The sequence below is a fragment of the Zalophus californianus genome, chromosome 4 (assembly GCF_009762305.2).
Source record: "Zalophus californianus isolate mZalCal1 chromosome 4, mZalCal1.pri.v2, whole genome shotgun sequence".
Classification (NCBI taxonomy): Eukaryota; Metazoa; Chordata; class Mammalia; order Carnivora; family Otariidae; genus Zalophus; species Zalophus californianus.
The window spans coordinates 17,655,825-17,707,979 of record NC_045598.1 but is presented as its reverse complement, the minus strand read 5'-3'; the positions used below and the strand labels follow the sequence as shown (position 1 = coordinate 17,707,979).

General features: G+C 46.4%; 2 protein-coding genes across 2 annotated transcripts; both read left to right on the top strand.

Moving 5' to 3' along the window:
* The first annotated feature begins 13,022 nt into the window (after positions 1-13,022).
* Positions 13,023-35,867, top strand: CNR2 (cannabinoid receptor 2). The gene is made up of 2 exons (XM_027576194.1): positions 13,023-13,148; positions 32,972-35,867. Exon 2 carries the CDS (start codon positions 33,017-33,019, stop codon positions 34,097-34,099), a length of 1,083 nt encoding a protein of 360 aa, XP_027431995.1. The 5' UTR covers positions 13,023-13,148; positions 32,972-33,016; the 3' UTR covers positions 34,100-35,867.
* Positions 35,868-39,141: 3,274 nt separating this feature from the next.
* FUCA1 (alpha-L-fucosidase 1) lies at positions 39,142-51,830 on the top strand. Its single transcript, XM_027575329.2, has 8 exons — positions 39,142-39,597; positions 41,435-41,569; positions 43,435-43,572; positions 46,337-46,442; positions 47,939-48,139; positions 49,444-49,634; positions 50,773-50,872; positions 51,062-51,830. The coding sequence occupies exons 1-8, from the start codon at positions 39,206-39,208 to the stop codon at positions 51,200-51,202; spliced, it is 1,404 nt and encodes a 467-aa protein (XP_027431130.1). The 5' UTR covers positions 39,142-39,205; the 3' UTR covers positions 51,203-51,830.
* Positions 51,831-52,155: the final 325 nt, after the last annotated feature.

The window sequence follows — 52,155 nt, the reverse complement described above, 5'->3', positions numbered from 1 at the left end:
AAATAAATAAATTCTTTAAAAAAAAAAAAGAAAAAGAAAAGAAAATCATTTGACCTTACACGTGAGGATTTATTCCTGGGCTCTCTATTCCACTGATCGGCAAATCTGCCTTTATGCTGGTATCATGTTGTTTTGAATCCTGTAGTTTTGTAGTAAGTGTTGAAATCAGGAAGTGTGAGACTTCTGACTCCGCTCTTCTATTTTCAAGTTTGTTTTGGTCCTTCTGAGTCCCTAACACCTAATCCCTTTCGCTATATTCTGTTTGTTAGAAGCTAGTCACTGAGTCTGGCCCACAATCAAGAGGAGGAGATTACTCAAAGGTTGGGAATACCAGGAGGCAAAGATTACTGGGAGCCATTTTAGGGGCTGCCTACCACAATAGCTAACATTTATTGAGGACTTAATACTTAAGCAATAGGTATATCTACTCATTTCATCCTGACAATAACCCTAGGAATCCGGAACTCATTATATCTAATTTTAACTAGAAAGAATTGAGGTTTAAAGAGATTAAATCATTTTACCTGTGGCCCCATGGTTACAAATGATGGAATTGGGATTCAGACCCAACCTGTCCAAATCCAAAGCTATACTTGTAAGTGTTGCACTTACTATCCACGCACATTTGGCCGCCTCAATATTTCAGATGAATGTAAAATGTTGTTAGTTCTAACTTAGAGCTTACATTTACAATTGGCTAAATCTCAGATGACTGCTCATGAGTAGAATGAGCTCTTTTAGCTGTCGGTAGCACTAGTCAAATGAATTTGAGAAATACTTCTATTTTGGTTCAGCGTCAGTGCATTATGGAAATTTGCTACCCACTGTGGAAAAGGAAGGACAAACTCACTAACACAGACATGCTGAAGAATTTCCCTTCTTGCTACCCTGGAAACTAAATTCCCCAGGCTTCTAGAAGCAGAACCTCAGCCTGAGGGAAGCTTCTGGACCTGATTTCATGGGCAGCCGCTTCAAAACATCAAATTTCTCTTGAACTTCCCCAGAATTTCTGGGTCAGGCCACACACAAGAGAACTCTGTGAAAACAAGTTTCCACAGAACTTCTTGGCCTAAGAGAATTCTGCTTTCAAATAATCCCACACCCCCCACCTCCCCAATCAGATGCTGCCGCCTGCAATGGAAGGCCTCCTTCCCAGCCTGGGGAATGTGTTGGGGAGTGTCTGATGGAGTCACAAAGACTCTTGGCTTCTCGTTCTCCCCTTCTTTTGTGACCACATCTGAAAACTCTCAGAAGGAAAACACTGGGCTGTGTTTTAAAGCCCAGGATAGAAAGCTTGAGTTAAAAGTGTTTCAGGGGGAAAAAAAAAAGTGTTGCAGAAATGTTGAGAATGTTTTTAAATGGTGTTCTTGTTTTCATTGTGTTTTGGGGAGCAGGTGTAATTGCCTTCATGCTTCAGCTTAAAAGGGGATCCACACTGTGCCCATTTTTATCCCACAGGCCCAGTTCAGTCCCTGGAGCTGGGTTGGATGCTGTGCAGGAATAGAGACAAACTAAGACATAGGTCTTGCCTTTAAGGAGCTTTGACAGTAGTATCCAGACCTCGATCGACTAGTCCTGTCTACCACTGACATGTCACTAGGAGCCTGGGGCCTTGCATGTACCTTCCCAACCTCAAGTCACACCTTTTTTCACATGGGAGGATATCTGGATGCGAGCAGGGTGAGGATTTTTGTCTATTTTGGTCACTGTTGTATCCCCAGCACCTAGAACAGTGCCCAACAGGAATTAGGATCTCAGTAATGCGTGAGGCAGTTATGGGATCGAGGATAAGTGGGCTCAGTCCAAGGGCGTCACCGTTCTGGGTTTGAATTTCAGCGCTGCCCCTTGCTGGCTGGATAACATTGGGTAAATTATTTAACCTCCCTCTGGCTCAGCTAATTCACTCATTCATTTCTTCATTCAGCAAATATCAACTGAACACCTAACGTGTACCCAACACTGTTCTTGGCACCAGGGACGTAGAAGTGACCAAAACAGACACGGATTCCTGTCCTGGGGGGAGTTTCTATTTCAAGGAGGAGAAACAGACAAATGCACTAATAAGTGCAATATATAGTGGTTTCAGATGATAAGTGCTCTGGAGAACCTGGGAGACGGGGACTTCTGGGGTGAGGTGGGAGGAGCTTTGCCTCCTGGCCTATGGGACCATGTGAAGGTGAGAGTCCAAGGCACAAAGGACTTACCCAAAGCACCTGGAGCTCATCCTACCTCCTTCCTGGGGAATATTATGCTACATTTCCATATATAAAATCGCATAGATTAAAAAAATCCCGACTGCTAAGTGTTGTGAGGATGAGATGAGAAAACATCTGTGGTGAGTCTAGTTCTGTGCCTGGTACAAGCTCACCACCGTGGCGATTATTATCATTTTCCTCTCATGCACTCCATGCACATTTCAGTACCAACAGAAAGTCAGACCTGGATAGCCCATCCCGTTCTCTAATTTTATGGAAGAGGGAGCTAAGGCCTAGACTTGTTCAAGATCACATGGCCACAACGAGGCCAGAACTAGAACTTGGTCCCTCATCCCTGCACTGTTGCTCCCTCATCCAGCCAAGGATTCCCCACCCCACCCCACCCCCACTTGTTGATTGTCTCCTATGTCCAGTCGTGGGTCTTGCAAGCTATTGTTAAAGAAAATTATTCACAACACTTATTGAAGGTGATAAGGGGCAGCAGGGTTGGGGTCCATGAATAAAAAACGACAGAGAAGAGGGGCGCCTGGGTGGTTCAGTCAGTTAAGCATCTGGCTTCAGCTCAGGTCATGATCCCAGGGTCCTGGGATCGAGCCCGGCATCGGGCTCCCTGCTCAGTGGGGAGCCTGCTTCTTCCTCCCCCTCTGCCTGCTGCTCCCCCTGCTTGTGCTCTCTCTCTCTCTCTCTCTCTCTCACTCTCGCTCTCACTCTCTGTCTCAAATAAATTTTTTAAAAATCTTTAAAAAAAAATGACAGAGAAGAAACAGCAGGAGTAAGGAGGGATTCTGGTTAACCTGACCTAATGAGATTCTTGCTGCAACTGGACAATGCAGGGATGAGCACAGAAATCCAAAAGTCGAGGCCTGAGAAGTTCAGGGGAGCCTGAATAGAGTTTGGTCAAGGGGAGTGTGTTTGTCACTTTTCAGTTGACGATTTAATACTATGAAATAACTTTGTTTTCCTGGAAGGCTCAAGATAAACTGATCCATACTTCTCGAGCCAACTCGGGGTCAGGAGTATTCAGCCAACTGGATGCTTTGGCCTCTGCCCAGAGTGGAAACGGCAGCTGCTGACCCCAGGGTTGCTTAATCACCAGGGGCCCAGCCAGCCAGGCGGCAGGAAGCGCCTCCCTCTGACCCATTTCCCTTGACCCCTGCACTGGGACCTTGGATGTAGGCCCCTCTTTGTTCAGGGGACAGTTCTTCCTGCTCCTCCTCCAGCCTAGCGGCTCATTTTGTCCCCAACCCTCTGTCTCCCCTTCCGCCCCTCCCCTGAATTCCTTCAGGCAGGGGTGCAGTTGAGGAGTGAAATGAGTGCTCCCCCCACCTCCAGGAGGTTGTCACCCCCTCACAAGCCGCCTTCTCACAGTCCCTGTTCACTGAGTCTTGCTCACTCCACCTCAACACCTGGACCCTGAATGTGTCTTTGGCCTTTTTAACTCCTCCACTGTCCCGAGAACAGGTGGAGACTCCTGAGTACACAACCGGTAGATATAGGACCCTTTACCGAAAACAAGCCAGACTGAGAAGAGGGACTGGTGCTGTGATAGAGAAGACTCCCCGTGGGAGGAAGGACTTGGGTTAGGCCTGGAAGAGTCAAGATCAAAGATGTAAGCAGGAGGGATGGGCCTGCAGGCTGGCAGAAGGGCAGAACCCAGACTCGGAGGCAGGAATACGTGGCAGCCTTGAATTCAGATAGAGACCCGAGGACCTCTAACGAGTTTTTTGCAAATTTCAGATCGTGACCCCGCAGTGGGTGATCAGAATTGTTTCTTTGGCTACAAAGAGCATTTTTAAAAAATGAAATAGAGTAGAAGTAAAGAAGATAGAAATGAAAATGTCAGAGGGTATCCCACATTGTAAGGATTATTACCATTTCCTGAAATTGACCTTGCAATTTTAGATACAGTATGTAAGTAATAGAGGTGGACTGGGTCATGATGTAAAACGAATTTATCATGGATTACACTTAAAAAGAATTAAAAAAAAAAAAAACAAAACTCTTACCAACCCCTCCTCATTTTACAACTGAGGAGACTGGGGCTCAGAGAGGCAGCTCGGGCAGAACAGGGGCCTGGACGCCGACCTCCTGCCCACGGGGCTCCTTTTCTACACACTGTCCCACCTTCCCCTGCTGATGGAGCAGACCAAACTCAGTTCTTCAACACACTGGCCCCTATTAGTTTTACCATCCCAAGGACACTCCACTTTTTTTTTTTTTAAGTTTTTATTTAAATTCTGGTTAGTTACCATACAGCATAATATTATTTCAGGTGTACAATATAGTGATTGCACACTTCCCTGCATCAGCCTGCCCTCACCACAAGTGCACTCCTTCATCCCCATCACCTATTTCCCCCATCCCTCACCCACCTCCCCTCTGGTACCCATCAGTTTGTTCTCTTGGTTTGCCTCTCTCTCTCTATCTTTTTTTACCTCTGCTTTTTTGTTTTGTTTCTTAAATTCCACATATGAGTGAAATGGGATTTGTCTTTCTCTGACTGACTTATTTCACTTAGCATAATACTCTAGCTCCATCCACATCACTGCACTTGGCAAGATTTCATTCTTTTTTATGGCTGAGTAATATTCCTGTGTGTGTGTGTGTGTCACATCTTCTTTATCCATTCATCAGCCAGACACTTGCGCTGTTCCCATAATTTGGCTACTGTAGATAATGCTGCTAGAAACATCGGGGTGCATGTATCCCTTTGAATTAGTATCTTTGTATTCTTTGGGTAAATATCTCCTAGTGCAATTGCTGGATCACATGACCGTCCTATGTTTAACTTTTTGAGGAACCTCCATACTGTTTTCCAGAGTGGCTGCACCAACTTGCCGTTCCACCAACAGTGCAAGAGGGTTCCCCTTTCTCCGCATCCTCGCCAACACCTGTTGTTGTTGATTTTATCCATTCTGACAGGTGGGAGGTGGCATCTTATTGTAGTTTTAAATTGCATGTCCCTGATGATCAATGACACTGAGCATCTTTTCATGAGGGACACTTCACTTTTATTCATTCCATGAATCCTTGCTGAGGGCCTACCCTGGGTTGGGTCTTTGTGCCAGGTACTGGGATGGCATGAAGTTTACAATGCAAGTGTAGGATTTACTGCCTGATGCCAGTTTTCTCCTGAGTTAACTTTTACACTTTTTGTTTCAGATTGGGGATGTTAAAAAGTATTCTGATACTTGTTTAAACAGTAGGGAAGGGTGCCCGGGTGGCTCAGTCAGTTAAGCGTCTGCTTCTGGCTCAGGTCAGGATCTCAGGGTCCTGGGATCGAGCCCCCGTGGGGCTCCCTGCTCAGCGGGGAGGCTGCTTCTCCCTCTGCCTCTGCCCCTCCCCACCTCCTGCTCTCTCTTGCTCCTGTGCTCTCATTCTCTCTCTCAAACATAAATAAAGTATTTTTAAAAAATAAAAAATAAACAGTAGGGAAGATTTGATTGAAGAATACTGCATTAGGGGTGGGAGATGGGGCTCTACTCCCAGTACAGCACGGGCAGCTGGGGATTCACAGCCAAGGAGCAAGGTGAGGGGTCGGTTACAGGAGACCTCCAGCGTAGGGGCACTCTAAACCCACCTAACAGGGTTCTTGCTGAAGGCAGGCCAAGGACTTGGACATCAAAGGTGAAAGATGAGGAACTTAATGAGTATCAGGGGTGGGGGGATGATTTAGCAGGGTTCTTTGCTAAGACCTGGCTGGGCAGAATTAAGACAGGGGCCAACGTCAAGGCCAACTCGGAAAAAAGGTTCGGAGGAGCCCAACTACCGTTCCATAGAGTCTTCATCAGTGAGAACACCTCTCTCTATCTTATATATATCTTGTGTTTCCACTCATCACTGGTCCCTGATATTTATATGCTTTCCGATTTTTGCATGTAAATGCTCGGTAGTATTAGTAGGTGGGAAAACTGAGATTTAAGGACAAGTCCCTTGACCAAGGTCACACAGCTGTTCACCGGGAGAACTGGGAATAGAGGCCCAGGTCCATCTGTGCTTAGAGCCCAGATGTTTAACCAGTGTGCTATCCTGCTTCTCAAAAATCCAAACTCAGCATTTTGCTACTGAAGATGCCGGGGTGTTACCCGCCTATGCTTGAACCGCTGTCTGAGTCCCTGATGAGCACCCAGGCTGTTAATGAATGCTTTGAGAGTCCCGAGGCTCAGATCTGCGCTCACCCCAGCCGACGCTGTCATTTATAGCCCGGGTTGTTTACTGCTGGAGCTGGGCTGGCCGCAAGGGCAAAGGACAGACTAAAATACCCCCCTGTGGGGGCTGAGCACCCAGCCCAAAGTTTGGCTCCAAAGTCCAGTTCTGTTGATCACCGCTGTAAGTATCTCTTCACCTGTCCTCTCTCCTCTGTCCCCAGGGCCCCCCCTGGGCATGCTGAGTCCCTCAACACCCCTGGCCTGAATGCATGGCAGCTTAAAAAGAAACACAGCTAAGGGCGCCTGGGTGGCTCAGTTGGTTAAGCAACTGCCTTCGGCTCAGGTCATGATCCTGGAGTCCCGGGATCGAGTCCCGCGTCGGGCTCCCTGCTCGGCGGGGAGTCTGCTTCTCCCTCTGACCCTTCCCCCTCTCGTGCTCTATCTCATTCTCTCTCTCAAATAAATAAAATCTTTAAAAAAAAAAAAAAAGAAAGAAAGAAACACAGCTAAGAGTTAGCGATGGCCACCTCCTCCCCTGTGGCAGGTTCTGGGGGCATTTTTGTCTTCTTCCTTATATTTTTCTAAATTTCAAAAAATGTCTGCCTTGAAAAGTATCACTTGTTCTGGGGGACCCTTGGGCGAGTTTACTGTCTTAAGCAGGCCCCTTCAGTCTGCAGCTCACCATCGTCGCTCTCTGGGCAAGGCCCCTCTACTGTATCAGTTTTACTGACGTACTGAGTTTCTTCTCTCTCCTTTCCTCCCTCCCCTGCCACAGGTAATCCCTCTGAGTTACCTCCTGGGTCCCTAAGTCTCCTTGACTTTAATGTATCCTTGTAAACTATGCTGCATTGCTTTGTAGGAGCAGGTGTTTTCTAATCTACAAAAATAGTACTGTCCTACCTGTCTTCCTCTGCGTCTTCTCTTTTGTAACTTGACACCTCTGTGGCCCTTGTGTTACTGTTTACTTTCATAATCAGAAAAAAAAAAAAAAAAACCCTCACAACTAAGGAAGGTTGAGTCTGAGGGACGTCCGGGGGAGCTGTGAAGGGATGTGAAGTCACATGTTTCTTTCTTTCTTTCTTTTTTTTAAAGATTGTATTTATTTATTTGACAGAGAGAGAGACACAGCGAGAGAGGGAACACAAGCAGGGGGAGTGGCAGAGGGAGAAGCAGGCTTCCCGCCTGAGCAGGGAGCCCGATGCGGGGCTCGATCCCAGCACCCTGGGATCATGACCTGAGCCGAAGGCAGACGCTTAATGACTGAACCACCCAGGCGCCCCTGAAGTCACATGTTTCCTTCTTCTGAAACACAAAGGCAACGCCTTGGAAAAGAGGAGGTACCCCTGGGGAGGGGATGTATGTGTATTCATCTAGAAGTTTCCAGCTATTCTCGCTGGGAGGGGCAGGAGGGGGAGCAAATGGGCTCCAAGGGAAACGCCAGAGCCGGCAGGGCCCACAGGACAGATCCAGCCCCACGGACGGACGTGTGCTGTTTGCTCCTCACCGTGTTCGATTACAAAATCAAAGAATTCCACTTCTTTTGAGAAATCCTATAGTCTGGCCACTCAAGCCCATTCCCACGAGGAGCAATCAGCAGAGCTGAGTCAGGCCAGGACTTGCTGGCCGGCCTGCGGCCTCCGCTCTGAAGTTACAACCAGCTCTCCACCTGCCCTTGCACCAAGCTGCGTTTGCAATACTGGCCTTAAATTTTATCAGATCCTTAAACCTCTTTAAGGGTTTAAACCCTGACCCCCCGGACATCTTAAGAATTACATCCCAAGGATGCCAAAACCTGGCCTGTGGACGACTGTGACCCCTCTTACGCCACTGCAGACCTCATTAATTGATTAATTGATCAGACATATTTTCCTACGGAGCTTGTACTCAGCTTCAGAATCCTTCTCAACACTATGGTCGGGTAACAACCACCAACGTACCAGACTTGGCACTGAAGCTAAAATCTATCTGCCATTCCTGGAAACCCAATCATTTCATCTTTTAGAGGAGACCAAGACCCGGAGAGGGGAAAGGACTTGCCCAAGGTCTGCAGAGCTTGAGGACAGCATTGCCTAAGGATTAACATGATGCTCACCAAATCTTCCAACTTGCCTCCCAAATAAAACTTGAGTGACCTCATCAAAGTCTACTTGGTCACAGTATTTTATTGAGCACGTGCTAGGTGCCAAGCACTACAGCCAGTTGCAAAGGATACAGCAGGGAATACGATAGGGAGACCTGTGCTGTGATGGGGTGGACAGTCATGTGAGAGGGAAGGACAAGAACTATAGTGTAAGAAGTGCTTATGACAGTGGGGCTTAACCTTGCCTGGGTAGTCAGGGAGGGCTTCCCAGGGGAGGCAATGGCATTGCAGTTGACATCTGAATGATGGAGGGAAGCGATTTCTAGTCGAGAGAACGGCAAAAGGCCCTGAGGATGGAGAAAGTGGGGCATCTTTGAGAAACTGAAATAAGGCCCCAGACCCCAGTGGCTCAAATACAGAAGGGAGAGGGGAAAGGACTTAACCCCCTACCCCAAATCCCTACCTCCCACCCCTGCCCCTGTTGAGCACTTCTTCATATATTTAACATGTAGATATCATCTCATAATATCCAAGCCTATTGCTCTTTTCTCTTAATATTATATTGTGAGCATTTTCCGAAGTGATTGTGATTTTTTTAAAACAATTTCTAATAGCTGCATTACATTTCAGCACATGATGTACCATAATTTATTAAATAATTCTTCTATTATGGGATGCTTAGAATGGCTCCTGGTTCTCACTATCATAAATAATACCAATGTAACCATCTTTGATCATATGATTAATTTCTTAAAATAGATTTCTATAAGTTAATTACTATTTCAAATGCTATGAGCATGTTTAAGATTCATGAGAGCAACAACAGCTTTGTGCGGCGCTGTCTCTCATAATACCTGCAATCACCCTTTGAAGATTCCCAGGTGAGGAAGCTAAGGCTTGGAGGGGCGCATGACCCAGGTGTCACATAGGTGACAAGGGAGCTGATTAAGAAATGTGGACTGTAGGGGTGCCTGGGTGGCTCAGATGGTCAAGCGTCTGCCTTCGGCTCAGGTCATGATCCCGGAGTCCTGGGATCGAGCCCCGCATCGGGCTCCTGGCTCAGCGAGGAGTCTGCTTCTCCCTCTCCCTCTGCCTCTCTCCCTGCTCATGCTTTCTCTCTCTCTCTCTCTCTCTCTCTCTCTCTCTCTCTGTATCTCTGTGTCTCAAATGAATAAATTAAAAAAAAATCTAAAAAAAGAAAAAAAAGAATGTGGACTGTGAGGCCCATCTGGACCTGTCAAATCAGCATCTCTGTACTTTGAGCTCTTCCAGCCCTCCTGCTGATTACGATGAAGTTAAAGTTTGAGAAACATCGGGCGCCTGGGTGGCTCAGTTGGTTAAGCATCTGACTTTGGCTCAGGTCATGATCTTGGGGTCCTGGGATCGAGCTTCTTGGCGCTCCGGGCTCAGCAGGAAGTCTGTCCCTCTCCCGCTACCCTTCCCCCCACTCATGCTCATGCTCTCATTCTCTCTTTCTCAAATAAGTACAAATCTTTAGAAGAATAAAAATTAAATTAAAAAAATAAAGTCTGAGAAACATCCACCATCTTCAAGCTCCTCGTTTCCAGTTGAAGAAATTAAGACCAGAAAAAGAAAGTGCTTTGACGCACATAACATAGGTTCTCCCTGGGCCCGCAATGAAACCTAGGTCTAGACCAGTTCCAGAGGCTGCACTCAAACCACCAGCCCTCACTGTAACACCTGGTGTCGGCTTACTTTCAGGTCACACTCCCACTAAGGGTACAAGCGTGTCTGTCTCAGTACCTGCTTGCCGACGGTGCTATTGGTTTGGGTTTTTTTCTTAGCTTGGTAAGTGAATCACCAACGTTTTATTTTTATTTATTTATTTATTTTTAAGATTTTATTTATTTATTTGACAGAGAGACACAGTGAGAGAGGGAACACAAGCAGTGGGAGTGAGAGAGGGAGAAGCAGGCTTCCTGCGGAGCGTGGAGCCTGATGTGGGGCTCGATCCCAGGACCCTGGGATCATGACCTGAGCGGAAGGCAGACGCCCAACGACTGAGCCACCCAGGCGCCCCTCACCACGCTTTAAACATGCCTTATGCAACCACCTAAAAGAGTACCTGTAGTAAAACTTTGTAAAGATACACAATCCTTTTCCATATACACATCACCACCAGCATTTGCCTTTAGTAAATTAAAATAGCTGGACACCGGGTTTTTAAAAGTTAAAAAGAGGAACAGTTTGGTCAAAACTTATCCCACATGCTTGCAAGTGCACACTGTTTTCATGTTCCTAGGTTAATTCAGGCACCAACATGCATATGGGAAACTGAGTCATCCGAAGGGGTCAGATGGCCCAGATGTTAACAAAGGCTGCTTCCCCGGGGCCTGCTGGGAGAGACGCCACCCTGACTATTCCTCCCTCCCTCAGGAGCTAAATATAGCACAGCCTGAGGCCCAGCATGGGATAGATGCATCCAGTAGATGGCGGAGTCTCACTGGACACGGGCTGGTGAAGCTGGCTGTCCACACTGGAAAAACCAGCTTGAGAAAATCAGCTCCTGGGCCCTAGTGCAGATGCACCTAGCCCTCTCTGGGGAAAAAGAGAACAGGCTTCCTGTGCGGGTCCCATGAGCCCTGCCCAGGGTACCCCGGAGAACCTGGAGATCCTGGACCCACCAGGTAAGAAGGGCCCTGACCCACCGGCCGGGCTACCCAAGGTGTGTCCAAGGACCAACGACACACCCTGGGAACTTGTCAGGAATGCAGATTCTCAGGCCTCCCGGAGCCGACTTCAGCCAGGAACCTAGGGTGGGAGGGGCAGCAATCTGTGTGTTAACGAGCCCTCTGGGTGATTCCGATGCTTGCGGAAGTTATAGAAACACCAATTAACTCCAACTTCCTCATTTTAGGAATGGGGAAATACAGGCGAGACAAAGGAAGTGACGTCACAAGCCGGGCAGGGGCCCACACCCCACTAGAACCCAGATTCCTGGTGTTTGTTCCCCCTTAGTCTTAAAGTAGCTTCTTTGTTCTCTTCATTCATTCGTTCATTCGAGCATCATTCATGCATTCAGCCCGCCACTCCCCACCGCGCGCTGCGGTGGGGCCTCTGCGTCCAGCACTGTGGACACTGAACCTGCGCACCACACTCTTGCATGTTTTCTAGCATTCTCCGCCTCCACTCCCTGGACGTCAGTAGAACTGTCCCGGCTGTGCCACTTCGGATGGTGCCGGATGTCCCCTCTGTGTAAGGTTGCCAGAGAAAATACAGAATTCCCAGTTAAATTTCAATTTCAGAGAAACAACAAATAATTTTTTAGTTTGTGTATGTCAGATATTGTCATCCTATATTTTTACTTGCTGAATCTGGCAGCTCTGCCTCAGGGGCAAAATCTCCTTTCCTGAGAACCACTGGCCCAGGTCCATCCCTTGGGGTCTGGGATAGGGGGGCAGTAAGTAAAAAGATCTGATGAAATAATCAAATGCCATTCACCAGGGAGGGCAGGAACCTTATCATACTCATCTCTGTGCCCCTAGGAAGAAGTAGATTTTCATTTTACCTATCTGATAAACCATAAAACAGACTCTTAACTATAGAGGACATACTGAGGGTTGTGGAGGGGAGGTGGGCGGGCGGGGGGGGGATGGGTTAAATGGGGGATGGGCAGCAAGGAGGGCACTTGTAGTCCTGAGCTCTGGGTGGTGTATGTAAGTGAGGGATCGCTAAATCCTACACCTGAAACTAATATTACACTGTATGTTAACTAACCGGAATTTAAATAAAAACTTTAAACAATAAATAAATATTTATTCTATCTGATAACAGGTCTGAAAACACTTTTATCTGGACCAGGTACCTGTGTATTTACTAAGCCCAGGACTGGGCATGAGGGACATGATCCCTGCCTTCAGGGAGCCCGTGGTCTAGCAAATATAAATGAAAAATGGGATTGGTTTTGACCCACATAGCATTTTTAAAAGATTTGACTTTGTGGTCAACATTCTAAAATTGGAAGCCATTACATAAAAGTCGGGATTTCTATCCTCTCTTGGAAAATGAGGCACATGTTCCAAATGCTTGGAAGCTGGCACTTGGGTCTGCATTCCCATGCAGTGAGTCCTGGCTGTCCCTGAGAGATGCCAGTGCCTTCGGCTAGGTCACGTGTCCCTGTCCCCCCACAGTCCCCACCACTCTCTGTTGCCCCATACCAGCACCCTTCACCCATCTCTGTTACCTGGCGGGCGCCCATAGGCATTGGATTTCAAAGCTCTGATCGGATAGGCAAGAGGGACTGGAATGGAATGTCCTTCCAGGTGGTCTGTGTATGGCTGATGCAGTACCTCCATTTTGCAGATGAAGAAACTAAGGTTTAGGAAGATGGAATGAATTGCTCAAGGTCACAACAGCTCCGCTGGAGTAGAACCCAAGTCCCTTGACTCCGGGGCCTATACCTCTGCCCCACCCTGGCCAGAGTTCCTTGTGAGAAATCGCTCAATTACAGGGACAAGAAGCCTGTGGCACTGGGGACCCAGAGGGGAAGTGGTGACAGGGACAGAAGGCCAGACCTCCTCATGCTCACTCATCTGTGAGAAAGAGTAAAAGTGAGAGAAAGCTGACTTGGGGTGGCTGTTGAAGAGGAGCTCTGACCAGGACCCAGGGCCAGCTCCTAGACACACAACCGCCAGGACTCCTCAGCACCCAGCAGGGTCAGGGAGCTCAGCCAGAGACCACCCCGTGAGTAGCTTTCTGTTGTTGCTTTATTTGGGGCCTCTTCCTCATTTCAGAAAACCTGTGTTGTATGAAACCTGTGTTCCTACCTTACCCCTTCCCCCCCCCCCCCCAGGGATGTAAGAAGCTGGGGGGCCTGTCTGGGGCCAGGAAATTGATACCATATGAGGAGGACTCCTAACGTATGTGAGGACAGCTCACAGGACGGCTCGGGGCTGGTGCGGGCCTCACCGTCGGACAGGACCGCAAATCAGCACTCACAGAAGGAAGTAGTCACCGACACGCAGACAGCCTGATGGGGGCGGCTCAGTGGAGTTAGCACCACGCTAGACCCAGGAGGCCAGGGCTCCGCTCCGTGGAGGTCCTGCTCAGCAGTGTTTACGAGTGTGCCCCGCGCCAGCACCCAGGTGAATCTCAGCACTGGTCACCCCATGGCTCAAGAAAGTCAGCCCCCCTCTTTCCCATTCAGCTTCCTCTTCTGAGAATCTTGGGCCCGAGACCAGCACTCATGGGCCTGTGGTGAGGGCTGGCGGGATGATGCTGGCACCGGATGGGTGTCCGGGCCCCGCAAATGGCTATGGCGGAGATTCTGATCTTCGCACCGTCGGCCGCTGCTGGCGAGTGCAGATGAGGAGGATGAGGCTGCAAGCTGTTTTCCCCTCGAATGCGTGGCAGGTGGACACCTCGAGAACACAAAGGCCAGGACTGAGGCAGGGGAGGGGCTCGAGAGGAATTTGGGCAGGCCCTGGGAGGCAGCGCCCCAACGACCCTGGCCCCAGCACTAATTTCTACCAATGAACCACATTTTGGTGGGTTAAGACCAGGTGGTTAAGGTGGGCAAAATGGTAGCGTGGCTCAGCTGAGCAGAGCCCTGCATGGTTCTCCTCCCTTCCCTCCTCATCGGGTTGCACCTGTCACTCTTACCCTGTGCTCTCAGATGTACGCAGAATGTTCTTTCGTTCATTCTTATCACAGCACCTTCAATGGGACTCACAGTTCTCACCCTACCGGGCTGGTCAAAGATGGAGTCTCGGTGTGTAGTGAGCTTCTCTCACTTTCCAGCATTGCACATCGAATCCTAGAGTCTCATACAGAGCACAGAACAGGGGAGGGCACCTGGCCTTCATGCCACCCTGGCTCCCCCTATGAGGGATGCCCATTGTCCAAAGGGATTTGATCCCCTGAAGTCCAGCCCTGTCCACTTCCCTCGTGTGCCTAGAGTCCAGATTCTTTGCCAAGATTTGAAACCACTGTGCCTTGGGTTTAAGCTCAGGATTGGGTTACCAGCCGGTAACTTCACCCAGAGGCCCCACCACCTCCCCAAGGCAGCAGAGCCCAGAATGTCAAAACTCAAGGGACCCGTGACCCTGGGACCATCTCTCCTGCATCCTTGGCTTTGGATCACTCTTCTCCCCAGCCACCTGGGACCCTGGCTTTACCTTCTCAGTGAACTCAGGTTTCCACAAAGAACAGAAAAAAAAGGGCTGTCTTCAGATAACTTCTGCTTTCTACCTCAACCCCTGCAAAACGTCCCTGGGCCAGGAGACACCAAGGCTGTTCTTGGAAGGGAGACAGGCAGCCGTATCTTACAGAGAAGGAAAATCAAGGCTCAGAGGCAATGGTGACTCATTCAAGGTCGCCTGGCCAAGGAAGAGTGCAGCCAGTGTCAAGTCCAGCTCTGTGGACTCCAAAATCTGTGCTATTGATCACAGGATCCTGTGGAAAACCCAAGTTCCCCTCACCAAGGCGTCAGGTGGCCTTGGATGAGCCACATCACCTTTTCTCTTTTTTTTAGATTTTATTTATTTATTTGAGAGAGGGAGCACGAGCAAGGTGAGAGGCAGAGGGAGAAGCAGACTCCCCGCTGAGCAGGGAGCCCGATGCGGGACTCGATCCCAGGACCCCGGGATCATGACCTGAGCCGAAGGCAGGCACTGAACCGACTGAACCACCCAGGCGTCCCTCACATGCAACCCGTAGTTTCTCCAACTCCAAAAATGAAGCAAAACATTACCAACCTGCCTCAAAGGGAAGCTCATTTATTTTCTTAAGTTCACGTTTACAGTGCATTCACTACGTGCTGGAGCTCAGCACTGCTGCCTTGTCCAGTGCTCTCAACAGCCCTGAGAGAGACACACTGTCACCACCCACATCTGAGAGGTGAGAAAATGAAGCTCACACAGGATTAAGACCTTGCCCAAGGTCACATAGCTGGTGGTAAATGGCAAAGCCAAGCGTCAAACCTGGGGCTGTCTGAATGCAGAACTGGCTATACCGCAGTGAGAACCAGCTGGGGACACGGGCGTGGAGAGCTCCTCGAAAGGGCTACGGTGCAAGGCACGCTCCAGGAACCATCAGCCTTCTTCCAGCTGAGCTCAGGAAAGAATTTAAGACCATTATTCCCTCTTCCCTCCATCTCCTCTGGAAAGATAGGGTCCACAGAGCATGGGGTGTATCCTGCCCCACCCCCAGGCAGTGAAGACCCCAAATGCCAAAGAAAGAAAAGGGCAGATCAATGGGGTAGACCAGAAGGGGAGGATCCCCCCCCACCCCCCCGTCTCATTAAAGCCAAGTGTGGGAAAGAAGGCTGCCAGGATCCCATCCGAATCGGGAGAGTGTTGGTGAGACCTCTGGGCAGAAATGAGTTGGGTTGGGCATCCTGTGGGCTTTGCTGCCTCTCTTCTCCTCCCCTACCTGCTCCTACTCCTACAGATGAGGCCCCCCATCTTCTGCTCACACAGTGAGTCAGAGGCGGCCCCTCCCACCACAGCTCCCCCCTCCCCTCTGCCCTTCTCTCCCTGGGGGGTTGGGTCCGCCCCAAAGTTCCTCTGAGAACTACAGCTGCGTTCACAGTGTTGCCTCTGCCAGACAGTGAATCCGTCCTCTGTGTGTCCCCGTGGATCTGTCTGGGTCCTGGGGGGGGGGGGGGGGGGGCGGGGCGTCTGACAGAGCTGAAAGCAGGGGATGAGAGCCTGCTGAGAACCGGGAGGGGGTGCAAGGTGTTTCATGGACCTTCTCCAAGACTTCACATGAGTCCTATCTTAATAGTACCCACTTGGCAGATGAGATCACCAAGGCTCAGTCACAGCAGGTAAATGGCAGAGACAAGACTCAAGCCCAGATCTGTGTTTTCACTACTTTCCGCTAGCTTTGCCCAACAGGGAGGGAGGTGTTCCAGAAGGTTCACACCAATCGAAGGTCATGGAGCTTGGTTCCATTTTTTTTAAAAATTAGTGAATAATTATTTTGCTACTTAAAAGATACTTTTCTCAGTGTGAGAGCTTTTTAGGATAAACAGAAGAATCAAAAGCAAAAGTTAGTGGTGATCAAACAAATGACGATCTAATTTCTCCCATCCAGGATGTTTATCATTTGGCCACTGCAGTGGCTTTGGCTGATACATGGTTTTACGTTGGTCTTATTCTTCATCGGTTATTATTTAATTTATACCTTTAATGAACCAGTGATTAAAGTCAGGACGCAAAAGGAACTCTGATGTCAGAAACACAAGGAAATAAGGAGAAGGAAGCTGATACCTCCCCTGCAAATTTCCCTCAAGATTCATAAATCGTGTTTATCTGATCACATTTCTTACATAGCTTATCAGGGAAATTCTTGCACTTCGCAAAACTTCAAAGAGTGTTAAAAAGAGAAAATAATATGTGCTCTTTCATCACCTGTGTCAGACATAAAGGTGATCTACGCCTGCAGGGCACATGGCAGAGAGATGCTTGCCTACAGAGACCTGAGATCTATTTTCTCTTGCATAAGACAAACATTAAGATTCTTCTAAAAAGGTACAAATAGGCTTTCTAAGCATCAGATGCCAGAATTTAAACCCTCCGGTCCTGAAAGTGATTTCCCTTCTCTTCTTACATCTCAGCCTATTTTAATGTCCATTTGGTCCCCCAATAAAACATCACTTCAAAATGTGTTCACCAACCATGCATTCTCTTCTGTCATTTATGTAAAGTAGATCAAGCACAGGTGCCACTTGGAAAGTGAGGAGAAGTTAGAATTTATCTTCACATATCATGCATATATTTTAAATGGTTTAAAATAAATGTGAGGGAAATTTTTGAACTGATACGCTTATTGAAAACAGTACATTTGACTTAAAATCGCTTCCTTCTTCACAGGCCATACAAAATCATGAAATGCCTCAACTAATTCCGCTTGGGGTTTCTAACATGATATATTACTGTGAAACAGTTCCTGAGTCAGAAGAGACTGGAGACATTCCAGTCCGACCCCCTCATTATATTTTATTTTACTCTTTCGTTTGGGGCATGATCCTCAGAGAGCCCAGCACATGGACAATAAACATAATGGTTAACATTCATTGAGGGTAGATTAAGTGTCAGCCAGGCACTGTGCTACTCATCTGCTACATGCCACCTTCCCCATTTACTCCTCACAACGGTGGAGGTACTTTCATTATCCCCATTTCACACATGAGGACGCTGAGGCTCAGGGAGGTGTGGCAATTTGGCCAAGAGACCACAGATGTAGTAAGAGACAGAATCAGAACTCACAACTGTGACTTAAGGCTGCCTCTTAAACCTCTGTCTGTAAATTCCTCCTTTTTTTTTTTTTAGATTTTATTTATTTATTTGAGAGGGAGAATGAGCAAGGGAGGGGCTGGGGGAGAGGTAGAAGCAGACTCTACGCTGAGCGTGGAGCCTGACACCAGATTTGATCCCAGGACTCCGAGATCATGACCTGAGCCGAAGTCAGACACTTAACCGACTGAGCCACCCAGGCGCCCCTTCTTATTCTCAGGCGCCTCTTCTTATTCTCAGCTGATCCTTATCTGTTTACTACCTCTCTTTACGGAAGCAGGAGACGGAAATCCAGGTCTCCTTGCAAGTTAGTGTACCAAGGGAATCAGTACACTGGGTCGGATCCCAAATTCCAGGCCAGAAATGGTAACATGCTTTCCTCTTCACCGCCCCGGGCCCCAAAGCAAACAGATGCACAAGTGCACGTTAATTCGTTCTGTCACAAAGGGGTAGGGGGAGTGTGCGTGAGCATCACCTCCCCAGATGTCTGGCTCATCTCTGGCTTCTCCTCATCTCTCCATGGCCTGACTGCCCACACCAGGTTTAATTCATTCATCAGCCTGCATCCAGCTATCCCTGGGATCTCTAGCCACTTTGTCACCACACAGACGTTAGTGGCCTTGAGCCTGGGAATCAGCCCGTTTCCCCAATTATAAAACGGGAGTGCTACCAGTGCCCTGGTTGGCTTGTCATGCAGAATATATGAGTTAATATGTCAAGTGCACAGAACAGTGTCCAGCACACAGTATACAACAAGCGCTCATTCAGTGTTACTTCCTATTATTGTCATGCTCACCACTGTGTTTCAAGAACTGTCCTCCACAGCTCTGTCACCCCACCACTCCCACCGCTGCTGGGAGAACCAGTCTGAATTGCGACCCCCACTGCTGCGACTAGAAAGAACCAGAATCAAGGTTAGGGCAGGGACCCCGCCCTTTAGGATCAGGGCCAGCCAGGAAGAAGTAGAGGAGGCTGGGGGAAGCTGCAGGTGATTCTGAGTACCCACCACTCATTTAACCCTTGCCTACTCTCTGCTGTATAGAGAAGCCCCCTTGAAAATCCTCGTCATCAAACACCTCTCTGTTCCCTGGTTATATGGCCTTGTTTGCCTTACATGTTTGCCCTACAGAGAGCACTTCATGGCCAGAAGGGGTAACCAGCCACTTCCAGGTGTGATTTTAACAATGCTCCCTAGCTGGGGCACCTGGGGTGGCTCAGTCGGTGAAGCATCTGCCTTCAGCTCAGGTCATGATCCCAGGGTTCTGGGATCGAGCCCCGCATTGGGCTCCCTGCTCGGTAGGGAGTCTGCTTCTCCCTCTGCCTCTGCCCCTCCTCACCCCCCCCACACCCACTTGTGCTCTCTCTCTCTCTCAAATAAATAAATAAAATCTTAAAAAAAAAAAATGCTCCCTAACGCCCTCCCACTCCCACCTCCCCCACCCAACACACACGCCACACCACACACTCTTCCCAGTGACTGAGAGCCAAGCTTTCACCCGTAGCAAGCTACCCTCAGGGTCAGGGAGATCCGTGAGCTGTGATCAGTCGTTTAGACTTTACTGTGACTGAGGCTTCAAAATTTTCTGTAACAAGTTTTCTTTGAAAGAGAGGTAGAGGCCTTTTAATTCCTATTATAAAGATGAAGGTGAAGGGCAGAGATTCAGAGTGACATGCCCTGAGTCACAGGGGCGCTCCCTGCTGGGACAGAACTAAGACACATGTCATCAGACAGCCCATCCTGAGACCCTGAACCCTGGGATCTGGTGAAGCGGGAAACAGGGAACCTTATGCTACTCACAGAATTTCAAGGAGCCCCCCAGAAAGGATAGAGGTCCCCAGGAGAAAGCTGGAGGAGCCAGCTGAGCAACCGGGAGCAGAAGGTCTGATGATTATGGGCCTGAGCCTGGGTTCGAAGTGGGCTCTGCCCTTCTGTATGACCTCAGACAAGTCACTTCATCTCTGTGTGCTCCTGTCTCCACGTCTGCAAACAGAGGCCATGATAACAGTACCGCCCCTCCCTTGCATATGGTGAGGATTAGCTGAATTCACAAGCAAAGCCATGCTTGGCACATAGCAACCTGCCGGTATTAAGGCACGGTCGCCCACAATCCCACCCCCACGCACGTCTACAGCAGGGCAGGCAAGGCTCTGAAAGGCTTGTCCTGAGTCTTCTTGCCACAGATTTTTTGAGAATCACTTCTGAAATGCTAAGCCAGGCATGCCCTTCTTGCTGATATATACTCCAACAGCCTTCTTTCCCCCTGTAAAGAGATCCGTTGTGTCCCCTTTGAAAATCTTGAAGAAGGTCACCCTCCTTGAGGATTTTCACAAGTATTGGAAGAAGTCCTTCAACCAATTCATTCGTCAAATATTCATTGAGAAGCTACCTCGTGCCAGGCAGTGTGCCAGGCACTTGAGACACAGCAGTGAACAAAACAGACGATGAGCACCTGCTCCTTTGCGCTGAGATTCTACTGCACTAGCAGTTAATGGTGGTGCTGGAGGCCCTGGTTGGAGCAAACAGTCCAAGGAAGAAAGGATGAAAAGGAGAGGGAAGAGATTGTTGCTCAAAGTATGGGAGAGATACCCCTCCTTCCAGGCTGGCCACCAGCATAGTGGCCTAGTTATGAGTTCTGACTCTGTCACCTGCAAACTGTGTGACCTTGGGCAAATCTGTCTAGCTGAGCCTCAGCTTCGTCATCTTAAAATAAGGAAAGCGGTGCCTGGGTGGCTCAGTCGGTTCAGCGTCCGACTCTTGATTTTAGCTCAGGTCATGATCTCAGGGTCATGAGATTGAGCCCCGCATCGGGCTCTGTGCTGGGCGTGGAGCTTGCTTGGGATTCTCTCTCCCTCTGCCCCCCCCCACCTCTCCCTCTCAAAAAAAGGTGGGGGGGGGGATAAGACAATCTATCCACAAGTGCAATGTACAGGATAAAGGAGACAATACAGGTAAAAAGCCTCTTAGAGTGCCTGCCACAAAGAAAGTACTAAAGGACAGTGACAAATTCATTTCCTTTACCTACTTTAACCACAATGACATATGGCAACAGGCTGAATGCAGAAGCAGAGATGAGAATCCAGCTGCCAGACAATTAAGAGGTTGCCCCGAAAGAAATTCTCATTAAAAATATGTTATTTCTGTTAACATGTAATAGGTTCATTCAACATATTTTTTTAAGTTTTCAGTTTTATTTTCTAATACAGTAAATAGTTAAAGATGTAAACCTACCTCAACAAGAGCCCTTTAGGGTCTGGGTAACTTTTAGGAGGGTAAAGGGGGTGCTGAGATCGCAGAGTTCAAGAACTGCTGCTCCAGGCTTTCCTGAGCTGGCCTTCTCACACCTCCAGCTCGTCTGCAACCTAACAACACTCCCCTGTCCCGTGTGGTTAACTGCACAGCTTCCAAGTTGGAAGCACCCTTTGAGGTGTCATCAGAAACCCACTGGTGGTGCAGAGGGCATCCTGAGAAGAGGTGTTGCCTGAGGTTACCCAGCCGTCACTCCCACCCCAGATGGGAGCCAGAATCCTGTCTCCCTGGCCCAGGGCTCTTGTCCAGACTGCAGGCTGACAGGTGTGGACTTCGTTAGCCCAGCCCCGTTAATAATCCATCAGGCTCCCCGGCACATTCCCAGCTTCACGTTCACTCAACTCCAAACATCCTGAATGGAAACAGGACCTTCTCCCTCTGCTCTCCTAACACTGTCCCACCCAACCCCCGTCTCTCAACCTTTCTCCTTGACCCCCCTCCACCAGCCCACGGGCATGACAGAGAGGACGTTGTCACTCTCGTTCAGTGCCAATTAGCAAAGAACTTGGGGAAGTGAGGAGAAAGCTGTAATATGCATGCATATCTTATATATATTGTCTCTATACTATATATTATAAATATATACAATCTGCCATCAGTGGAGGGCTCACTGTGTGTCAGGCACCGTATTAAGCATGATGCTATCTCAATTAATTCTTGTGCCTCACCACTACCGGTGGAGTATGTACTATTAGTTATTCCCATTTTACAGATGAAGAAACTGAAGAAAACAAGTGAATGACTTCATCTGAGGGCACAGAGCTAACACTTGGCTGTGCCAGGACAGGAAGTCAGGTCTGTCTGACTCCAAAGCCCAAGAGCCTGACTGGCAAATCCTTGGGGGTGAGGATATCAGGACTCCACCAGGTTGGTGGGGATAAGACTAAAATCTAGACCCGCTAATGTAGCGAGGGAGGCATTACTGAGTGAAATTCGTCCGAAGAGGAAAAGGCCAGAAAGAAAAACGATGCGATTTGCCCCTGGGGCTAAAGACCAAAGATTGCCTGCGACTGTTGTTAGGGCAATCAACCTGGGCAGGGTCATACATTCGATCCTGTCCTTTCACCATCCTGACTCTGTCATAGCACAAGGGCTCAAGTCCTAGCTTTACCCGTCACTTGCTGCGAATTTGGGATGATGTGCCTTCTCTGAACCTGTTTGCTCAAGAAATGCTACCTGCCTCAGATAACAGTCACAAGCCCTCCCCCACTGTGCACAACTGTCAAATATGATATGGGCATTATTAGTTCATTCTCTAAAAGAGAAGTTGGTGGAGAATAAGGTAGCTGAAAAAAGGAAGAAGATTTTTTTTTAAAGCCTCACTCTGTTCATCTACTTTATTTTTTTTTAAGATTTTATTTATTTATTTGACAGAGAGAGAGAGAGTTAGCAAGAGCAGGAACACAAGCAGGGGGAGTGGGAGAGGGAGGAGCAAGGAGCCCGATGGGGGGCTCGATCCCAGGACCCCGGGATCATGACCTGAGCCGAAGGCAGACGCCTAACGACTGAGCCACCCAGGCGCCCCAGGAGGAAGATATTTTAAAAGACTCAACAAAACTGTCCTGTGGGGAGTTTTCAGATTAGTTAGTTGATTACCAAGAATTAAAGAATGTGAAACAACAGGAAAGGAATGAACAAGAGTGCAGGTTCCCGGGGCCCCCAGCAAGTTTCTTAAATCTCTGGACTGCAATTTCCTCATCTGTAAAATACAGAAAATAATTATACCAGCTTTGCAGGGGTGTTTTGAGTTTTGTTTTGTTTTTTTAATGAGATAATGTGTGGAGAGCGCTAGTCCAAGGCCAAGCCTCATCATCATTATCCTCCGATCGTCTTTTCAAATAGCAGTGCTGGGGAGAGGGAGAGAAAGTGACTTCTCCAAAGAACCAAAGGGTGCCAGAGCCAGGCTCAAACCCTGAGCATCCGGTTCCAACTTGGAATCCTTTTCTTTCCACCATATCACACAAAAACACACTGCAGTTCACTCAGGCACCCGTGCTACTGCTTAATTGTTTTACATCATTATTTAATCAGCACATCAAGAATTCAGGTAGTAATAATTTCCCCCGTCACAGATGAAGAAACTGAGGCTCAGAGAGTTTGAATAACTTGCCCCCAGGTCACACAGCCCACCCCAGGCAGGGCTGGGATGTGAAGCCAGCGAGGTTTCATTCCAAAGCCTTGGCCCTTAACCTTTGCTACAGTGGAAAGAGGCCTCAGGCACCATTTAGCTTAATTCCTCCCAGGTGGGAGGCTGGAGATGATACAGACAGATGAGGAAGAAAGGTCCAGGGAGAATGAATGTCCAGACAGCAGGTGGTGGCCCCAAAGACTCCTGGGTGGGAGTGATGAATGGTGAGTGGACAGCGGACTTGGGATGGAATCTTCCAGCCCCACAGGACAGACTCATGAGAGGTGAGTTTCTTTTTTTTTTTTTTTTTTAAGATTTTATTTATTTATTTGAGAGAGAGAGAATGAGAGAGAGAGCACATGAGGCGGGGGGAGGGTCAGAGGGAGAAGCAGACTCCCTGCCAAGCAGGGAGCCCGATGCGGGACTCGATCCAGGGACTCCAGGATCATGACCTGAGCCGAAGGCAGTTGCTTAACCACCTGAGCCACCCAGGCGCCCGAGGAGTGAGTTTCTTTGCCAACCACTAGACGTTTGAGAACGGCCTTAATGATGATCCTTTGTGCCAATTCTATAAATTACAAATTCTTTCCTTAAAGGACTTGAGGTGGCCTATATTATGAATTAGGGCAGTAGAAATAAAAGCAAAGCATTAGAAACAACTAAAAAAAGAAGAAGAAGAAATGGATCAGGAACCAACCTTAGTTCTGAGCTTCCTGGCAGCTGACAGAAAAGAAAACACAAAGTCTCTCTGAAGAAGCCTGCTTTTTTCCCAATGGACATTTGTTCATTCATTCATTCATTTATTCATTTATTCAATAAGTTGATTTCAAAATATCTAAGTGCCTACTTTATGCCAGGTCCTGTACTCAAATGCTGGAAATCCCAGGAAAAATGTATTAAAGAAATTGGTCTCGGGCACCTGGGTGGCTCAGATGGTTAAGCGTCTGCCTTCGGCTCAGGTCATGATCCCAGGGTCCTTGGATCGAGTCCTGCATCCGGCTCCCTGCTCAGCGGGGAGCCTGCTTCTCCCTCTGCCTCTCTCTCTCTATGTGTCTCTTATGAATAAATAAATAAAATCTTAAAAAAAAAAGAAATTGGTCTTGGGGGCACCTGGGTGGCTCAGTCGTTAAGCGTCTGCCTTCAGCTCAGGTCACGATCCCAGGGTCCTGGGATCAAGCCCCACATCGGGCTCCCTGCTCAGCGGGAAGCCTGCTTCTCCCTCTCCCACTCCCCCTGCTTGTGTTCCCTCTCTTGCTGTGTCTCTCTCTGTCAAGTACATAAATAAAATCTTTAAAAAAACAAAACAAAACAAAACAAAAAACAAAGAATAGAAGGTTGACGGTGATCCATGCAGCAGGACTCAATGAGTTTCATCCACCTGGGGGGGTTGGGGGAAATCAGAGAAGGCTTCCTGGAGAAGGTGGCCTTAATATAGGACCTGAAAAAAAATAGATAAGATTTGGGCAAAAGACAATAGCCTATAGCCCAAAATTCCAGAGAATTTCCTTGCAACTTACAGCCAAGTGCTATTAAGCATCAAGGGGAACTGCGAGAAGAAATGTGGAAGGAAACCCCCATGATTCCCTTCCTACAGCTGGACACAGCACCAAGAGCCCAGCCTGCTGGGAAGCAGGTCAAGAAGGTCATGCAGGTTAAACAGGTTTTTATTTTTATTTATTTTTTTTACAGTTTTATTTATTTAAGTAACCTCTACACCTGATGTGGGGCTCAAACTCACCACCCCAAGATCAAGAGTCACCCGCTGCTCCGACTGAGCTAGCCAGGTGCCTCCAAACAGGTTTTTGTGTTTGTGATGGCTTGGCCTTCATGGTGGTAAAATGTCAGCTGAGAATCAATGGAGGGCTTTTATCTGCCTCAGCTCTCAGGCTGTAAAATCCTATAAACTAACTCAATTGAGTCACTTCCTGCCTTTCACTGGACATGTGCTGGAGGGCAGGCACAGTGCCACAAATTTAGTAAACCTCTGTTACTTATTCTGCACAACAATGTGATATGGGTGGTATTTCTCCCAGTTTACAGATGAATGAAACAGAGGCCCAGAGAGGTGAAGTAACTTGCCCAATTTCACACAGCCCATAAAGTAGAGAGCTGGATTTGAATCCAGGTAGGTCTGGTTGCAAAACCTGCAACACTGGGATTCAATGTGGTGAATATCCAGGAGGAGACCTAAGAAATCACCAAGTCTACCCACCTGGCTTTAAACACCAGGAATGCAGGGGCAGCTTGTTACTACGACATTCATTTTCTTTCCTTTTTTTTTTTTTAAAGATTTTATTTATTTGCTTGACAGAGAGAGAGATAGCGAGAGAGGGAACACAAGCAGGGGGAGTGGGAGAGGGAGAAGCAGGCTTCCCGCAGAGCAGGGAGCCCGACGCGGGGCTCGATCCCAGGACCCCGGGATCATGACCTGAACCAAAGGCAGATGCTTAACGGCTGAGCCACCCAGGCGCCAACTATGGCCTTCATTTTCACTTCACACTTTCAGTTCAGGTAGGAAAACCCCCCAGGGGCAACCCCCTACTCCCTCCCACCCCCATGCCCTCACCTGAAGGTTCCCTTCCCACGCCCTCAGCCTAAGTCAGGCTGCAGGCTGCGGGGCACCCGCCGAGCACGGACAGACACGCTGTCTGAGCAGAGCGTGTCAGGTACTTTGGGGGCTTTGGCATTGTTCTTAGGTGGGGATGGCACTTGGTTGGTGGGTCGGTTCTCTTTTAATCATCCTTTTGTACTGAGGTCACAAAAAGGTTTTGTGTGCCTCGGTGCTTCCCACTATTTGGAACTCTCCTGACACAGGGATAAAAAATATGAACCCTTTCCCCTGACAAAGGCACAGATGTAAAGTCTTTGGCACACCTGGGAAGGATGGAGACCCCATCACAGCTGACCCAGTGAAAAAGCCCCAGGAGAGGCCATCCGCCAATTGGTTTTTACAAGGAGAATGGGACAGGTATTGTCCTTGTCATTTGGTATGTAAGAAAAGGGGCTCAGAAAGTTGAAGGGACTTGCCCAGAGTCACATGACCAGCCATGACAGAGGGTGGAACTAAGTGCCCCTGCAGAGTCTCCCTCCATGCTGGGTACTCAGATGCATCCTTGCCCTGGAAAGAGGCCCGTCTGAGGAGCCAGATACTCTGATTCCAGAAGGTATTTCTATCTGCCCACAAGGAAACCAGGCAGCGAGCTGGGTTTCCTGTTGCTCTGTGCATCCTATTGCTGTCGGATGTTGTCTCGTTAGGCCCTCCAACCAAAGGCCTGCATTTCCTGCCCTTAACCTAATCTGGACACCACCACAGGTCAGTGGCCACACCAGACCTGGGTGAAGCTCAACATGCCAGCAGCCACCACGCTGGCATCCCTTTTCTAGGCCGGACTCGGCGTGGGGTAAGCCATTCCTGGATGGGAGGGGGCTGTTTTCTAAGGGAACTATGGAGAGCGGGGGAGTTTGGCTGGGGCAGCTGGGTGCAGGGAGGAAGCTTCCAGAAATGGCAGGGCGGGGACATGGGAACTGAGAAAGCCTTGCACTGTCTGTCACTCATTCGTGACCAGGGCTGAGAACTAAACTGGCACTGTTTCCTGTCTCAGCTCAGGTGTGACTTTGGCAACACTCAGCAATTGCTCTGTCTCAGGCCAACGCCCCTTCTCAGCTTCTGTGGGCAGGGTCACCTCTGCGCCTACAGAGCAAGGGTCTTGTCTTCTGATTTGGGGGATGTGAAATCTAGTTCCAGCTCCACTGCCGTTTTGTTGGGTGACATCAGGAGACTACATCCCCACCCTTGGACTGTTTTTTCGATGCTAAAATGATGGAGCTGAATTAGATGAAGTTTTCGATCTGCTCCTCAGACTGCCTTGAAGAGAGGGCATGGGTGATATGAACGCAGATTTTACCTGACTTAGGAATAGGGGTTCCATTGATTGTAAAAATTGTTCTGCTCTCTTAAAATTTTTAAAAACAGGGGTGCCTGGGTGGCTCAGTTGGTTAAGCGTCTGCCTTCGGTCAGGTCATCACCCCGGGGTCCTGGGATCGAGCCCCACATCGGTCTCCCTGCTCAGCAGGGAGTCTGCTTCTCCTACTCCCTCTGCCATTCCCCCTGCTTGTGTGCTTGCTCTCTCGATCTCTCTTTCTCTCTCACTCTCTATCTGTCAAGTAAATAAATAAAATATTTTCTAAAAAATTTAAATATACTGGATTATAATAAGGACTGCCATTTATCGAGCTCTTGGGATATGCCAGGCATATTATTCTTAATAACGTCACACAGTACGTGAATTATCCCCATTTGAAGATGCTCATAATAATAATAATAAGCACTTCCATGTATTACATTAATTTACTTAAATCCTTACAAAACCCATCTTACAGATGAGAAATGGGAAACCCAAGGCATTTGGTATCTTGAACAAGGCCACCAGGTTGGAATTTCAAGCTACAGGATGTGCTGCCCTCCCCCTTACACTCTTACTTGGGGTCCACTCCATTTGAGGCAGCCCCTTTCCATCCAAATGGGGTTCATTCATTAGGGAGTTTTTGAGCACCTACTGTGTGTAGGCATTGTGCAAGGCACTGAAGACCCAGAAATAATGAAGGCCCAGTCTCTGACCTTGACAAGCTGTGGGGCCTTTGCCAAGTGGTTTAATATCTCCGAGCATGCTTTATCTGTGAAATAACAATACCCATAATTTTTATTTTATTTTATTTTATTTTTTAGATTTTATTTATTTAGAGAGAGAGAGAGCACAGCGGGGGGTGGGGAGGGACGGAGAGAGAGATCTCAAGTAGATTCTGCGCTGAGCATGAAGCCTGACCTGGAGCTAGAACACAGGATCCTGAGATCATGACCTGAGCTGAAGTCAAGAATCTACTGCTTAACCAACTGAACCCCGCAGGCGCCCCTTATTTTATTAAGTGAGCTCTACACCCAATGTGGGGTTGGAACTTCCAACCCTGAGATCAAGAGTCACATGCTATATTGACTGAGCCAGCCAGGCACCCCAATACCCATAATTTTTATATTATAAAGTTGTATGGATTACATTAGATTGTGGCTGTGTAAATTACTTTGTAGAATTTAAAGTCCATACAAATGTTGGTTAGTTCCGTTATTAATCTGGTTGGAGAAAAGCCTAGTGAGGAACTGGTTACAACCTAAGCACGGTAGGGTGGGGAGCTTCCTGAGTGACAGGGCATCAGGGAAGGCTTCACGGATTGAAAGATGAGTCCAGAGGCAAGGTCAAGAAAGAAGGTTGGCCAGAGAAAGGAAGCCTGGGACGAAGGTGTGAGCAAAATGGCAAGAAAGTAGAACTATCTGGGAAATGGTAGAGCATCCGGTGGAGCACGGAGAACTGGGCGGGGCTTCCGGCAGCGGCAACAAGGCAGTATGCCCTCCCCTGGCTGTCCACGCCCAGTACACCATGTTGGCGTGGGCCCGCGCTGACCCTTGAAGACACAACGGGAGACACCTGTCATTTACAATTTCCTAGTTGCCACACTATAAATAATAAATAAATAAATAAATAAATAAATAAATAAATAAATAAATAAATAGATAGATAGATAGATAGATAGATAAAAGGAACAAGAGAATGAAATGAACACTCTCGTAGCCGTCTCTTCGGTCATACGTGTCAGGGTCCCTTGCGAGCATAGTCCCAGGAGTGGAGCTGATGCATCCAAGGGCGGAGGCACGTGGACCACACCAGATTTTGCTGAACTGCTCTCCAAAGTGGTTGTGCCAACTTACCCCTTCCCAGGGCAGCGCTGAAAGTCCTCCTTGGTCCGCGCCTTCTCCAGCACTCTATCATCAAGTTGAGTTTTTTTACCAATCTGATGGGAGTGAAACTTGCATTTCTGTGGTTGCTACTGAAGTTCAACAACTTTTCAAAGGATCATCGACCATTTCTCTTTCATGCCATTATTATTCTTCTGTGTGGGTTCTCTTTTTTCTTCAGAAATCTAATGGAGGTTTGACTGTTTCATTATTTTTTCAAAAAACTGGCTTCAGTCTTTCCAGTTTTTTCTAGTCTCCATTGCTTTCCTATGTCATTAATTTCTGGTCTTATTATTACTGTCTTCTTCCTTCTTTGTGTTTACACTGTTGTTCTTTTTCTAATTTTGTGATGTTTAGCACATTCGTCTTTTTTCTTTTCTAATATGAGCACAAAGGGCTATACATTTCCTTTTCGTTGATGCTCAGATATATCCCACAGATTTTAATGTTACAATTCTAAGTATTTCCTACTTCCCTTTAGGATTCTTTGACCCAAGAATTATTCAGCAGTGTGTTTTTAAAGCTTTGTATTTATGAAGTTTGTTATGTTGTTTAAGTTCTTGATATTTTTAACAAATTGCACTGTGGTCAGAGAACATGGTTTGTATGTTACAGATTATTTTAAATTTATTGAAATCTACTTTTCACCCAAGACTTAGTCAGAATTTATTGACATCTACTTTTCACCCAAGACTTAGTCAGTTTTGATAAATGTCCACATTTGCTTGAAAACAGTGTGTATTCTCCAGTTATTGGGTGCTGAGTTCTATATAGGATTATTTAATCCAGGTTGGTTTTTTTTTAAGATTTTATTTATTTATTTGAGAGAGAGAGAGTGAGAGAGAGAGAGAGAGCACATGAGAGGGGGGAAGGGTCAGAGGGAGAAGCAGACTCCCTGCCGAGCAGGGAGCCTGATGCGGGACTCGATCCTGGGACTCCAGGATCAGGACCTGAGCAGAAGGCAGTCGCTTAACCAACTGAGCCACCCAGGCGCCCTTAATCCAGGTTGTTAATTGCATGTTCAGATCTTATACATTCTATTAATTAGTATGTTGTCTGCTTAATCTATCAGCTTCTGAGAAAAGAATGCTAGAATCAGTCACTATTCAATTTCATTTCACTTCAAGTCCAAAATTATTTATTGAGTACCTATTATGTATCAGATACTATTCTAAGACCCTATATCAGAGGACAAAATAGTTCCTTGACCTCACGGAACTTAGATGCTAGTAGAATAAACAGACAACAAACAATAAAACATAATGAATAGGTAAGTTTCGTAGGGTAAAGTATATGTCAGAAGGTGATAAGTGATATGGGGGGAAAAACATAGAGCAGAGTGAGGGAGACCAGAAAAGCAGGAGCGTGGGGTGAGTTTCTGTATTAGAGTGGTAGGAAAGATGTCATTGAAAAGGTAAAACTTGAGCCAAGACTTGGAAAAGGTGAGAGCCTGAGTCAAGCATATATCTAGGAAAAGAGTGCTCAGGCAGAGGGAACAGCCAGTGCAAAGGCCCTGTGGCAGGGGGTTGGACCCATCAGGCAGCCAATGTGGCTAAAGCTGGCTGACCAAGGAAAGCATGATATTAAGGAGATCAGAGAGGTGATAGGGCCAGAACACATAAAGCCTTCTAGGCCACGTAAGTACCTTGTTTGGCTTTTACACTAAATGAAATGGGCCCTACACACGGTTTCGGACAGAGGAGTAGCATGATCTGACGTATTTTAAAGGGATCAGTCTAGTTGTTGTGTTGAAATTAGACTAAAGATGGGTCTGGTTAAAAGCAGGGAGCCCAGTTAGTAAACTATCAAAGTCAACCAGGTAAGAGATGATGCTTGATTTTTAAAAGCCTAAGATAGCCTAAATAAAGCTTCATCTCCATCTCTTTCTTGGCTTATGTTACTGTCATTCACAATTTTACTTCCATTTTGTTTTTATACCTTCCAAATCAGTCATTAGCATTATTATTATTGCTTTATATAGACATTTGTTTTTACTTACTCATACATTTAGAAACTTATTCACTCACAATTCCTTCTTGCCTTTCTGTTCTTCCCTCTATGAAGAATTTCCTTCTGCTGATGGCATACCCTTTAGATGTTCCTTCAGTAAAGGTCTGTTTGTCAACAACTCTACTTGTATTTCTTTAGTTTGAGTTATAGTTTAGTTCCACCCCCCCCTTTCTTCTGGCTTCTGTTGTTGATGTTGGAAAATCTGGTTTTAAAGTTTCATTATGATTCATTTGCTGGTATTGTGTCTTTTCCCTCTGATTGCTTTTAGTTTTTTTCTCTTTGTCTTTGGTGTTCTGAAGTTTTATTATGATATATATGATAATTCCACAAACTAATGTGGAATTAGTTTGTTTTTAAAATTCTGCTTGTAGGGGCACCTGGGTGGCTCAGTTGGTTAAGTGTCTGCCTTCGACTCAGGTCATGGTCCTGGGGTCATGGGATCAAGCCCCGTGTCAAGCTCCTTGCTCAGCAGGGAGCCTGTTTCTCCCTCTCTCTCTGCCCCTCTCCCCTGCTTATGTTCTCTCTCTCTCAAGTAAATAAATAAAATCTTAAAAAATAAATAAAATAAAATAAGATTCTGCTTGTAGTTCACCGTGATTTCTGAATCTAAGGAGAATTTTGGACAATTCTCCACTCTCAGCAACCCCCTCTATGGCCTCCCCAAAGCCCACCCCCACTTCTATTTTTCCCTTCTGAAACTCCATTTGGAGATATTTTAGGACTTTTCATTCAATCCTTAACCTCTCTTTTACCTGTCCCATCTCTTCGTCTTTTTGTGCTGTGTTTTGAGAAATCTCTTCAGATCTACCTTCTGGATCAATGCTGTCCAACTAATCTGTTCTGTTCTTTCGCCTACATTTAAGGGTTCTTTTTTCAAAGACTTTATTTTTCACTTCTAGAAATTCTACTTGATTCTTTTTCAAATCTGCCTAGGCAGTCTCCCATAATGTACTCATGGTTTTGATTCCTTATTGTTTAATTACATTAAACATATTCCCAAGAATGACATGAAGTCCTTGAAAGTCCCATTCTACTGTCTGACATTTCTGTGAACTCTTGTTCACATGTCCTTATACATTTTGTTATTTTGCATTGGGAGCTCAAATTCCATGGGCCGCTTCATGTGGGAAACTTGTGTGACCTGGCTAGAAAGTATATTCCTCTGGAAAAATTTCAAGTTTGCTTTCTAATAGTCTCTAATGATGTCCCATACAATATTTGGGTGCTCTGGTTTGGTGTTTCTTAATATTTAGAACATACTTACAAAAAAAAAAAAAAGATTAGTTATCTGACATTCAGATTTATCTGGATTCTTATATTTTATCTGTCAATGCTGCTGGTGTGAAGCCAAAGTCTTGTCTTTGTTGTTAAAACTTCAGCATCTTGGGCGCCTGGGTGGCTCAGTCGTTAAGCGTCTGCCTTCGGCTCAGGTCATGATCCCAGGGTCCTGGGATCGAGCCCCGCATCGGGCTCCCTGCTCAGCGGGAAGCCTGCTTCTCCCCCTCCCACTCCCCCTGCTTGTGTTCCTGCTCTCGCTGTGCCTCTCTCTGTCAAATAAATAAATAAAATCTTTTAAAAAATTAAAAAATAAAAATAAAACTTCAGCATCTTACTTATCAAAGTGGGCACACAGAACAAAACAGAACAGAATACCAATGAAAAAATCCCCTTCATCTCATCATTCTGGCTTCCATTTTTTCTTGGTTTTGATTTCCTCTTGGTTTTTGGCCCTTGGAGATTTCTCTTACTTTCAAAGGGAAGTCTCAGGATTGGTCTTTTTGGAAACAAAAGACTAAAATCCTCACAGGCCACTTCTGCTTCTTGAATTCCCACATACCTCTCCTAAGGCAATCAGGAAGGAAGATCTAGTGACCCAGTAGAATGGAAAGAGGGCAAAATATAAAGGAACAAAATATAAATTGCTATTTCAGTATACGATTCATCTACACAGGTAAAGGGTTTGTCTAGAGCTATTGGTTGTGTGAAGTCATTATTGCGCTAATTGAAAAAGACTCCTTTCTTCTCATTGTACTACAGCAAAGGCTTCTTGGCAAGCCCAACAGGAGCCAAGGGACCCACCACATGGAGAGACGCTGGGTGATGGAGGCAGCCAATGGCTGTAAGGATGGCTTGGATTTCAACCCCATGAAAGAGTACATGGTCCTGAACAGTTCCCAAAGGATAGCTGTTGCGGTGCTGTGTACCTCCCTTGCCCTGCTAAGTGCCCTGGAGAATCTGGCTGTGCTCTACCTGATCCTGTTCTCCCACCGGCTCCGCAGGAAGCCCTCATACCTGTTCATTAGCAGCTTGGCTGTGGCTGACTTCCTGGCCAGTGTGATCTTTGCCTGCAACTTTGTGAATTTCCACGTCTTCCATGGCATGGATTCCAAGGCTGTCTTCCTGCTGAAGATTGGCAGTGTGACCATGACCTTCACAGCCTCTGTAGGCAGTCTACTGCTGACCGCCATTGACCGCTACCTCTGTCTGTGCTACCCACCTACATACAAAGCCCTACTCACCCGGGGGAGGGCACTGGCAACTCTGGGGATCATGTGGAGCCTCTCAGCATTGGTCTCCTACCTGCCCCTTATGGGATGGACTTGCTGTCCCAGTCCCTGCTCTGAGCTTTTCCCCCTGATCCCCAATGACTATCTCCTGGGCTGGCTCCTGTTCATTGCCTTCCTCTTCTCTGGCATCATCTACACTTATGGGCATGTCCTCTGGAAGGCCCATCAACATGTATCCAGCTTGGCTGAACACCAGGACAGGCAGGTGCCAGGAATGGCACGAATGAGGCTGGATGTGAGGTTGGCCAAGACCCTGGGGGTGGTGCTGGCTGTGCTTTTCATATGCTGGCTCCCAGTACTGGCCCTCATGGTCTACAGCCTGACTACCACCCTAAGTGACCAGGTCAAGAAGGTCTTCGCCTTCTTCTCCTTGCTCTGCCTTGTCAACTCCATGGTCAACCCCATCATCTATGCCCTGCGGAGTGGGGAGATCCGCTCCTCTGCCCACCACTGGCTGGCCCAGTGGAGGAAACATCTGAGGAGACTCGGGCTTGAAGGAAACAAAGAAGTCCCAAGGTCCTCAGTCACTGAGACAGAGGCTGATGTGAAAATCACCCCATGGCCCGATTCCAGAGGACTAAACTTTTCTGAATGCTGATGAGTCCTCTTTCACAGTTTTAAACAGAGTCAGAATCATTTCACTCCCTGGAGGAGAGAGAGCAGCCTTGATCCTATTGTCTTACTTGAGCCAGGCCCCAGGGGCTTGGACACTTACCCCTTTTCGCTGATGACTGACGGTAATGACCCTGGCAGGTAGCCTGTCCATGCCTATTTGCACACAGACTGTTGGATAGCTAGACCCTGTGAAGAGTGGTGCTCAAGCGAGAGGCTTGAGCAGGCTCAGTGCACGTTTGGGTTAGGAGAACCTCCCTAACAAGATGGCTTAGTGCTTGCATCCTCCAGAGACCACAGGAGCCAGATGGAGCCTTCAGGCTCAGCAATGAGGGACTCAGAGGAAATCTGAGAAGATGAATGGATTATTTTCCTGGCATCTCAAGATGTCAGATGGGATGGTTGGCCAACCCCGTTCTTGCTTGATTGTTGGGACCTCCTTGGCTCTAAGGCAACAAAAGACCCCGTTTTCTGGTCACCTTTTCCTACTGAGGATCAAAAACTTTGATACAATAAGGATCAAGGGTGTTGATCCACCTCTTTCACAGCTAATTGACAGGCCTCTAGTTCAGGGAATCTTGTTATTAGGGCAATGGCCCCCCTTGACATCCTGATAATCTCCATTCACAGCCACGGTGACTTCCTAGGTCCCTGGGGAATACAGGGGAGGCTGGGACTGGTTGACACACAGAATTTTCAGAGAATTTTGTGGACCTTCTGAAGTCCTTCCACTGGAAGCAGGCAATGGCCCAGTCTAACTCCAAGAAAAAGGAAGACATTCACTAAGATTTCATAAACCCCCAAATTGTTCCCAGTTGCCCCTCAGTTGAGCTCCTTTGTCTCCTCCACACCCATATAACAAAAAATAAACAGAGCAAGTGGGAGGAGGGGGAAATTCCCTTACTACGTGCCAGGCATGGGACTGACATCCCACAGTCCATTATCTCCAGCAAGAACATAGCCCCATGCTTTTGAAGATTCCAGGACATCCATATTTTACTTATCAGGGAAGGTAGGCTCCTACCAAAGCAGCTTACTTAAAACAATAGGCTAGAGAAATTGTTGGTGCGGAGGATAACAGAGGAATTCTAATGCAATTATGTGGGACCATAGAATAAAAGGAAAGATATTGATTAAACATGAATATTAAAAATATTCATTTACTATTTACAAGACAAGGTGTCCACTATTTATTCACTAATGCACCCCTCTCACAAATACATGCCAGGCTTTGTGCTAGGTCCTGGTTGTGCAGCCATAAACGAGACTCTGCCCCTGTCTAATGGGGCTTACATTCTACATTCTAGTGGGAAGACAGCCACTAAAGAAGATAATTACTGGTGGTACAATGAAGGAAATCATCCAGGTCGTATGATAGGGATTCATTGAGGCAACTTTAGGTAGGGTAGACCTACTGTGTGCTCTGGACGTAAATGCCACAGCTGGCTTTTATAGAACCTTTACTATGTGCCACGCACTGGGATAAGTGCTTTCAAATGAAGTGTTTTACTTAGTCTCCACAATAACTGACCGCAAGGGTCCTGGTACCCTCATTTTATGGATAAGGAAACATTTAAGAGGCAAAATCACTTGTCTGAGATCACACTGCTGATATGTACCCAAAGCTGGGGTTTCCACAGCCTGCCGCCTTTACCATTACATTAACCTCTTGGCTTGGTTCAGCCAAATGCTGCTTGATTACGAATAATACTTGATTTCTATAACATCAGATTGCTGCAATCTTAACTCACCATTTTTTCTCAACCTACTTCATTTTATGTCCTGCTCAGTTGGTGGAACATGCCACTCTTGATCTCGGGGTTGTGAGTTCGAGCCCCATGTTGGGTGGAGAGATTACTTAAAAATAAAAATCTTTAAAAAAACATTTTTCCACCAAGTGGCCTAAAACAACAGAAACTTATTCTTTCATGGAAGCTTCTGGAAGCTGGAAGTCCAAAATCAAGGCATCACCAGGGGCACGCTCCCTGCAAAGTTTCAAGGAGAGTATCCTTCTTTGCTTCTTCCGCCTTTTGGCAGCTCCCGAAGTTCTTCAGCTTGTGGCAAGATAACTCCAATCTCTACCTCAGTCTTCATAGGACACTCCTCTCCCCACCTTATCTCTTGGTGTCCTCTTTTAAGGATGTCAATCATTGGATTAAGGCACATTCTAATCCAGTATGACCTCATCCTAACTTAACAAATTACATCTATAAAGACTATTTCCAAATAAGGAAACATTCACTGGTTCTGAGTGTACATGAAATTTGGGGGGGGACATTATACAACTCAGTACAGCCCCCCAAGGACAAAGTCAACTCCTCAATTACAGCCCATATCATGGACTGTGTTAAGTGGCAGTCACTTGCTAGTCTCTCCCCATGAGATGAGCTCCATGTTCATCTCTTGGTCCCCAGTGCTCCCTGACAATCCAGCATAGAGCCTTTTTTTTCTTCAAAAATTTTATTTAAATTCTAGTTAGTTAGCAGATAGTGTAATATTGTTTTCAGGAGTAGAATTTAGTGATTCATCACTTACATGTAACACCCAGTGTTCAACATAACAAGCGCCCTCCTTAATACCCATCACCCATTTAGCCCATCCCCCACCCACATCCCTCCATCAGCCCTCAGTTTGTTCTCTTTTGTTAAGAGTCTCTTATGGTTTGCTTTCCTCTCACTTTTTTTTCCCTTCCCATATGTTCATCTGTTTTGTTTCCTAAATTCCACACATGAGTGAAATCATACCACATTTGTCTTTCTCTGACTGAATTATTTCGCTTAGCATAATACACCCTACCTCCATCCATGTCATTGCAAATGGCAAGATTTCATTCTTTTTGATGACTGAGTAATATTCCATTATATATATCCCACATCTTTATCCATTCATCAGTCGATGGACACTTGGGCTTTTTCCATAATTTGGCTATTGTTGATAACAACATAGAGTCTTTTTTTAATATTTTATTTATTTTTGAGAGAGAGAGAGCATAAGTAGGGGAGAGGGGAGTGGGGAGGGGCAAAGGGAGAGGCAGACTCCCCACTGAGCAGGGAGCCCGATGCAGGACTCAATCCTAGGACTCTGGGATCATGACCTGAGCCCAAGCCAGACACTCAACTGCTTAACTGACTGAGCCACCCAGGTGCCCAACAGCATAGAGTCTTAAGAGGGCGGGTCAATATCTGTGGAATCAAACTTCTCCCGAAAAGCATTTTGGAACATCAAATTTTCTTTTAATCCAGATACCTATCTTTTTGTAAGGCAAAGACATGGCATGAGTTTTTAAGGTAAATTTGCGATTCCTTAAAGTTTGGGCATACCTTTCTTTATTCATTGGTGGGGTCTTTTTTCCTTTTATCAAAGAAAATGCCCAAGTGCCTGGCATATATCCATACCTAGTAAATATTTAATGTTTAATGAATAAAACTAGAGTTTAAAAATCATTGAATTAAATGCACTTCCACACTTTCTCCATCTCTCTTTTCACATTCACACTCCATTTCTGCTCTAAATAGAGAACTAGTTTATGGAGGAGAGCAAGCAGAGAAAGGGGACCCTGGATGTGACAGAGAGCTACCCTCATTGTTTAGATGAGGGAACGGACCCAGACAGTGGACAAGACTTGCCCAAGAAGCCCCAACAAGGTGGTATCCAGTGCTAGAAATGCAGGTTTCCCAATTTCCAGCTTTGTCCACCTCTGTCATCACGTCCCTCATCTGTCCCTGCAGATTTACATGTTGGTTATGAGGATGAGAAGTGAAGGTCACGGTGTCCCATTTTATCTTCCCCATGATGAGTTCTCTAACATCAAAAAGACCATTACTCACTCTGATCACTAGAAGGTGTGTGCAAACAAAATGGATTTTGTTTTGATTTTTTTTTTTTTTTGAGGTGTCCCTGCTTACTGTTCTGGGCACTATTGCAACATAATCTTGGGGAGAAAGAAACACCGAAGATAAAATAGCTGTTCAATCAGCAACAGCTACTGTGTTTCCTTATCACTCCTAAAATGAGGAAGTGCTTGGTTCTGTCAACACAGGGCCCAACACCTCCCAGGGTGCAAGAGGGAAGCGGCTTGTTGAGAGGCACAGATTTCACACCAGGATCCTTGGATTCTGGTCCCAACCCTGCTCAAACTAGCAGTGTGCTCTTGGGCGCCTCCAATCCCCTCTGTGGGTCTCAGTTTCCTCCTCCGTAAAATGGGAAGAGTATGGAAGGGGATAGTGTCGAGGATCTCCAAAGTCCCCTCAGACTCTGATATGCTGCAGTTCTCTCCCTGATAGGTGGGGATTGGCTGTGCCAGGTGGGGTCATTAGACCTTCCCCACCTGATGACTTCACTCCCTGTTTGGGCACACAGCGTGTACAAATTGTAGAGGAACCGGTGGCCTCCCTGCCTGAGAAGGTTGACACGGACACTCCTTGGGCCTGGGGCTCTCAGTTTTCTCACCCTGCTACTATAAATACGTTCTTTTGTGGTAGTCTGTGCATGGGTCTTATTTTCCCAATTACACATTAAGCTCTTTGTATTGCCTCAGAATTCCCAAAGCAAGCTCAGTAAATATTAGACAGTCAAAATGATCACAGAGGCTCTTCCTCATTCAGTGCCCACCTTTCTCCCTTCGCTCCCCTGGTAATACTTCCTTCCCCCATCCTCCTCCCACTTATTTCGCCAGGACTGTCACAATGCCTTTCCATCTGGTATTCCTGCCTCCCGGCTTGTTCTTCTATACTACAGTTCAAGATGTCCCCTATAGCTCCCAGTAGCAAAATGGACTACGCCCAGCTCTCGGCACGCACTGGGCCTTTCACGCCCCCCACGATTTAACCCCGCCGTGAAGTCTCTTCCCCAGTGATCATTCGTCCCGCGGAGCGCGGTCAACGACGCTTTGTGTTTTTCTCCCCTCGAGCGCCAGGGGGCGCTGCAGGAACGGCCGACCCGAAGGGGAAGACAGTCGCCAAGCCGCCTGGTTGACACGCCCCCTTTCCCTTCCGAGCCAATCATTAGTGAGAGTGGGCGGAACCGCGCGGCCTGTACCTGCGCGTTAAGAGGTGGAGGTGGAGGTTCGGAGGCAGCGACGCGGCCTTCCGACATGAAGTCGAGGGCGGTGGGCCCTGGGCGGCTGCTGCTGCTGCTGCTGCTACTGCTACCGCTACCGGTGCTCGGAGCGGCGTACATGCGCGGGGCCCAGCGTTCGCGCCGCTACACCCCGGACTGGCAGAGTCTGGACGCCCGGCCTCTGCCGGACTGGTTCGATAAGGCCAAGTTCGGGGTGTTCGTGCACTGGGGCGTGTTCTCGGTGCCGGCCTGGGGCAGCGAGTGGTTCTGGTGGCACTGGAAGGGCGAGGGGCTGCCGCAGTATGAGCAGTTCATGAGCGACAACTACCCGCCCGGCTTCAGCTACGCCGACTTCGGGCCGCAGTTCACGGCGCGCTTCTTCCACCCGGAAGCCTGGACCGACCTTTTCCAGGCGGCCGGGGCCAAGTGAGTGTCGCCGCGGGGACCAGCGGAGCCCCCCTTCCCGGCTCGGGCTGACGTTAGGCAGGTGGGAACCGAGTGGGGGCGGGAGGGGGAAGGCGAGCCGGCTCGCCCGGGGTCGCTCAGCTGCCGGTCTGACTTCGGGTGCCCGCGGGTCCTGTGATTTGCCTCCCGAAGGATGCAAAACTGAATGCGGCACGACCGATCACGCGAAGGAGGCGCGTCTGCTTGAGGGTTAGAAAGCAGTAAAGGTTTTCAGGGAGGTGGTGGGCTGGAAAGCCCTCGGTGTCTACGCCTGTATATCGAGACGATCGAGCTGTGTGATACCTAATGTCGCTTCCAGGTCATCAAGACAGTCAGGGTTCCAGAATTTTCATCCAGTGGTCTGGCGTTTTGTCACCTCCCTGCAGCCTCCTTCCATGGTGATACAAAGGGGTTGTATTAGTTCCTTTCAGCTTTAACATCTCCCAGAGGAAAAGGGAGGGAAAGAGAGTGCGCAGTATATTTGGACAACGGGACCGATTCTCACTCACCTGCTCTTCTCAATGCCTTGCACACAGAGTGCCCAAGAGGTGTTTGAAATATTTTGAGAGCTGTCTAAGCTTGCGTGCAGAGGATTCAGAGAAGTGCGAGCGTGGCGTGGCGTGCTGAAGTGGGGAAGGGAGAGGCTGTTGAAGGCTGGGGCCAATCCGGAAGGATTAAGCCTCGAGGGCAGTATGTTGCCAGGTGAAGTCGGAGAATGGTTGCCCCCAGCTTCTAGAAGAGTTAGCTAGGCGGACAGGAGGGAAGCGGGTTGGAGGAGGGTAGGAACGGAGGCAGGGAGGTTTTCCAGCTCCTGGCTTAGAGCGGTCTTCCACCCTTACCTTGTCTCCTCAGTCACCTCCTGGGTTTTAGTTAACCTTGGACAAGTTTTCTTGTACTAAAGAAAATTTACAGCTGATGTTTAGTGTTTGCCGATAAATATATGGGAATATAAGACTCAAACACAGGTGGGGGTCACTGTCTAATAGGAGCCTTAGAGATCCCTAATTTACAAATTAAAAAAAATTGAAATCTGGGAGCCCTTTGCCCAGGCCCCTTATTTGGTGGCCCAGGTGACAAGCCCAGATAGAGGAAGGTAACTAATGTCCGACGTCCTTTGTCTATGGCAAAGGTTCCTTTCACCATACCAGGGGTCTGCAAACTGTGGCCAGAGAGATAGGTCCTTTGCCTGTTTCTGTAAATTCCATGAGATGAGAACAATTTTTATATTTTAAAAAGGGTTAAAAAAGAAAAAGAATATGCCACAGAGAGGAATGGAGCCCACAAAGGCTGAAATACTATCTGGCCCTTAAAGTTTTAGAGCTCCCCACACCAGCCAGTGATTAAATTATCATGTGCAGGCATCATTGGGTTTTTTGCCATACGAGCAAATGAAATGTTGAGTGTTATTTCATCACTGCACTTTTCTCCCCAGCTCTTTTGGTCTTTTGTCAGCTCTATAAATGAAAGGCAGTTCATATGACCTTTTCTTTTATTTTTCTATCATCTGCTATTTCCAGAACAAGAGAGCTAAGGTGCACTTCTTTTCCCTTACTTACTTCTTCCTTCCCTCTGGGCCTCCTCCTTGGCTGGGGACTAAGGACTCTGGCTTCCTTAAGTTTGCTTCCATTCCTGGAACAGTACCCACAGGGAGATGTGACTGTAGCACCTTCTTGGGTATCACCAACACAGTCACGCATGCAAGTACATTTCCTGTGGTCAGGTTTTCCCAACCTTTTTTAAAACCTCAGGCATGCTGGGTAAGCTCATGCTTCTGGCCCACCACCTGCTTCCTTTGCTCATGTAGTTTTGCTGTCCACAGGTATGTAGTCCTGACGACAAAGCACCACGAAGGCTTCACAAACTGGCCAAGCCCTGTATCTTGGAACTGGAACTCTAAGGATGTGGGTCCCCATCGTGATTTGGTGGATGAGTTGGGAAAAGCCCTCCGGAAGAGGTAGGTATCTACAGATGGTTACTCTGTCATCTCTTTTGATCTGTCATTCCTCTCTGCTCTCGTGTGTTTTCTAAGTCTGCATGTAGTGAGTAAACCTGAAGGTTTCTGGCCTTTGAATTAGCAGTGTTTGATGCTCGGCACTTTTCATGTGACCAAAGGTGATATCATCAGAGAAGTTCATGGCCCTGTTTAGGTGAGGGATACCCAGTGTAGACCACAGTGCCTCATATGCATTCTGTGAAGGATTCTTTCTGGAAGGCCTTCCAACCCAAGGCCTTTTCCAGTGTCTGATGAAGGACTGGCTCTGTCATCTTTGTGTCCCCCTCAGCTGTCAACATGCAGCTTTGCGGGCATTCAGAGAAAATTTGGATGAATCCTAGGTCAAGAGGGAACTGACAAGGGCGGCAGTTAAGGGAGCCAGAAAGTGAGGTAAGGAGCAGCTTGGTTGATTCTAATTAATGCTCCCTAATGTTTGCCACTTAATAAGAAGTAACTTCCCAAGATCAAATAGCTTGGAAGTGACAAAGGTGGGATTTGAACCCAGTTATTCTGGTTTGGGACCCTACAGTTCTGGGTATGATTACCTATAGAGAGGAAAAGTGGTATTTGTACTTTACCCCATCTCAGCTTTATTGTGATTTGGTAAACTTGATGCCCTATTTAAAGAGTAGGCCAGCTACCTGTTTGTCTGAATAAAGTTTGATTGGAATACAGTTACACCCACTTATTTATGTGTTGTGTCTGTGGCTACTTTCAAGTTACAATTTCAGAGTTGGAATAGAGACCGCAAGGCTTGCAAAGACTGAAATGCGATGTGGCCCATAAAGAAAGCATCTGCTGACTCTGGTCACCTGGTCAGTATTCAGTTGTCCAGTGCCGCGCACAGAGTCCTGCAAAGCAAAAACAGTCCTGCTGTGAAAGTCAGATGCTGATTAGATTGGGTTTTATGGTCCTTGATTTTTACCTTTTTTGTGTCTATTAGTCCCCGAGTCATATGATGAAATATCTAACAACTCTTCCTGTGTTATCTGGGCTGCTGCCATGGTATCCTTACTTCTCACCGCAGGATGGCGTTTCCGGGACACTCCCCTTTCATAACTCAAAACAAGTTTTATTGTGTACAAAAACAGGTCACTTCGACTCTTTCATTTTGGCTGAGAATTCTTAACATTTTAATGTTAAAAACTATTGGTAAATCTTAAATAAATGAAACAATAAACCCACTATCATTAATTTCAACTATGTAGAAAATGTTACTAATGACTATTTCCGAGTGATGAGATTTGGGATGTTTTATTCTTTATACTTTTTTCTATTTTCCAGTATCTCTACAATATGTATTCTTAGGACTGACAGAGAAAACAGTTTTTAAAAAGGACTGTGTATTATTAGTGAAATAACGGACATAGATAAAAGATGGTTTAAGTGACATTTGAGGGGCGCCTGGGTGGCTCAGTCGGTTAAGCGTCTGCCTTCGGCTCAGGTCATGATCTCAGGGTCCTGGGATTGAGTCCCGCATCGGGCTCCCTGCTCAGCGGAGAGTATGCTTCCCCCACTGCCCTCCCCGCCGCTTATGCTCTCTCCCTGTCTCTCCAAATAAATAAATAAAATCTTTAAAAAAAGTGACATTTGATGTTAAGGTATTTATGTATAGAAAGTAATCCTGTGTGTGATCAAAAACCCAGTCATTTTGTTTAAGTTAATGATGAGATAATTTAAGGAAATGGTTTGTGATCCCACTTGCCCCTGCACACTCTTACTGGTGAGTTTCACTGAGATGTAAAAATGTTGCCACTGATTTTTCTTAAACTACATTATTTTTTCTTTGTTTAATGGACATTTGCTGTTCTGTTTTTCTGTTTAAGGAACATACGTTACGGACTCTACCACTCACTTTTAGAATGGTTCCACCCACTCTACCTACTTGATAAGAAAAATGGCTTCAAAACACAGTATTTTGTCCGTGCAAAAACAATGCCAGAGCTATATGACCTTGTTAACAGGTAAAAAAAAAAAAAAATATATATATATATATATGTATATATATATGTTTTTGTCCTTTTGACTTTTATCAGTGAAATCAGAGCTTCCTATAGGATACTTTTAAGTTGTGGGAAGGGGGAAAGGAAGGAATGTGGAAAAAGATCTGTAAGACATCAAAATGAAAGTAATGGTTTGCATTAAGACAGAATATATTTTTTCTGCCTACTGTTCAAAACTCCCATAATGTGGTCATATTGCTTTTGTAGATTGAAACGAACAAACTGAGGGTGGGGGTTTTAAGTTTTTAAGTCAAAACTTCCGTCCCTCCTTGCATGCTGGTTTCTTTGTCAGGACCTTGGAGAGGGGCAACAGGGCCCCAAGGACCCAGCAAAGGATTTGGCATCTGGCAAGATTTGCATTCGAATTCTGGCTCTTGTTGCTCACCAGCCTTAAAGAACCATCCTTCTGAGCCTCAGATTCTCAATCTGTAAAGTAGGGAAATAATGCCTTCGATACAGGGCTCAGAATAACATGTGAAAAGTATCTGTCACCTTGGCTGGTACAGAATAAGGGTGGTGTTATTTTTTTTCTTAAAATGATCACTGTCACTTTGGGATTCATCACTAGTCTTCACCATGCTTTATTTCTAGTTTGCCCTTCTTGCACCTGGGGGCTGGCTCATAGAGGATGGTGGACCTTTAAAGCTCTAGGGGCAGCCATCTCTTCCTGGACTCTCATTTTAGACCAAAACCAAAAGAAAATTCCTTGCATCCAGGTGACCTCCCTAAGGAAATAGTAGGTTGTAAGAGACCAGCAGAGGCTTGGAATCAGACAGAACTGGATCTGAAGTCCACTTCTTTTTCTTGCTGGCTGTGTGGCCTTGTATAAACTCCTTAATCTTTCTAGATCTCAGTTGCTTTATCTGTGAAATGGGGATAATATACACCGCAGGGTTGTTGTGAAAACTAATGAGGTAATGAGTATAAAGTGCTTAGTACAGTTTTTCATTCACAGTAAAACGCAGACCATCTGCATTATACTTGCCTCTTAGACAGGCAGGCTTTTCCCAAGAGTCCACTTGCTGTCCTGATTACAGAGGACGGCATGGGATCAGGCATTGACAGATACGCATTTGAGTTCCAGCTCCTATTGCTTGTAAGTTTTGTCACCTGAAAGAAATTGCCCTGCTGAGCATCCAGTTCTTGCTCTCTAAATGGGAATAATTATGCCTACCTTATAGGTGTGTGTGCATGCACACACACACACAAGCACACACACTCACGCCACATAGAGGTCAGAGTAGAATATGTGAAAGGTGCAGCTGTTGCTTAGGTGGACTGTAGAGATCCCTTATAGTTGAAGCTTTGGGTAGTTGTCCAAAACAATGCATTTCCTGAAATAGTTCAAGCTCTTAAAACATTTTTTTTAATTAAAAATACAGATAATTTTTTAAACTTAAATTGTAGTTAGTAATGTATTATTAAGTTCAGGGTAGAGTTTAGTGATTCATTAGCTGCATATAACATCCAGTGCTCATCATATCACGTGCCCTCCTGATGCCCATCATCCTGTTACCCCAGGCCCCCACCCACCTCCCCTCTAGCAACCCTCAGTTTGTTTATCCTAGAGTTAAGAGTCTCTTATGGTTTGCCTCTCTCTCTGTTTTTAACTATTTTATTTTTGCTTCCCTCCCCCTATGTTCATGTGTTTTGTTTCTTAAATTCCACCTATGAGTGAAATCATGGTATTTGTCTTTCTCTGACTGACTTATTTCACTTAGTGTAATACACTGTAGTTCCATCCACATCTTTGCAAATGGCAAGATTTCGTTCTATTTGATGGCTCAATAATATTCCTCTCTGTGTGCATGCATGCATGTGTGTGTGTGTATGCCACATCTTCTTTATTTTCCATATTTTGGCAATTGTGGACATTGCTGCTAATAAACATTGGTGTGCACATGCCCCTTCAAATCACTATTTTTGTATCCTTTGGATAAATACCTAGTAGTGCAATTGCTGGGTCATAGAGTAATTCTACTTTTAACTTTTTGAGGAACCTCCGTACTGTTCTCCAGAGTAGCTGCCCCAGGTTGCATTCCCACCAACAGTGCAAGAGGGTTCCCCTTTCTCCCCATCCTTGCCAACATCTATTGTTTCCTAACTTGTTAATACATCTTAAAAGCAGGAAGCTTAATTCTATAGTTCTGGGGCACCACTCTTTTCATTGGAATTAGTTGGTGCAAGGAAACCAAATTGTTTATATACTGATTACAACTCTGTTTTTTTTTTCAGAAGACATTGAAAAAAGATTAGGAGGGAATGTTCCAAAATACTGTATATTAGGGGCGCCTGGGTGGCTCAGTTGGTTGAGCGACTGCCTTCGCCTCGGGTCATGATCCTGGAGTCCTGGGATCGAGTCCCACATCGGGCTCCCTGCTCAGCGGGGAGTCTGCCTCTCCCTCTGACCCTCTTCCCTCTCGTGCTCTCTATCTCTCATTCTCTCTCTCAAATAAATAAATAAAATCTTAAAAAAAAAAGAACGTGCAACATCTTTAAAAATATATATATACTGTATATTAAACAGTGGTTATGTGAGCGACCTTAACAGAGTTACGGTGTTGTTTTGTCTCTTTAGTTTTCCACATTGTCTGCACTGTGGTAATTAAATGGTACTTTTCAAAATGGGAGAAAGTCTTAAAATATCTGTTACAAAATAGATCCGTAAAGCTTTACTGTGAATAGATTCAGATAACAAACTTCGTCCTAATCGCGTGTCTTTCAGGTATGAACCTGACTTGCTTTGGTCTGATGGAGAGTGGGAAGGTCCTGATACTTACTGGAACTCCACGGTGTTTCTTGCTTGGCTCTACAATGATAGCCCAGTCAAGGCATGTGATTGAATGACTTCTCTCTTATTTATCTGTTAGGTGAAAAGAAAGAGTAAGGAGCCAAGATCTGGAGTAATAACAGTGCCAACGGCAACAGTAATAAATACTAGTAGTGACACGGAGATGGTAGGGACCAGGGGGCTTCATGGGTGTTAAAGGGTTCTCCTTTAATTCTTTTCCCCACCTTCCTTAGAGTATAAGCTTTCTTTTTCTCCCTTAATTCTTGATTTTGACAACAGAGGTATAAAGCTTGTCAAATTTAAGTAGTAGAATAGAAGCAGTACGGAAAAGTCCCAGAGACTCAGAGAAAGTAAAATAAACTATTAAGCACGCAAACATTATAAATGAGAAAAACATGCAAAAAATGAATATACAAAACATACACAATTAAATGAGAAGAATAAGATGGCAAATATTTATGCCCTCATCTGATCTATGCTGGTTAGGCAGTTTAACTCTCAAGAAGGAATTTCATTTCTCTTACATCCACCATAGATTAGGTGAGATCATACCTGGATCCTACCTACTCGGATCAGTGTTCCCCATTTAAGTTAGATAAGTAACTCTGATGTGATGTCATATTGTCCACATACCTGTCTACTCAGCCAGTCTTTGCTGGATCTCCTTAAGGGCAAGGACTGTTTTATTCACCTTGGATACCCCAGTACAAGAATCACAGTAGTGTTAATCATTAACATTAAGATATTCTGAGGGGTGCCTGGGTGGCTCAGTCGGTTAAGCGTCTGCCTTCGGCTCAGGTCATGATCCCAGAGTCCTGGGATCGAGCCCCACATCGGGCTCCCTGCTCAGCTGGAAGCCTGCTTCTCCTTCTGCCTGCCGCTCCCCCTGCTTATGCTCTCTCTCAAATAAATTTTTAAAAATCTTTTTAAAAAAAGATATCCTGCATAATGATTTTTTCATAGTTCAGGAAAGATTTGAAGGAAAGAAAATCTTTGCTGACTTTTCTTTACCTAGGAAAAGAAAGTCAGGGCCATGTAGTGGAAAGCATCCTGGGCTGAGTTCACATACCTGATTCACAGTCCCAGCTTCCTGAATCTCTGCCTGGGGGTGTGACCTCAGGCACGTCTTCTCCTCCCCATTCCTCCTTTAATAGAAGAAGTAGTTTACCAGATGATCTTTAAAACAGGCTCTCTCAGCTCTGACATTACATGTGGCTTGAGTAGGGTTTCTCAGCCTCAGCACTATTGACATTTGGGGCTGGATATTTTGTTGTGAGGGGGCTGTCTTGTTTGTCCTAAGACATTTAACAGCATGCCTGGCCTCTGCCAACTAGATGGCAGTAGCACCACCCCAACGGTGGCAACCAAAAATGTCTCTAGACTTTGCCAAAAGTCTCTTAAGCAAAATAGCCCCCAGTTGAGAACCGTTCTAGACCAGGTCTCTTCATTATATCCAAACACACCATTTACCAAACTGCATTATGTAAGGAAACAAAGTGGTTTTACCCCAGATGACCCGGTACTCTCTTCTTTTAGGATCGGGTAGTGGTAAATGACCGGTGGGGTCAGAATACTTCCTGTCACCATGGAGGATACTACAACTGTCAAGATAAATTCAAGCCAGAGATCTTGCCAGATCACAAGTGGGAAATGTGTACCTCCATAGACAAGGGCTCCTGGGGCTTTCGTCGTAACATGGTGATGGGGGACATTGCAAGTGCCTGTGAAATCATTTCGGTAAGAGCACCCGTGAGTTATTTGTTAACTACTGTCTCAAATTAGCCTTCTAACTAGGAGTGATGGGAGCACTCTGGATGGGAGTGCAGGTCGATAGAACCCCCTGGGGTCATTGAACATACCCACAGAAACCTGTCCTGGGGCATCTGGGTAGCTTAGTTGCTTAAGCGTCCAACTTTTGGTTTCGGCTCAGATCATGACCTTGGAGTTGTGAGATTGAGCTCCACATCAGGCTCCGCGCTCAGCGCGGAGTCTGCTTGGTATTCTCTCTCCCTCTCCCCCTCTAACCCCCTCAAATAAATAAATAAGTCTTAAAAAAAAAAAAACTGTCCTAAGGAAATAATTGTAATTACAGAAGAAAGTCTTACATATAGAGATGTTCTTCCCAGAATTATTTGCAGTTGGATATGTGGGTGGTTTTAATTTCTTACAGCCATTAAGGGATATTTAAGTAGATTTGGGGATTTTCCTTAACCATTAAAATTTTTATGAATGTAATATAGGTCAATGCCTAGGGTTTGAATGAAAAAATAAGTTACAGATTATCACAACTATATAAAATATATTTCCACTGCACAGGGAAAAGACCAGAGGGAATATCAAAACTTGATGGTGTGGTGTCTTTGGGGTACTGTAACACATTCTTTTTTAAGTTTTCTGAATGTAGTCTTTCTGGGTCCACTTGAAGCATACCCATTTAAGATCACAGTAAACACGCACACACACGCACACACCATGCACACCACACCACTCCAGAAGCCTTGAAGAATATATCCCTTTACAGCATGTTTTCCCAAAGGGACAGCATATATATATTTATGTCACCCATTTCATACAGAGTGTCCCAAATTCTGCATATCTCTTCCATGTCCCCCAAGTCTCCCTGGCACCCACTCAGAACCTCTGTCCTCTGGTCCCAGGATGCTTTCCACTCTCCTCACGGCCCCATGTGATCACAGCCAGGTGCTTTGTTCTCAGCTTCCCTGATCACACTCTGTGCTGCTGGCACACGGCCCATTCCACTGCACGCCGCCCCCGGGGAAGCGCAGGCCCATGATCACTCCGTGGAATCCAAGTTAATGTATTTCTCCACTCTGTAGCAGGTTTTTTCAGTTTTCTCATATAAGCCCATCCTGCTTTTATGATGACAAAAAATAGAGAGCCTTTTCAAAAGGGTAAAGGATATTCACCAGAGGCGAGACTGTGCCCTAGATTCTTTTTCTTCTCTTAATACCTGTGTGCTATACGCGTTATGCTGGGCGTGGCAGTCGTCACTAGGATTTCATTGTTTCTTTCCTCTCCAGGAACTGGTTCAGACGGTGAGCTTGGGAGGCAACTACCTTCTCAACATTGGACCAACTAAAGATGGACTGATTGTTCCCATCTTCCAAGAAAGACTTCTTGCTGTTGGGAAGTGGCTGAGCATCAATGGGGAGGCTATCTATGCCTCTAAACCATGGAGGATACAACTGGAAAGGAACACGACGTCCGTGTGGTGAGCTTGTCCTCTGTTGCATGCGGGAACAGGACAAACCCTCCCTGGCTGGCGTCTCCTCGGGTCCACAGTGTTACAAGCTAGGGTAGAAGCCATCTTGAGGAAACCCCAAAGCTGTGCTTCTGCTATTAAATTTGTACCCCAATTTATGTATTAAGCCACCAAGATATCTTTGACTAGTGAGAGGTATGGTGCGCTTGGTGAAAGGAAGAGCTACAGAGTGTCTGTGAATATACTTGACCTTGTTACCCTGCCTCCTAAAACTAGTAATAGCCAATGCTTGCACAGCACCTCCAATGTTTAAGGCTCCAGTCCAGATTCTTTCCGCTCACTGAATCCCCTCAACAATCCCACCAAGTGGATACTATTATTATCTCCATGTTACAGGTGAGAAGGGGGACCCAGGGCAGCTCTATACCTTGCCTAGGATCACAAAGCTAACTCGTGGAGAAGTCGTGATTCAAACTTGGATTTGTGGATCTAGTTATATAACCTTGGGCCTGTGTTTTTCAAGTGTGAAATGGGGTGATGATACTTAACAACCTGTGGTTGTTATGGAGGTGAAGTGTGTTAATTTATGTAAAGCGCCCCAACAGACCACCAGGCACATGCAAAGTGTTCGGTGAAAGGCATCTGCGCATGTGATACCATTGGACATAGCTCTTTGCATCAGGGGAAACCGGTTCATCCTTCTGTTTGGGGTGGATTCCTATTTAGTGATTTTCACCCTCTTCTCTAAGCATGGTGAACTCTCAGAACAAATCCGTCTTCACTGCACATCTTACTGGGTCCTCTGTTGTTTTCCCATGGATCTGGAGTTGAAAAGGATTTGAATAAAAAGGCAAATGGCTTCAATGTGAAATAACTAGTGTAAGCGTTAAAAATGTTTAAAGAAAACTTATAACCCAATAGAGAGGGAAAATGGAAGCAATCCCCAGAAAGAGTCTTACAGGACTGCTTTCTTAATACCTATTAAGGTCCCACAAACCTTAATAGGTATTGAGTTAGTAGCACTTCCTAGCAGCACTGACAGACTCAAGGTGTTGGGATCGGTAGATAATTGTAAAGGGGATATATGAGGCTATGTGTCAGGGTCCCAAGCACTGGTCCCTGACACTGACCTTTCTTTTTTTCCCAGGTATACCTCAAGAGGAACAGCTGTTTATGCCATTTTCCTGCACTGGCCAGAGAATGGAGTCTTAAACCTTGTATCCCCTGTAACTACCTCGACTACACAGGTGAGGAGTTTCCATCAGTCCGATCCGAGAGGTTGGAGGTCTTCTCTACTTTTTCCTTCCTGTGCCAGGTCTCCCCCATATTGACCCCCCCCAAGACTATCTGCCCTGACCTGGCCCAGTGTGGCTGTCTTTCGTCACGTTCAAGCCATATTCTGTACTCAATGCGCCATCCCCTTTTGCTTTCTGCAGATAACAATGCTGGGGATCCAAAAAGATCTGAAGTGGTCCACAGATCCAGAAGAAGGTCTGCTCATTTATCTGCCCCAGTTACCACTCTTTACGCTGCCAGTTGAGTTTGGTTGGACTATCAAGCTGACAGGAGTGCGTTGATCATTGGAGTTCAGGCAGAACTGCCTCCTATTTGCTGCTTTGGTTTTCCTTTTATAGCACCGTCATTGTAATAAACTACTTCTCTACTCACAGATGGCTTTTCCAACACATTTTAATCAAAGGAACTGAGTGCATTATATTGATGTCTCAATGGATCAGAGATCTGAGATCCATTGCTAGCATACCTCTCCCTGATCAGCAGGAGGCACTAAACCAGTTAAGCTCTGAATTCATCCTTCTATTCCTAACCTGGGAAATGATCTATCCTGGAAACTTCCCTCCATTCTCTATGTTTGAAACCTGTCTCCTTAATCAGTGACTTCAGATAAGGAGTGAGCCAAGTCACCCTACTGCCTGTGGAAGGAGGTGAAAAGGATTTGGCAAGCTCAACCAGATGCTGTGTGTTTAGCATCAGTTGTGACCAGCACCACTTGGAGAAGAGGAGAGCCTGGAAGGGAAGGAAAAGGCTTGCCAGGGCTGCTAGTGATCAGCCCTTTGGAAGTTTCCAAAGCAAACCAGGGGCTCAGAAAGTCACAAGTAAACAGTGGTCTTATGAAGAAAATGAATGTGATTCTGCCCTGCTTTTTAAAATATCAAATAAATAAATTTTTGTGTCAAATTGTTTCTACCAACAAGCATGTTGTAGTTTTCTTCTCCCAGTTTCTTATGGACTGCTTATGAAAAGCTTTGTTTGTTTAAAAAAAAAAAAAGGACTTGCCAAGTCTCCTTAATGCGGAACAAAGAACAAAATCCCTTTGGTTTTTCTGCTTCTCACTTCTAGTACCATTCTTTTGAGTTGGCTATCAGTTCAGCCCCTTTAATTATTATAGATCTAATCAGATTTTCTATTTCCTTTTTATTTAATAGCTATGTTTATAAATTTTTACCCAACATTTAAGGAATATTTGTTTTTCTCAAGCACATGGAATATTTACAAATGTAAATACCAAAGG

What these genes read in the sequence shown, in the direction of transcription:
- CNR2 (XM_027576194.1), top strand. Translation starts at nt 33,017, where the DNA reads ATGGAGAGACGCTGGGTGATGGAGGCAGCCAATGGCTGTAAGGATGGC.
- FUCA1 (XM_027575329.2), top strand. Translation starts at nt 39,206, where the DNA reads ATGAAGTCGAGGGCGGTGGGCCCTGGGCGGCTGCTGCTGCTGCTGCTG. An exon ending in GGAAAAGCCCTCCGGAAGAG is followed by an intron (nt 41,570 to 43,434) that starts GTAGGTATCTAC and finishes TTTCTGTTTAAG; the next exon opens with GAACATACGTTACGGACTCT. An exon ending in CTATATGACCTTGTTAACAG is followed by an intron (nt 43,573 to 46,336) that starts GTAAAAAAAAAA and finishes CGTGTCTTTCAG; the next exon opens with GTATGAACCTGACTTGCTTT.